This window comes from Gambusia affinis, linkage group LG19 (assembly GCF_019740435.1).
Source record: "Gambusia affinis linkage group LG19, SWU_Gaff_1.0, whole genome shotgun sequence".
Taxonomy (NCBI): domain Eukaryota; kingdom Metazoa; phylum Chordata; class Actinopteri; order Cyprinodontiformes; family Poeciliidae; genus Gambusia; species Gambusia affinis.
Window position 1 is genome coordinate 13,571,937 of NC_057886.1, and position 60,948 is coordinate 13,632,884.

General features: G+C 38.1%; 1 long non-coding RNA gene across 1 annotated transcript; it reads left to right on the top strand.

Moving 5' to 3' along the window:
* Positions 1-7,268: 7,268 nt before the first annotated feature.
* Positions 7,269-59,057, top strand: LOC122821790. Its single transcript, XR_006369063.1, has 4 exons — positions 7,269-7,920; positions 44,728-45,003; positions 55,314-55,378; positions 57,745-59,057. It is a non-coding gene; the product is annotated as an uncharacterized LOC122821790 (long non-coding RNA).
* The last annotated feature ends 1,891 nt before the right edge of the window (positions 59,058-60,948 follow it).

Genomic DNA, 60,948 nt, shown 5'->3' on the forward strand with positions numbered 1-60,948 from the left:
GAAGTAGGAAAACATTAAAACTCATTCTAAAAATCCCCAGCCAATATTTAACTGGAAACCTTCTAGCTGTGAAGCAAATGAAGCAAAACTACTACTTCATGTTCAAATCCTCTCTTTTTATTTTTTCGTTGTCCATTTTCTTGTTTAAGTAAACAGCAGGAGGACCAAGGAAAATGCATTGAGATGTATCAAACTAAGTTTTTTAATTGTTGCCGTGTTGGTAAAAATTGTATTATTGTTCCCTCACAAATGCAAAAGCAAATGTAACAAATTGGAACATTTCAGATAATAAAGTGGTTACTGTGTTAATAAAAATAAGAAAATATTTATACTCTTGAGTGTGCTTTCAAGAACAGTTCCTGCCCTTTGAGAACTTTGAATGAATTAGAAGTTCTTGATGCTTGTTTAACATTTATAACTTTAATAACTTTTCAAGGTAAATCCATAGAATCAATGGAAGTTCAAATAGAAATTTATCAAATAAAATTTCTATTTGTTGTTCAGATTTGTCCTGTTCTTAGATACATTTTTGACAATTGGTACAGAAAAAGTTCAACTTCTGTAAAAAAAAAAAAAAAAAAAAAAGTCAGTTTTTTACTTTGTTTTGCCCTGCCAATGAAAATTTTGATTAAATCGGATAAAATGTACAAACCAAATTCTGCAAAGAATCCAACTTATGCACTCAAAATATGACCATTTACTCTCATATAATTTTTTTATTTTCATTTTTTTTTTTTACTTATCTTTCAGTTAAGTTAAGTTGTGTTCTATACAACTACCTAAACAAATTAGTTAAATTAAAAACCTGTACTACTTTTTAGATCTCTACATAGGTTTCTGGATTCTTGGGCTATGAAAACTGCATGGAGTTCTCTCATGAATGGCAACAAGACAGATTTGAACAGGTAGAATTTACTTAAACGTTTCAAATAACAAATCCTACAGAGAACTGCAACACTGCCATATCATCCCCCTGACCTGCCAAACAAGCAGACTGGTGATTGGTTCACTGGAACCAAATAGTTTCACCACGACTGCAAAAAAGTTGACAAAACCTAGATTTTTATTTACAGCATAAAGAGTAAAGGAACAAGCTAACCATAAAGGGATCTCATACTATCCACATTCTATGCCTTAGTAGAAGATTATTATTAGTATTTCCTTTTTATTTTTATAGCAATGTATTTGTGTTTCAATTGAATGACTACTGGGCTGGCATGTCATGTCATCATGAAACTGACAAAAGTGTGTTCATGAGAATTGTAAACATGCATGAAAATCAAATTAATAAAAAAAATGTTTAAAGCCTTATAATCATTCATTTCTAAACTAGCTTTTTTATAACCTAGGAAAAAACAATATATTGCACATTTCAGACCATCACCTTAGCAACATTGTAAGTTAAATGTAGAATAGCAGAACTTAGTGAAAACTCAAAACATTAAAGTGAACTTGTAAAAAGGTTTTAAATTTAAGCAAAACCAGTGCACATAAAGCACATAAAGCTGCCGCTCAAAAGAAAAAAAAACAAACAAAAAAAAAACTCATAGCCTCCATAGAAAACAAGTGCTGAGTCAGTGAGGAAAGGAATGTCAGAAGAATGGGGAGGGAAGTATTGCGTGTGGGTATGGGTAAGAGAGAAAGTGTGAGATGAGCATACATGAGTGCTGAGAATGGGTGCGTGTGTCTGTGTGCGTGTGTGAAAGAGTGTGAGTAATAATGAAGGAGAAGCCCAGAAGCTGAGGAAAGGACAAGGGGAGGAGACTCTCCAGGGATTGCGTGCGGACATCAAATGTTTACCTGTAACAAAAAGAATGGGGAAGGTGTAGAAGGCAGAAAAAAGAGAGGAAAAAAAGGCGGTGGTTTACAGGGGTGGGCGGGGACCTGTGAGCTTCGCACGCAACTTAACAATACTACCTTTATGAAGACTGTATTGCATTAGTCAGAGAGCTCACAAGTGTGCACGCAAACAAACACTCATGTAAAGTATCACACGATGTTAAATTAAACAGAAATAGATGACTGAATTCCTACAGTTTTCAAATGCATTGAAGAGGAGTAAAAAGGAATTGTGGCTTAATAATAAGGAGATATATAAACCAAACATCTTGAACTTATATTAGTCAATAGCTCTAAATGTGAATTTAACTTTTATTCCAAACTTTCCAAATAGAAAGTTTGGAATAGTCTCTTTTGTATCATATGCTGACCTTCAAACTGAATAAAAGTCAGCGTTCAGATCGTCCGGTTAAATTACCAACAGGCACTTTTACTCTCATTGTGGTTCTTTCTGTGGGTTTCTATCTCCCATCTGTAGAATCGTGACTCTTCATCTTAAGCTTTCCTTATCTCAAATGTAAATAAAGAGCCTGGAATACCATTGGTTGTTGTAGATGAGATAACACATTACTATTAACAGTTTGTTTAAAACTTAAATAAGTCTTACACATCATTCATTAAAGTCCTAATAAAGAGGATGCTTATTTTCAACTTGGTTTAATATATTGGGAGTATAGTTTACACTTGCTTCAATGGTGATTGGCAGCTAGCGTGTAAAAGGCGGCGTTATTTGGATTTAATCCAGCGCGCCTGCAGTCAGAACAATATGAGTACTATAAATAATTTGGCTGCATAAGTCATGTGATTGCGTGAGCTGAGATAGCGCGAGAAAGCTGCACACACACACTTTATCCCTAGTGAGTGTCTTCAGTCAGAGCACAGGTACAATAGAGAGCATTGTTCAGCTGGCAGGCCCCTGCCTGCTGACTCCCCCTCCATACCTGAGTACAGAGACAGGTGTATTCCTCCTAGTCACGCAAATGCCCTGCCACACTCCCAGCTCCCGGCAGAATGCTTGACACCATCATCAGCAACCTCCACCCCCCTCACACACAGAGTGAGTTAGAAAATTATCATATTATCTTAATCAAGATCTTTCCCTTTTTATGTTTTACGTAAAAAATAATTCTGACTGAACATCAGAAGGTTGGTTGAACTCAAATATCCTCTCTGGATTAGACTCAAGTACTGTGCAGGTCCAAATTTTACAATTTGTACATATATATACAGTATTTCTTTATTTTAAAGTTTCAATGCTTAATCTTTTTTTATTTTTTTTCTTGGAATAGAAATTATACACACTGGCTCAAATATGCATTATCAGCCCAAGTAGGATTAGATGAAACTCTATCATGCATATGTTCAGCAAACATTTAGAGGAAAGTTGGTGAGATCTTATACAGCTTTGACCAGTTCAGTTAAGCTGGTTGGTTCCCTTGGAAATATTTTAGGGATCATGGTCTTGTTGGATCAGCCAGATACATATGGTGTCCTGTTGGAGCTCCTTGGACAAAAGAAAGTGAGTTAAGGTGTTCTCGAGAACAACTCAGGAGCCACCAACACTCATGAGTACCATGAACTGGAAAATGCTAAAATTACACTATCCAGCCCGAAGTGAACTTAACATTCATGCCTAAGGGTCTGCTCTCAAAGAAAGAATTATTTGTTTTAAAACTAACACCTTCATACCTGACTAAAAATATGTAGTATCTCACATGGAAGAGCTAAATGTCTTTTGGAGAAAAGTCTTATGGTCAGATTTCCTTTGCAGTTTTTAAATTGAATTTACTTAAGAATTCGGTGTTTCCAAACCAAATTACTTCCATCTTATTGTCATTAATACACAGTTAAAAACTGTTAAAACAGTTTAACTTCATCCAAAGTTTTATGTAACCTTCACAGTTCAATAGTGGTTCCAGGAAATATCTAAAGCAAAGCTTTATTTGTATGTAGAACAGGATGTTAGATGCAAAACAATGAAATGGACAGCGTTAAAGTAGAGGTTCCAAGATAGAAAGTGAGAAGTGTGTAGTTTAATAACAGCCTCATATAACTGTACTAGGGAAAAAAAAACTATTCATCAAGTAGGATTTAAACTGGTTTAAAGCAGAGCTTATAATGTCAACACACTTTTAGCAACAACATACTGTATCAAAGACGATAAACATGTCTAACAACAACAAATTTCAGTGTCAGTGCCAAATAAATACATTTAAAATTCTTTTAAATATGTATTTCAGTGTTGTGCCGTCTTTAAAATGTGACTGGAGTTTCCAATTTAAATGTCGTTAGTGAAATTAAAGTTATGCTGAGCAATTATTCTGAACAAAAGATTTCAGTGTACAAAATCTTTTTAGTCGATATGGATCTAAAAGTGGCTGGAGGCTGATCCAATCATTAATTACAGCTTGCTTTCAAAGGCTGACTCTTCTTTTGATCTGTCTCTGTCAGTTGCTGGAAGGAATCCAGCTTGATCAGTGTCATAGTACAGAGGGATTAGCTCTTTATCCTGTGTGCTTATGAAGTAAGCATGTACACAGGACATTTCGTGCAATACCTAGGATTTATATTGACCCATTCTCATGTTAAAAAAAACTTACCCTGGTCACCCTGAAACCTTGTTGTGACCCATCCTCAGCTTCATTTAAAATATTTCTAAATTGTGGTTAAGGAAACGGACAGAACTCAGCAAGTCAGCTGAACTTAAAATTGCATCAGGTGCCAACAGACAGTGTAGCCTTAGGTTTTCTATATGATTTACTAAAATGCTCTTTTACTCTAATCAAAAGAGACATGATGATTGTGGGAAAAAAAATTATATATATACATAGAGAGAGAGAGAGAGATAATCTTGGAAAAATAACATTTTTGTGGTCTTATTTTTAAATCTGTCTTGTGCCAGTCCAAAATACCTCTTGTCTTATATTAAAAAATGCTGGAAGTCCTTGTAGAAAACGCATTTATGCATCCTTCGGTGCCTTCTGGTCTCATAGACCCTTGTTGTCTATCCTGTTCCTGAAGCTTGGCCACTCAGAGCCACATAAGGAAACATTTGTTCCCACTCTGGTTGAATGGAGCCTTGTGTTGGTGGTAGTCAAAGAGATACAAGGGGATAGGACATCCAAACAGTCCAACACAAGAGCTCAGCTCTGAAGCCCCTCTCTGTCTGAGCTGGGCTAGTAATGAATGTGCTTCAGTCTTAATCACTCTCAGAGCTCACACTGGAGATATGAGTGACTTAATTGTCCTCTGTGTTTTGTATGGTGGTCATAGAGGCTGTGGCTTCTAAATATTTCAGATTCCCATGGGTTGTCAATTTTATACTTGCATCTCTGTGAAAAAGACTAACTAAAAACTAAATACATGTTAAGGGTTCTTAAAGTGATCCAGGTGCTCCCTGCACTATTTGTATCTCATTTTCCCTGGATTTTCACATGCATGCATTCCATCTGTCGGAACAGATGGGTGGAAACTTCAGAATGATTTTTTTTTTGTTCTCTGGAGATGATTAGCTCTGTCACACCAATCTGGAAAACATTTGAGTGCTGATTACTACATGCCTACAACTGGGCACACACATTTGCAGACTCTTGCGTCCATGCATGGTACGATAACAGACACATGCATTATGTTAACAACATTTAATCTTGCTGTTTTCTAAAACTGAGCATTAAAGCAAGAGGAGCTTCCGGCTATGTTGTGCTATGCATAGTTTTGGTTTTAAGACTGCTACCAGTTAATTACCCCTGTAAGACATCTGCCTCTGCTAATCCGTAATTCAGTCTCAATTCATCAATAATGAACAAAGTGAGAAACTGTGTGAGAGAAGCCAGGTCAACACAGTGAACCAGACAAAAATGCATAACCCTCTTTTGCTTTTGCTTTTTTCTCTAAAGGAAAAGAAAACCCTTCACACAGCAGCGGTGGCTCAGGAATGTGAGGCAGGAATGCTGTTGAGTTACTATAAAGGGGGTTTGATCACTGAAAACAATGTCTTTGTGTTTTCATCTCCAGCTCTAGTCACGCAATGCCGTGGGCGCAAACCTCAGCAACTTTTCAACCCTGCACACAAGTAAGCCATCAAGTACCTGCAATTGACAGAATCGCGTGCAATTCAGGTACTCCTGGACTCCGCTGGGGCAAAGCCAAAGGAACTCAGGAAAAGCTGGAGTGGAGCTTCACCTGCTGCTGCACAGATAGAAAGTATGAGCGTGTGAAATGAGGTGCACTGTTACTCTAGTTAAAGTAAAGGGAAGGCAGAAGTTATGGCCCAAATTTACTTTTTAGTTTATATGTAAACTAAAAAGTAAATCTATTGCTACACGCTAATGTATAGGACAGGTTATATACTACTAATGAGATGGAAGCTACATTTTACAATGAGGTAGTAGCACCATCGTGCTCTGGGAATGGCTCTTTAAATATAGACTATGTTCTCAGATTTTTTATTTATAACACAATTTAAAAAGTGTCATTGAACTTTATTGTAAATTACTGTATGTACCATATTATTGTAAATTACTTTGTTGATATATCAAATATAATACCAACAAATACAAAAAGAAATTGTGGTTATAAAAGTGGAAATGGTGTAATACTTCAAGAATCAATGGCTATATTTGCTGATATTAACAATTCACAAATAACCTGCATAGTTTTACCTTACCAATAATAAAAGCATGTGACAACTACACTCTCTTGTGTCCACGATATTACCTTTAGACAGCTTAATGTCTGAGAAGTTAAGGCAATTGCAAATAAAATAAATTTTATAGCAGAGCTTAGAAGATAGAAAAGAGGCGGGTATCACAGGCAATCACTTAGCAGGGTATAGCTATTCTTTCATTCTAGGCTCCACTCCTTAAAATCCAGTCGTCCTTTTTGTTTTCTCTCTTTTTCATGTTTAAAGGAAGCTATGATCCCAGATATACAAGCAAGCCTGGAGGTGGTTAAGACATGAAAGTGAGGTAAGAGAGACAAGAGATTCATTCATGGGAAGGTGACTCAAGGCATCTCTGTATCTCTGAGCAGCGACAGATGATCATTATTACTCACACACACTGCTCACACGCAACCTGGAGTCAGTCCAACAGATGATAAGTGATTATATTGAGAATATAATAGTTTGAATTTCTGACCTAAAAAATCTGTTTTTGTTACCGGACAACAACATAGACTTTTATTTTAGTTCTAGTAAATATTTATAAAAAAATGGGTTTATTGTATGTTAATTTTTCCTTTATTAAATCACTTCCATCTTCAAAACTGTTGTTTTTTTATATGTATATAAATTTGTCGCTTTTTATATGAACAGAATTTTAATCACTGTAACATAAGCATTTGAAGTATTATATTTTTTACCTTCAGAAGTGTTTTACTTTGATGTTAAGTCTTTCTTGCCGCAGATTGCTCACTCAACTACATTTACCATAATGCCTTTCGCACGTACGTCACCTGTCAGATGCATGTGTCGCGCTGCTCTGTTCAAACTATGGCTCATTGAGGCTGCGGCTCTTCACGGGGGAGTATCATAACAGCGGAGCAACAGTGGCGAACATCACTGTCCTGAACAATAAGGAGGATCCAAGATCTTTAAATCCTGAATGGACGTAATCTGGATCTACTTGATTCAATTTGGATGAGGATTTATATGCCGGATTTGAAGGTTTACAACCAAGTTATGTTTCTGCGCTGACATGTGTGGGAAAGTTACAATTTCTGTCTTCATCTGTTCGCATCAGCTGATGGATTAAAACAAAGTACAACTATGGATCGTTTTGAATGGAATAGAGGGTTTATTCTTCCCGGGATGAGTTGGATCTATTCCTGTCTTACGCCTGGTGTTGGACAAGTAGGCTCACGGACACTCTTTTCTCTTGGGAGACACGCATGGTCCAGAGTGGTCAATGAGAAGATATTTATGTCCACCTTACTGTTTTGGATATCTGTGACTTATTCAGACTTGTGGATTTGGACGTATAAAAAGGATAAATATATGGAGAACTATTCTGGAATATGAAAGCTGTGCTTAGGGGATGTCCAGCGACTAATATGACCAATATGATTCTCCTGAACAAGCAGGTATGTGTGCAAAAGTCAACTTCTTGCTTTTTGGTTGTAAAATATTAATATGAAAGTGCTGATTAAGTTTTTTTTTTTCTGAAGCTTATTTAGTGGATAATTGTTCAGCTTCTCCATTAGATGTATTTTTGGAATAATTTGCTATTTTTAGAGTGTCTGTTTTGGTCAAAGGTTCCATCGTTATCTTCCTAACACACCCTTTTGGCCAATTTCTTGTACCAAATTGAACCGTAAAGTAAAATTCTGTTATGTGACTCTTAATAGTTGATTCTGCTGAGTGGTAGTTCAAAATCTGCACATAATAATAATAATAATAATAATAATAATAATAATAATAATAATAATAATAATAATAATAATAATAATAATAATAATAAATAATCAATCATAATAATTTATGATGATGATAAAGCTGTTAAAACAAAATTCTTAATCAATAAAATTGGCATTAAACTGCACACATTTTATTGGGTGAATTTTAATCGGTTTCAGTGTAAACAATGCAAGTCCAACAGCAAAAATATAAATCATATAAATTAGGAAAAATCCAACCAATTCTTAATTTTTTTGGATAATTTTGGTCATTGGTTTTACTCACCACTTATCAGTGGTTGATAATTCTTATCAACCACTGATAAGAATCAGTGACTTTAGCATCAAGATTTTCACTAAACTAGGTGCAACTGGATATAAACTTTAATTTTGACACTACAAGAATTTATTGACAGTTACCTGACAGAACATTGCCAGAGAGAAGAAAGGAAGACATGAAGCAAAAGTCTCAAGGTTGGGTATTAAAACCAAAATGGCCTTTTTGAGGATTGTAGCTTCTAAAAAGAGGTGACTATTCTACCTCTGCACTATACAACAACCTCTGGCTAAAAATAAATAAATAAATAAATAAATAAATTTAAAAAATGACAACAAAATATTTTAAATGTAACAATATGATATTTAAGAATTTTATGTGACAACCACAGCTAAAGATGTGTTGCTTTTTTGCCAATGACTGCCTTGCTACCAGTTTTTACTATAGTTTTAGCTAAAGTAGCTAACATAGCTAAAGCAGCTAAAGCAGCTACAGCAGCTAAAGCAGGAAGCAAACCTAAATTCTTGCTTCAACAGAGGAAGTATACTTGTAAGTTAATGTTTTCATCCATTCATTAAATAATTTAATCAAATTAGCTTTACTGTAGTTTGCTGGATGCTGCATATGACACATTAAAATGGCTAAAGCTTAACTTACCCTACATTTTTCTAAAATTCAAATTAAAATATTTTGGTTTTGTTACCAAAGCAGACCATGTGATTTTGTTAGAATGTATGCAATATTCAATATCTCATTTACAAACTTCTAGGTCTGGTTGAGTATAAAATAATTTAATTTGCTATAATTTGACAAAATTAAATTTTATAGTGTATGTAAAAAATCCTCTGTACTTGTTCCGGGAATAGAACATAGAGGCTGCTCTGTTTGAAATATTGGGTGTGGATTTTTAATCACACTTCTTCTAATTATATTATATATAACAAGTTGGGACGTTCAGTGTCACTGCAAACCCATTGTTTAAAATTCAGACAGTTAGATAAAGTAGCCATGGACCTGTTTAACATCCCAGCACTGACCTGTTATAGGTTGTTAAAGATTACTTAGAACAAAAATATGTATGTACAATGTGGGTCATTATAAGCCTTTATCTAGACTACAGTGACTTCACTTAGGTGACCCGAGTAACCTGGTTGTGTCAGGATCATCCTGTGCTGTGAAGTGCCTTTCATTAACAATGGCTCCCTCTACCTGACAATGCAGGTGTGCTTTATCTTCTCATACACCTCATCTGCAATACAAAACAAACAAAAAAATGCTCCCTTTGTTAAAACTTAAAAAAATAAAAATAAAAGTCCTACTGTATGCATGCATAGACTAAAGGAAGTTATCACCCTGCCTTTATATTAAAAATCTTCTCCACACAAGACCCCCTTTCTCTGCTGAAGAGGGACCCTCTGTCTAATGCCAAGTGACTCTCATGGCCGGCATTGACGGAGGGACACTTGTTGCTCAAAGGGGACTGAAGTGTCAAATAAACTCGGTCAGAGCCCCCCGACACACAAGAATTCCTTTATCTGGCAGCCTGGGAGGCAGACAAAGACAGACTTTGTGTCAGTGAGCAAGCCTCGACTAAACATAGGATTTTTTTTTTATTTTTTTTTATTTTTTACGCTTCTTCTCACAACTCTGGTCTGCTCTTCCTCCTCCTCCTTTTGTCATTTAACCAGCAGAGCGGGAGCATGTCTGTTGGTGTGACGCCTACTCGCACAGCATCTGTACAAGGCTCATCTCACCCCAAAATGGACATCAGTTATTGGAAAAATATGTACATTTGTAGATTTATCTTTACGTTTGATTCTATAGTCATGAGTTATTACTCAGAAATTCACTTTCTCTTTGCTGTGTGTGTACCCGCTGCACTGTCATATGATATACTTGTGGTGAACCGCAGCAGAAAAACATGCACAGAGTTGGACGTAGCAGCCCTGGTTTTATTTTGCTAACCAGTTTAGCGGAAATTTCTCATTACTTGTACTTCTGCTGTTAAATCTGTGGTCTCCTATTTCAACAGAATAGATGGATTTTGCAGTTGTCTTGTGAGGTTCTGTTCCTGATTTCAACCATTTCACTTTGCTGAAAACAATGTTTGATAGATTAATGAATTTAACTGAACCTTAAGTGTTTATAGCTCCATGGTCAATGTATTTGAAAATGAAACTTTGTAGTAAACTTGGTCAATTCAAGTGGCCCAGGTGAGACACATGTGCATTAGCACACCCTCTGGGCATGCTGATACATGCTAAAAGAGAGCAAAATAGCCCCCCCTTGCATAGTGCTCTAGGCAAACAGATAGAGTTGCTGTGGTTGCTTGTGTTAATGGTGTGTTTATGAGCTTAGGTTGAATAGTGATTTCTATTTATGTCTGGTTTCCTGACTTTGATTGAGCTCATTGGTGCAAATACAGTACCTGAGCTTTGAATGAGTATTTTGTAACCTTTACTGAGCAACATATGCTTATTTTTTTCATCACAAAAATAAATTATTGCATCATGTTATGAATGGGCAGAAACATGTATCGCAGTGTAAATCTTTCTTGCATTATAGTTGAATGGGAGGTTATAAACCTCCATTTGAAATATCTCTTGTATACCTTTGCCTGTTGAGCACTATTTAAGCTCCGCTCAAGTGTGTTTAGAATCAGCTCTAAAGTTTGTCTAAACAGGAGAACTGTCATTTATTAGTCGTGCAGGAACAATGGGGAGCTTGTCTCAGGGGTGGTGGTGGTGGGGGGCGTAGTTGGGGGGTCTGTGGAGCCAGGGGAGGGTGGCCTGAGATTGGGCAGCAGCCTCGGACCAAGAACAAGCCCCTGTCTGATGAAGAGAACTGCTGACCCTTCCTGAGCAAAATGGCACCTTTGTTTCGAGGTGTATGTGTTTGTGCCTATTTGTTTATGTGCGTGTGAAAGAGAGAAGTGGAGAGGTTTTGAAAAAGCCTCTCCACTGTGCTCCACTGAGGATTTTTCCTTCCCTTAACTCTTATGTTGTTTGCAAATCTCATTCTTGTCCACATGCATTAAAAATCAAAGTTTAGAGCAAAGATGCACTGTGTTGTGAAACAAAGCTTCCACCTGTTTTTTTTTTATTTATTTATTTTTATCCTTCAATTGGAGTGTTGAGATTCCTCTCATTAACCTCTTTGTCACAGATACCAGACACAACTTTAGCCTCCTCTGATGCCATTACCAGATCAGCATTTAGACTAATTAGCTATTTTTCTGTTTTTCTCTGGATCGTTGCCATAGTTGTGTCAGCATGCTTCTTTGTTTCCCTCTCTACAGGCCCACAGCAGTTGCTCCCTCTGTAGTGACACTTATTAGTGAGGGGTGCCTTTATTTTAGTGAAGTTAAGACTATAAATGAAGGTAGAGAAACAGGAGGACAGTGGATGCTGGAGAGAAACACTATTATGTGTAAGTATTCCTGCTTGGAAAATGCAATCAAATAGGGAGACTGTGTTTATATTGGAATTAAGAGGAATTATACTAGTTTGAGAAGACTTGTGCTTCACTAAGCATGATATAGAGGGATTTCTATGGGTATCTTAAGTAACATTTAAAAAAATATATATGTTCTTAAGCCCTCATGCAGCGTCATGTCTTGCCCTTGACCAGACCAAGCGCAAGTGTACAAACTGTAGAGCAAAATAATGTAGCCCGGCACAGCGGCATCTGTGTCTGCATTGATGGGAAAATAGCACTCCATTCAGTCAGGCTCAGATTATCTGCATTCCACTCACCATTCCAACTAACTGTCATGACATTATTGATGTGCAAAAAAAGAGTGATGTATTCAAACAGTAATAATGCTCTTCATTTACCTCGCATCAAAGAAAAATGCAAAAACGTGGTGGAATTATCTATGCATTTGAAAAGCTTTAAATTCCAGACTTTTCTTCCAAAGGGACTTTGCCTTGTATCTCTATCTTGAAGGGGGAAAAAAAAGAATTGTGTGTTCCTTACTCACAGCTGTCACATTCCAGTGCGTCTGTGATCATATGTGACCTTTTCTCTGCTGAGCAAGGTTTACAATGACAACCTCACTTCATTTTGAATGAAACAAATGAGCTACCCTGATGTGGTCCACTCTGTCATGTTTCTTCTCAGGAAGATAAAGCAAAAATCTTTGTCTTATAAAAAACACAATCTGAACATTTATGACATATTTGCAGACCTTTCTGAGTTCCTCTTTGCACCTTTCGTAAAGTATTACCTAACTTTCAAAATGCGCACTACAGCGGGCCTGGAAGCACTTCTTTCAGTGAAAATACTGGGAAATTAAGACTTGGGTCTGAGATTATTTAGTAAGCTTTTAGTTTATAAGAAGATATATATGGAAAGTTCCAATTAGTGTGTTTTATAGAACGGACTTCTTCTGTGTTCTAGGATGAAATAAAAAAAAATAAAAAAAATAGTGGCACTAATTCAGATTAGACACGCATTTCTTGAACTCTGCTGCCCCCTTGTGGACATTCTACGAAACATTTTACACTAAAGTGAGAGTTCACTTCTCTGCAATCCCTATTTTGGCCACTTTGGTATCCATGGCAGTAATCTAAAACTTTTGAATAATATAATGTAAAACCTTTTTTTTTCCAACACTATGAATGTAATTGTTAAACATCCTTGTTTTTTTTTTTTATTTTAAAGGCTTTTTTGTATGTAAGACAAGTAGAAATAAATTCAGGCCATGTATTTTTTTTTATTACTACATAGTCATATTCAATAAATTAGAATATTGAAAAGTTATTTTATTTAATTAATTTGGTTCACTAATTGAAATACTTTGCAGATTTGCAAAGGTACTTTAAATTTAACAAATGAGTCAAATCATAATACATGTTCTAATTTATTGAATATGACAGTACTTTAAATCCATACTTCAGCATTTACACTGAATAAATATAATCATGTCCTAAACTTGTTTAGAAACATAAACCTGTTTTATCACATTATTTTTCATTTCAGTTCAGTTTTTAGATGTTTATAGATGAATCTCCTTATGTTCATCAGACCAATTAAATCTTAATGACAGCTGCTCTAAACTATGCATAAAGTAGCAAATAATTAATAATAAAGGTTACTTACAAATGGGCTGCACAGTGGCGCAGTTGGTAGAGCTGTTGCCTTGCAGCAAGAAGGTCCTGGGTTCAAATCCCGGCCCGGGGTCTTTCTGCATGGAGTTTGCATGTTCTCCCTGTACATGCGTGGTTTCTCTCCCGGTTCTCTGGCTTCCTCCCACAGTCCAAAAACATGACTGTCAGGTTAATTGGTCTCTCTAAATTAAACACAAACACTGCGACAGATTAGCGACCTGTCCAGGGTGTACACCGCCTCTCGCCCGGAACGTAGCTGGAGATAGACACCAGCAACCCTCCTGACCCCATTAGGGACAAGGGTGAACAGAATATGGATGGATGGTTACTTACAAATACTTCGGTAAAGCAAGTCCCCAATTAAAAGTTTGGACTTTGGTTTTCCAGCAAACCTGACACAAGTAGGAAAATAAATGTCATGACAAACAGTGCATCCTAAATAGTAACAAATATATAAAACTTAACTGAAACTAATGTCAACACATTTATTTTGGGGCATTTACTTAAGTGGCCATATCTCTTAGAACAGGATCAACATCATTTCTACTTCTATGTTTTCGCAGGGATGTCTGAAAGTAGAATATAATTTTCTTTGTACCACTAGGTGTCACAATTTGGTTATTTTTATACATAAAATTGGTAGCAATCATAACCATGAAACACATTTGTTTTCCTTAAAGTATCAGGAGAAAACCTTGAAAGAGCAAATTATATTTCAACTGTTTTCATGACTTCTGTTTACATTTGCAGAAAAATTCATTTTTTGTTGCTGGCAATGTTTTTAGTTGTTAACATAAAAGGGAAAATGCACTTATTTTAACAAGTGTGCTTCATTTTATTTTGTAGCTGAGGCAGATATGGCTACAGTCCCTGCCAGGTTGAAGGTATATGTATCAGAAAGAATGTAACAAACACCGTTTTACATTTTTGGGCAACAAAGTATAAGACGTAATGGGTTAGACAATTTGAAATATATATGATATATATGAATAAATATGAACGGCCTCTTTAACAGAAAACTGTTTCTAATCACGCTATAAGAAAATTTCCAATCCCCAGTGGTTGCAGCTCATTTTTATACATCTTGATTTTGTTATTGATATCCATGGCTACTAAGAGTTTACAAAATCCATCAAATAAAAATTGTTTTTCCTAAACTTTTTGAACCTGTTCATTAAAATTGTTTATCACTTTACCTAAGAACTAATTACTTGTGTACTGCTTACCTCAGGGATTATAATATTGGGGTTTGGATCCTCAATTTGAACTCCTTTATAAGAATGGACACATAGTCTTGCCTATTTTAGGATCTAAACTGAGTTACAGTAACCAGTTTGAGAGGCTATTGAATGTTATTTAGCAGCATGTTTGTTATATCTACACATACAATTCTGATATATGTTAGTTTTACTTTCTTTCATTCATTCATTCATTCATTCATTCATTCATTCATTCATTCATTCATTCATTCATTCATTCATTCATTCATCTTTCTTCTTGAATTTAACTTTTATCCCATAAGTATTGATAGACACACTGCTGTACATTAATTACTTTTGCTGACATTACCCCCATGCTTGACTGCAAATAATAATAATAATAATAATAATAATAATAATAATAATAATAATAATAATAATAATAATAATAATAATAATAATAATAATAATAATAATAATAAATGTTTGATTACACTTACAAGGTGCCTGAACTGATTCAAGATTGCATGATCTAAAGTTAACATTTAGTACCACTAGATGGCAATGTGGTTACAGGGAAAATGGCTTTCCTGCTTTAAGATGAACCTAGTTTTCACAATATGGTCACCCTGTGATCTATGGAGTAATGGATGTAGATTGACATTATTATCTTCTTATTGCCCCTCATTCCAGCTCATCTCCCTTTGAAGATCAAAGTGTTAAAGTGCCTCTGTGTGTACCGACGCTGATAAAACCAGAGTTGCCTTCAATAAATACAACCGTTCACCCAGTACATCTTGCTGTTTTGACCCGCTTTTCCAGCCTTGCAAGAAAAGTTATTGAATGAACTGTCCAGACTTCAACTTTTTATGACAGTTGCAGAAAGTAAGTCAGGATAGGATAGGAGTTTCAAACTTGTAGCTTTGAAAATATGAAAGTCGGTTACAATCAACAGCACCACAAAATGTGGCTACAACATTCATTAACCAGTCTCGGGTGTAGAAATATTTCAATGTAATTAAGCTAGCTTTGCTCCACCTCTGTGAATCTTGTTATGAATGAAGGTAACAGATACTGGTGACTTGGTTAAAGAGCAGGTGTGGCAGATTGTGATTGGGTGACAACACAAAGCCAGATCAGGTGATATCTCTCTGTTCCCACAGTGGCCATCTATAAATGTGTTTGTGCTGGTTTTGGATACCAGTACAGGTCAAGAAAGTTCTTTCTTGTTTTTAATTATTACTGACTGATTTTGAAGCCAAACATTTTGCATTGTATCCGATTCTTTTGAACCTTGGTTATAGTCTTATTCAATATAATTATAAATGTGGTCCAATGTAGTACCCTTTCAAAACAATAGTCTGCATTTTTTTGTAGAGAAAAAAAAGATTAAAAAATCATTTTGACATGTTACCTGAAAACCCTAGAAAACCTTAGCTCATCTTGGGTTGATGTCTTTCATTCTATACTAAATGGACTCACATACAGGCACACGGGGAAAGTCCGGAAAGGAAGACATACGTTCCCTTTTTTAATAGGAGGTTCCTTCTTTCATTGGTGGTTTTTCATTTTTTGTTATATGGCTCACTCCCAATGAGCTATTGTGTGATGAGATAGTAAAAACATAGTTATTAGTTGTGCCCTATATTTGTTTTCCATTGCTTATTAGGGTTTGGACCCTAATAAGCTTTATTTTACACAGTGTGTACACTGTAAGTTGACATTGAATGATACCAAAGTTATTGAAGTAAAGGGCTAATTCACATTTTTTTTAAAGGAATCTGAACTGGATTCTTCTTCTTTCTTTGTTTTACAACATAATTTGACATTCATGAAACTTTTTTTTATTTTGCAAAAACAAAAGAAGAAAGAACATCATACACATCATAAGTTTGACTTAAGCTTGCTTAAGTCAAACTTAAGCAAAGTTAATTTCCATTGCTCATAGAATTTTCTAAACCTTAGTTTTTATTTGTGAAGTGACCTCTCATTTAGTAAAATGCTCTCAATGTTTTATATTGTACATTGAGAGCAGGAGGGATTTACACAGAGCTTCATTCTTGCCTGAATTTGTACTACGTTCTTCATATGTATGATATCCAGGACCCGTTTTGCTAAGGCAAAAGTGGAATTCCAATCCGTTGCTCATCGATGTCGCTGTTAACTACTTCTAGTCTAATTATTCTTTCGTTTCCTTTTGACCCATAGTGAAACTTGAGAGTTTATTTCTAGACGTATGTTTGCTGCTTGAAGAATTTCTATTTTCTGAATAAACGATCGCTGAAATCCTTCATCAGCTTTTGATAACAGCTACTGCAGATTAGTGGAGCTGACAACCTGACTGGGCCTGTTCTGAGCAGACAGGCGGGTACTGTCACAACTCCAAGAGATCTTTGTTTTTCCCCCCCAAGCGGTTTGCTGCAGACAATCTGTGGAGGCAGGTTTTAAGGTGGAGTTGTATTAGAGATACTGAGGAGGAAGTCAGCAATGTATTTTTATGTCCGTTTCTGTCGAGTCATTGGCTCGGGTAAACCTCTGTCTACTGTTTGAGTTAATCATTGATGCTGGACTTTCTGTTACTCTGAACTTTGTAGGTGGGCAACGCGTTAGGAAAATATTTGTTCATTAGTTGCGTGTTTTATATTTTGAACCTCAGAATGGTGGCTCTTGCATTACCCGCATTTTGCAGCTGTGCAATAAAGCGTCACATGGCGAGCCTTTCTCCCCAAGCATTTATTATCGCTCCGCGTCTTTGCTCCCTGCAGTCAATGTTAACGGGGTGTTGTTAGCGGCAGCCGCTCCTTTACAGGCTTTTCCTACAGTAAGCAGTGCACTTTTTCATCTTTCCACCGGGGTCGCCTCCACTTTAAAAGAGGCAATTAGAAACTAGGAGCCACCTCTGCAAAATGAAAATCCATGTCTTTTCCATCTGCTGCTTTCCTTCAGCCTTAATTGGTCTCAATCAGCAGCGGGGCTAAATGTGGTTCACGTGTGTAGGTGTATTAGCAGCTGTAGAAACGGAGCTTGATCTTTCGTGTTGTTTCAGTGGACACATGTTTAGTCATAAAGGAGCGAGTTTAACAATAGTACATGCATGGGGCGTTTCAGTGTGGTGAAAGGAGACGGGGTTTGAGTCAGGTGGGCATGTGTTTGTGTGTTTTCCTCCAATGGTTTAAAAAGGCAGCTTTCCTTCAGTGTAAACTATGCAAGCCTAGCCTCTTTCAGACATCTGTCTTATTCTTCTCTCACTCAAGCACACATGCACATTGCTATACTCCTCTATTTAGACTGCAGTTTCAAAGCTTATGCAGCACAAGAGAAGGGAGACACTTTGCATGATTTCATGCATGTTAAATGAAGGAATAAATTGAGTATTTTTGATTGCAAGCTACTACTCAAAGGTTGGAGTCTAATCCAGGTGGCCTTGACCAGGCTAAAGTCACTCAGGTGAGACTTGACTTTTCCAGCCCTCCCAGAACTGTGGCGCCACACAGCAGACTTCAGGCCCTCAGCTCTGGAAGGCCGGGTTTGGTTGAAACCAGGGAGGAGAGCCAGAAGGTGGACTGGACTGAAAATGTTTTTGGAAAATGTGAGTTAGGTGGTCGGGGACCCAGTGGCTACAGATGGTAAGTTTTCCTCAAGCCAGCTGCCAGCTTATCAACTTTAATGATGTGAGAGCGATGGCCAGTCCATCGGCCCCTGAGTTTTTGTGTCCTTTATCCCCGCCAAGGCAATAGGAATGGTAGCAGCACACCAATAAAGCCCCACATGGTATTGATTGAGAGGTATTAACTTCTTCTCTGGTCTTTTTTAAAGCAAATAAGATTATTTTTTAAAATTCTGTCTTAGGACAAACTCCTTTTTCTGATCAATATTTCAAAATATTTTATTCATCATAACGGATTAAATCTTTAGTTTACAGCAAAATTGTTTGCTTCTCTCTTCGGTCAGATACCAGGGTTTCAAAACGTTCCAGTTACTGTATTGAGATCTTTATCATCCAGGTCTTAAATCCACAAGACTAAATTGAACCTTTTGCCTATGTGCAAATAAGGCATATTACTGCCATGCAGAATTTGATGCATACCTGCAATGTTCTCATTTACTAAACATTGCATCTAATCATGATGATTGTGATTTGACATGTCACATGATCTACTTGAGAGCAAAGGTAATGTATGGTACTTGGTTAATTGTCTGAATTTATATAGCACCTTTTCAGTCAAACATTTATGTTTGATGGCCCAGTCAAAGTTAAAAACCTAATCCACTTGAGAACCTAAAGACAAAAACATAGTGTATTTTTTTTTTTTTTTTTTTTTACAGATGGTCTCCACTCAATTCCACCTAATTTGCTCTTTTAAAAAACAAAACAAGAAAACAACATATGTGCAAAGGTCATAGAGACATACCCCTAAAGACCTGCAGGTATAATTGCTGCACAACTTGGTTCCACAAACTATTGACTCAGGGTGACTGAATGCAAATGCACACCACAATCTTTTTTGTTTGCTGAAAAATGTTCTCATCTTCCAATAATTATTCACTGCTTTATATCAGTTTCACTCCCCTCAGATACATGTTGCTCTCAGGTCAGGTGAAAGAAGGTGACTACACTTTTCCCTCTCTGACAAGAAAAACAAGTCTGGCAGTTTAGAAATATTTCCAGTTGCAACACAACATTAAACATCACAGCGTGGAAACTAGAGGATTGTTAATGAGGTGCTGCTACTTTAAAACCTCACTTGGCAAAATGGGAGAAAACATGATAATTTTACTCAGAACTATGTGAATGTCATACTGACCAGCCTCTGTTTCCAAGCCGAAATTCATCTCCACATCTTCCTCCTATATTACTGCTGTTTAGCAGGGTCAGCACTCTGGTATCAACATTCATTAGGAAAGCAGCGTGGTCCTAATTAGCCAAAGCTAGTTGGATATATGCCGCAATTGTGTAATGTTTCTATTTCAGTGTGCGAGTGAGTGCATGCTGTGTCAGGCCACCGTGCTAATCGCCTAACCCTAGTTTTATTACCCTGTGCAATGTTGCAATGATGCTGAAGGGAGGTTAGCACATACACTTCATACTGAGGTAGAAGGATAATGGTAACACGGCCATTTAGAGGTTACATGCTATTTTCTCTTTATGTTCGATAGATTAATTTATCATTGGGCTCAGATTTACTCCTCTAATAAAGTTTGTTCTGGTCCAACATAGGCTTTAGTGTTGAACTGCCAGTAGTAACAAAACCATAAATGTTTTTTTGTTGTTGTTTTTTTTCATTTTCTGAAGAACTGCTTACACCTAAGCTGTACAGGTCGTGTTTGCCCAGGTCATAAAGAATCAACAAGAACCATAAAAACACCTTACGATGTCTGGGTTTCTGTAGCCAAGCTATTAAACTGTAAATCCATATTGTAAAAGCCTTGATTCGACTGATAGAGTTGAGGAGAGTGCAGCAAAGATGAAAAGAAACTTTGCTTTGCCATACTTTCATAATCCTCTACTGGGCTTGGTTTTAACCGGTAAGTACACAGGAAGATTCTTTGAATTCCCCGTCTCACACCCTCGCTCTACTTTTGCACCCAGTGCTTCTGGCTGCATGGACACTTGTTTCTTGGACATTTGACGTCATCGAGAGTTCAATTAGTTCTTCAAATACACGCCTCGTTAGTTTTGCCATTGCAGTCTGAGAACCCTTTATAGTTTGTACGTTGAACTAAATGTGTAGATAAGAAAGAACAGTATGTAGGAATGTGTACTTTTAACCTCGTCTAGTCTCTGACTAGTATCCAGCTCCTGTAGGTGGACTATATTGCTTGGTATGACCACACCAGTGGTTTGGATGAACTGCTCCTCTGCCGTTTTCCTTTTGTCCTTCATCTCTTCTATCTATCTTTCTATAATTGTGTCCCAGACCCAGACATGTTCATAAATAAACAGGGTCTTTCCCTCCTCAACCAGACCCAAGCCATGTTTATGTTCAGGCCTGTGCTAGGAAAGGGGGCCATCTGGACCACTGAGCCTGCCTCACCACCTTCTGCTTGAGTTCAGGTGGAATCAAGATGTGCAGCAATGGTTTGCTTAATAAACTGACACGAGCTTAAGACACACACTTTATGATCTGGGACATATATTTTTTCAGACATTTTATTGAAGATTAAACAATCCTTGACCTACATTCCACACATTTTATTGTTTTAGAACATTGCCAGGTGTTTAAAAGGAGGAGAAAAAGTCCTGATGATGTTGTGCTTTAAGGCAAGAAAAGATACAGGGACAAAAGTATACACAACTGTTAAACTTTTTCACAGTTTGTCACATTACAAATACAACTTCACTCTATTTTCTTGAGGTCTAACATGGAAAACTAACACAAAACAATGCCTATTCTAAAGTGGAAGGAAAGTAATACATGATTTTGTAATATCTGTATTTGTAAAAGTGGGATTATACATTTGCATTCAGCCCTTAAGTGTCAATATTTTGTAAAATATCCTGCTCATTTGTCTTTGTAGCATAGCTTCAGTTCAGTCAGACTGGATAAAAGTGGTCCATGAAAATAAGTATGCAGTTCTTCCTACAGATTAGGATTTAGTTCCAGACTTTGATTGGGAACACAATGCTGCCACCACAATATCATATTTTCTTATTTGAATTAGTAAAACAATTGTAAGCCATGCATTATTTTTCTTTCTCTTTGCAATTAGTACTATAGTAATATAAAGTTTGCGAATGCAAGCCGTAGCATATTTCTGTATGTTATAGTAAAATAAATATATTTTTAAATGTAGCCTATTGCCATGCCACTTTATCCTCTGTCTTACTGAGATGCCCAATATGCCCAAACATGTTTTGTTTTTATAATTACACCAGAGCACAAGTTGTTCTTTTCAGTCAGTGTCAGCTTAATTGTCCTGTTCCTGCAAGCTGTTTAAGAAAGTGAGTGAGATTTGTCAAGACAGACAGTAGAGGAGATTTCTGGTTTATTTACATTAGCTGGATATGGTCTCCTGGTCTTCATTTCATTTGCTCCAGGAGCTGAGCTATTAAATCTAATGAACACTTATTAGCCTGGGCTGGATCCTGAGCTCTTTGCTAAACATCCTTTCTGTAACTGTTTGTTTTACTTCTACCTGATTATTCAAACAGAGCGGTAAAACATGTGGCCAAGCCTTTAGCCCCTGGTCTCTACAGGTTGGCTCATAAATTGTCTGATCTATGATATGTGCCCAAACTGGAGTGGACTTCTCTTTTTCTTTCCTGGCCATCCTGAAGTGTACAAGGTTTTGCTTTGTCATTGTTTGAAAATCAAATAGTGTTTTTTTTTTTTCTTTCTTTCTTTATATGTGATAACCTTTGTCTTATTGTGAGGCTTTGCTGGTTCCTTTGAACTAGACATCTTCCCAAATGATGTCTAGATGACTTAGAACCTGTATTTTATCGAGTGTCTTGGTTTTAATACTATGGTTTAATACTATGGTTTAGATACTAATTTAAAAGCATTTTCATTTTACTTTTGCCAAGCTAAAAGCCTACGCATGTTTCTGGAAGATACAGTTTTATTAAAAATAATAATAATAAAAGTTTTTAAAAAATATTGCTCAGTCAGCAAAAAGTATCCTCTAAAGATTATGGTTTGTTAGCACAAGCTGGCAATGCTTTAGTGCACATTTATCTTTAACTGTGCTGTGACTTTAATGCTGCATGTCAGTCTGAACAGCTTCAGGAAGGCAATGTCAATCATCCCCGTGTGGAATTTCCCAGCTGTGAGAGTTGTGTGTTGTTATTTGTTTTACCTTAATTAAATCATGTGAGAAGACGTGCCTCTAATATTGTCCTCATGGATGAATACCAATGATGCACCCATAAAAAAAACAGTGAAAATGGAGACAATGCCAAGTTTCACCTCTGCAGCTCTGTAGAGGAAGCAAGCCAGACTTCTTTTTTTTTCTTTTTTTCTTTTTTTTTTATGAAACCTTTTATAGTAAAATTAAAAAGTAGGGCTTCATGTGCTGCTATGTCTGGGTCTAACCCTGATGCATTACATTTCGCTTAACTTGGTATCTTTGCAAAAATCTGTAATTAAATATAAAGCATGAACGGCCACACCTATAAATCTAGCACCATTATAAAGGCCTGTGCTGGCTTGATATCTGGACTTCACCTACGTCAGTTCTGCAGCTGGCACCCGCTGACTTTGTCCATGAATGGAACCAGGCTTTAGACTATATCTGTCCCTCTTGTGATTAGTCACTTGTACAGATTTTTGCTCCAAAGTGTTTGGGGGATCTCAAAACAGTGTGAAACATTTCATAACCTCATAGTTTATTTCACAGAAAATCACACATCTTGACAGCTGTTAAGTAAATGAAAGGAAAAGATTAGAACTTTGCACTCTAATGTGGGGAAAACATATCTCACTATTAAAACAGACCCTGGATACCCATGTAACTTAAGAAGCAGAACAAGAAAATGTGACCAAGCAGTGGAAGAATTAAAGACAGACAGGTCTAAAGAAAGCACTTTTGGTCTTCAGAATGTGTTAATGTAGCTACTGGTGGAGGAAATCCTGAATCCTCACTACAGGGGCCTTCCTCTGTTCTCTTCAGTAGTGAGGGTGCCTCTGTAGTGCCTGATAGTGCACCTTTTTCTTGGATCCCTCACAAAGTCTTCCCCTCTCTTTCGGGAAACATCTGAAGATGTATTTTTTTAAGAACAGGATAAATGACAGAGGTAGTCTTTTGGTGTCCTGCAACCCCCAGCTGACCGTTTACTTCCTCTTTGTGTTTTGCTTTCCTCCGCTTTCTTTACCTCCCCCTCTCATCAGATAATCCCCTTTCGCATAGAGCAGTCAATTAAGGGAGCTTAGTTGATAGAAAATGAGACCATTTTGGATGCAAGGAATGTGTGAAAGGATAGTCAATAAAGAAGTGAGTTGTGACTAGCCCTCCAATTGCAGAATAGGAGGTGAAATTGAGCTTTTTTGTGGGATTGGTTTCCAGAAGAATGTTCTTTGACAACCGAGGGTCGGACTCCGACCTTCGAGCAGTGGATTAAAAACTGCCTGAAAATCTTACATCCGCAGCTCCTTTTTTGTTACATAAGTGACTAGATGAGGAATCGTAGACGTCACCATTAGATAATTCTGCAACATTGCTGTGCACTGACCTTAGCATTCCAGATCTTTCTTATGGAAGCAGAAAAAAGGCAACATGTTGCATGGCACACACAAGTCCACGCAAACTTTCTCATCTGGTTACAAAGATTAGATGTAAATAACTGTGATTGTGGCTCTGAAAAACAATCTGGTTGAATAAACTTTAGAATAACAGTTTCAAAGCTTCAACTAATGTGCTTTTAATTAAAGAACGTGTTACATTGGACATTAAAGTAGTCCAGGACTTTTATTTTATTATTAGGTAACTTTGAGAAATACTTTCACAGGGGCATGAAAAAAAAAAAAAGTTGTCTAAGCAGGCAAGTTTACAAAATAATATCCCAAGCTCTGGACATCTCAGGGAGCGCTTTTCAATCCATCATCTGAAAACAGAAAGAATAAGTCAGTGCAAATCTAAAACACATTGTAGGTTTGCAAACTGACAAGCCATGCAAGGAAAGCATTTATCATAGAAGTGCCAAAAACCACTTGATAACTGGATGAGCTGCCAAGCTCATCTAATCTTATCTTCTCTTGTTTGCTCTTAGTAATTCATACTTTGCAAATTAATTTTTTAGTCTGCATATATGTCTATATACATCTGTGTACAAAACAGGGAGATGTGCTTTGAAACAAACTCCACACAGTGCCACTCGGAGAGGAGAGATGAGGTGAAGGAGAAGGAAGGGTGGGAGGTAATTGCCACATTAAGGAGAAGGAATTCAAAATAAATTTAATCTCCCAATCCCTTTAGCCCTCCCCCTAAGAGTTTTACAGTGTGCATGCTCTGTCTTGTTATGGGACACAAACAGAGTACGGAAAGGGAGAGACTGAGATGTTTGAGGTTCTGGCAGTCAACTGGCTCCACTAGGATGAACTTTTCTGGGAAGGTTCATGCTGACGAGGGCAATTTAATGTGCAAAATCTTAGTAGGTTTTATAGTGGTGGTTGTTCTGTGTGTATATGTTCACACTCATCCAGAGGGCTTCTTCTCTTCCAACACCTTTCCCTAATTGGAATTCCTTGATTTCTGACAAATTGTGAATTTGTGACTTTTACAGATTTTAAGATAAGACATAATGACTGGATGTTTTATGAAATACAGGAAGTCACCCTTTTGTTAACTTTCTGGGCCATTTTTATACCCACTTATACTTTATGATGATTGCCCAAAATGAGAGATTTTCTGGCTTGTAAGAGGCAGAGGTCTTGTTGGACCCCTGTCACTATGCTTTTTCAGGCAGCCTGTCAGGAGAACATATGGTATGCTCTACTTTTATATGTAATCGTTCCTTCTTCGACAGCACTGTTAACTTTTTGCATGCTGAGGCAGGAATTCAGCTCAGAGTCCTGCTGGCTCAGACACAGCAAGCATACACATTGAATTTAAGGCCTTCATAACACACAAAGCTCTGCATATCCATTATCAAAGGCAAAATAGAATTTATTTCTCACAGACTGTGAATATTTTTTTCCTGCAGTTGTGTTGGTCTAGTTTTTAACATTAATATGCAAAGGAGTCTTTTGTCAGAAATGAGTTACAATGTTTTTGTGCTTTCATTACCTTAGAGCAAACTAGCTAACTAACAAAGCTGTTTGTCTTCTCACTCCTTACCACGTTCACTATTGTGTTTTAACAATGATAGTGAAATTGTCCAGAAGTATGCACAATTTTGATTACAAATGGTGATCTTTCTGGTGGAAGTCCTTACATGCTGAAGGACAGCTTTTGCATTAAGGTATATTAAAATTCAGAGATGCTCCCAAGTCATTTTTGCCATGTTCAAGCCAAGTTTCAAGTCTTTAGGCTAAATCCTGAATAAATCAATCACAAAGTGTTTTTATTCAGAAGACACACAGATCTCATTGCAGTGACGTGAGTTTAAGCAAACATAAATAGATGTTGCAGTCCAAGTTAGTTTTATTTCAAAATCTGGTTGAAAAAAACAAAGATAGTTTCCTAGCTTCTTATCTTTTTTAAGTAGTCTGGTGTTGTTTGATTATTGTATGCTCTGGTTGAAATATGCTTCCTGCAGTAATGAAGAAATGTCCCCCAACCTCCTGCCATAATATAGAACGATTGACTGGCTGATTGCACAGGATTGTCTTTACTGTCTCCCGACCATCTCGTTAGAAAAACACCCGCCTGGATTTTAGGGCGCTGACAGGCTGATTCTGTGTGATGTGTTTTGCCTCTCGCACTAACACGCCGTTCCCCTGGCTGCCACGGCGAACACTGCGCTCTGTGTTGATGGGTACGGCAAGCGAGCGGATCACGTTTCCAGCAGAAGCAGGAAGTGAGAATTGGAGGGTTCCTGCTACTAGGCCCCCTTCTTTCCTTCAAGTCCTACATGGAGTCAAACTGAAACCATGTGTGCTCTTACCCTGTGGATCTGTGAGCACAGCCGGCCTCACTGCCTGGTTGACTGGTTGGCAAGGGATATGGACTTCCTAACAACATGTGATTTCAGGAAACATTCTTTCCCTCCCTCTTGCCATTGTTATTTGAATCCCCCCACCTCTGTGTAACTCTACTGGGGTCTCTTTGGGGAAGTGGTAAGTGATTCCTCTCTGTGTCAGGACTCTTGAGATGCATGCTCCCTCCCTTCCTGAGCTTTCAGTCAGGGTTAGGCACACGATGGATGTGATTGGGGAAGTACAGTAGTGTGTCCCCAGGGTCACAGGTCATTTCCCCCTGCCATGGGTTAACTAGGGCCAGATTAAGAGAAATGTCTTAAACTCACAATGACAAGAGAGGAGTTCAACCTTGTTTGATAGCCAAATTAATCAATGAGATTTGGAAAATGCTGTCCTTTATATTAGACCTTTGTAGTGCTGGACAAAATAAATTATACCTTTTTAGTCCACATCTAATATCCCTTCTTGTTCATTTGAATTCTGTTTTTGCTGCACTGAACCTTCTTCTACCAATAAAACTGTGCATAATGCCATCCATTACAATATTTTAGTCAGTCGTAACATGCTCAGACTTGGGAATACCCCTGGGATAAGGTATTTATGTTGATGGAAAGTGAGGGTGTATGAGGTTTATGATTCTGTGAAATACCCGTCTTTTCTTTCAATCCATCTAATGCAAAATGGCTGTTTACAGAAAACACTCACTGATGAAGGGATAATCTGTGAAAATATGTATTTCTTTGGCTCAGGCATTGTGCCTCAAAGAGTTCTGTTGATTTTCTGAAGAAATACCTTTTAAACCTGTGGGTAAAAGTGACTTTAAAAAGTTTTAAAAGTTAGACAAAATGCAGGGATGTTGTGCTGGTTCTTCAGCTTTAGTGCTTCTTTCTTTTTTTCTCTCCTCTATCTAATGTGAAAGTCAGCTCTGAAAACCTACCATCCCCACTCCAGAAACCAATTTTTTCCCAATGAGACATGCATTGTCGGGACACCTGTGGGCTGCCATTTCCATTGACGGGGGTTGGGGTTTGAGGGATGGGGGCGTGGCAGCAGTACGGGCTTTTAATCAAGACGCGTTGACTAATCACCCAAGGATTAGACTCTTAGACAAGGCCTCTTTCATTCTGATACTTCGCACAGTGTAAAAACTCATGGATACGATAGGGGGAGTGGGGTTGTGGATTTTTTAGGGGGATGAAGGAGTGCAGATGGCATACTGTGCCAGGGTTTGCTTTGTTTGATCCTGCCTGAGCCCACATCACCCATATGTCTTGAGGCTGAGTCCGTTTCTTTAGCTAGAAGACAGCTCTGCATATTTCTCACAGCAGTCACATATGACGGTGCAATCACTGATGATTATTACCCAACTATAGTCATAAGAAATCTAGAACAGGGTTTTGTTTTTGAGCAACGAAAGCCTTCGTGCCATCACTTGTGCTCTTGTGCATCTGTGTGCTGGCACCCTCTGACAAAGATTGAGTTTAGCATCCCATGAATTGTTTGTTTAAGTGTTTTTGCGAGTGGGCTGTGGACCTGTATATTGTTGCATGTAAATGAAGCAAGGAGACACTGCTGGGCTCTGTGGCAAAATTCAGACCTGATGTTGCCCAGGCCCCTCTGGTGTGTATTTTAGTGTCTGATGAGGTCATTCATAATATGCAGTACACACACTTGGCCATGAGCAGCAGAGCACAGGCAGAAGCAAGTTGCAGGCCCAGATGTAACGCTGAAAGAGAGAAGTAAACTTCACATTGCTCAATACCAGGTGTTGGGTGATTGGTGCAAAATTTGCAAGGCAAAGTAGTAATTGATCACTTTTTATCGGCCTACCCAGGGAGAGTTTTTAGCTGCCAATATGAGGAGGAAAATGCAAATAAGATATTTACTTTCAGTAGTATGTCAATTTTCCCTTGAACAATGTTTAACTAACCATTGTATGGCAGAAGTTAGATCAAATTTGATTAGTTGAAATGTTTCAGATTTTTGTACAACTTTGAGCCTCAAAAAGAGGCATTAATATGGGTTTCAAATAATACAATATTAGGCTTGTGACTAAACAGATGAAGGCCAAGGTCAACGTCTTTTGATAAAAGACAAATATCCTGCAAAGTTATTTGGTTATGAGACTGATGAGACTAAGTTATTGATTTAGAAGTATGTAATTATGCAGCTTATAATCACCATTCCGCAAGTCGGTCTTGATACATTCAGTCAGTTTCCCATGTTATCCCATGTATAATCACCTAAGAGTTTTTTATTTGCACACTGAGCCTCAAAAGCTTGTCAGTTTCAGATTTCACACTCCTATCAGACTTACCTGCTACACACTTAACCATCTCTGAATAGAGCATGTAGAAAGAGCAAGCAGAGGCCCAAGACAACTCTTGTAACATGACAAAAGGACAAATTAGGGCAAACATTACCAGGATTTGTGTCATTTTCAAAAGCTTCTGTAGTGGTAGCACGTTCCTGAGGTCTTCTTTTGTTCATTTGATTAACCATGACTGAAGGGTGTGTTTGAACTGGGTCTCTTTAAACCGGTAGGCTGTCAGGAGATTTCGCATGGTGTCCAATTTGTCACAGTGGAACCTCTTTGTTACTCTGTGTTACTGGGTGGCAGGTGAGTAGGGAGTACATTCACACATTGTCAATTATGTTTACTTATAGTTTTAACTGTGTGCACTCTCAAGTATCTTTGGCTCAAGCAAACATTGGATTTAGAAATGTACAAAAAGAAGGAATTACACTTTTTTGTTCAGGTCCTATAATTATAATCTGCTATTTGAGACTATTGGAAATCTTATTTCCTTAGCTGAGTTACTCCAGCTATTGAGAATAGATTACATTTCTTTATACAGTCAGCAATAATGACGCTTCTTGTTTGTCACTCCACGGCAGCAGCCTGGTAGTAACCACCAACCTTGCTTTGGAGATGGTGCGTTGTTTTACTCATCCTATGTGGAAATAATAACAAAGGAAATAAAATTAAATATCACTAAAGCATTTGTGGTCAGAGAGATAGAAAGGTGAGACACAATTTACAGAGAATGGGAGGTGCAAGAAAGAAGCTTGGCTGCAGATCCTGATTAAGTATCTGTGTCTGTTTATATATGCGTGTGCGTGTGTGTGTGTGTGTGCTAAGAGGCTGTAGTTATAAAGCACAGTGCTGGGAACTAAGTGTTTGGCCCTCCAGGTGTGTGTGCCGGTGGTTGTCAGGGCTTGTGAGGCCTGCTGCGGAGGCGACTACGTGACAGCCATAATGATAGGTTTTAACTGGTGAAGGCATGAGTGTGTGTGTGTGTGTGTCGCTGAGGGCAAGTGTATACTTGGCTTTAGCTGACAAAGACATTCACACACATTTACACACAACAGAGCGAAGACGGTCAACAATGGGCTGCATATCGTTCTCACATCCCACACAGCACAAGCAATAAGAAGCCCAATATCAAGACGAGTGAGTACTTGCTAAGTTCTACAAGTCGGGGTCAGCCAACCAGTTCTGTAGAAAATAAAAATGCTCAGCTAAGTTGACAAAAGGGTCAAATGGAGGTTAAACTATAATTTGCCAGAAAGAGCATCGGCTGCCTCCTGTCAGTCGCCTTCCTCGTCTTTCAACAAGATAATCTGCATCTTCAAGCTCTTCTGGGAGCATTTGAACCAAAGTGAAACAACTCAATCATTCAGAAGGTTATTGGGTTTTCTTTTAAATAATGAGGTTGACTCAATCATAGCGATGTGCAACAAGTTATAAAGAGGCCCTCTGATCTCAAAAACCTGGATAACACAATTGTTAAGAGCAACAGAGTTGTTTGTTGCTCTTTTGAGATCATCACAAATTAAATTTTTTTAATGTCCATTAAATGTTATACCCAGAAGTAACTTTGCTATCTATTTTATTTTTTATTTTTTACTTACCATTTTTAAAATGATTGTATATTTTAATTAGATTTGTATCTCCTCTGGTATAAATTTGATTCGCAATCTGAATTTGAAATAAAATATATGGAGCTTAATATTTCAAGTCTTTGTTTTATTTTCTTCAATGTTGAAGAAAAAAAAAAAACTACAAAAATTGAAAATATGCAAAAAGAAAATGATTACTTGCTATCCAGAATCCAAACTAAAATACTTCAATAATTTACATTTGCTTTCTAAATTTAAAGACTATGTCTATTAGTCTATTTATCAATGCTAAACAAAGTTTTATACCCATATTTAGATATTCTTAATGAATTACTGCACTAAATAAGTTTGTTAAATAAAAAATGCTGAAATATTATCTACAATGCAAATATTTTCTTCTTTTTATAGATATAATTTATTGGAGTTACATAACTGCATTTTCTATGGAAGGCTATGAACATGTGTTTCAAATTGTCAAAGACAAGGGAAAAAGTTTGAAATAGTTGTCTATGAATAATAGTCTATTTAGATAGCTTATGTATTGTACTTTAGGAGCTAAACCTCAATGGATGCAACAATGTACCTGAACAATTTCTGCTCTATCATCACTTCAGTCAGCATCTCAGACAGAAACTTAAAATCGGATCTGTTCATTTCTAAATTGGCCTTGTGGAGGGGGTTTTGTCAGAAGCTGTAACTGGAGCTCATTAAAGGGAATATTTAGTTTTCTTCTGGTAATCATGTATGATAGTAATATTCCTGCCTGACAAAGATGCTCACTGTTGTGGCTTGAGACAAGGCCTTGGGTCTCGGGGAAGCAGATCCGACTGTGGCTCTTCGTCCTCCACACAAGAAAGCTCGGAGGAGAACCACTTTTTGTTTTTTACCGGCAAATTCAGCCATTGTCTCACCGCCCTTGCCGCATCCGTTTTATCCCCGTTTTGAATTTGTCTGTTCTGTGATGCCACAAAATGCTAAAAGGCGCATACATGGAAAAAAAAAAGAGCAAGAGGAAGAGAGACAACAGGCAAACTATTGTCTTGCCTTACACAGAACATCCCTAGAACTGCTTATGTCTGCATGTCTGATCCTAAATTTGATTAAAGGCAGTTGAACTGGAAGTGCTTAATGTCAAGTTGAGTCCTTGTCACGTACTTTCTAAAAGTGAGATGCATTAAGATAATGACACATACAAAAAATGATTTTCAGACAATCCTTTTAAAAATGGCAACATTCCACAATTTGCGCCAAGGGGGAAATTAATAAAAATCCTAGCCGTTGACAGAGAAACAGTGGGAAACCAGTTATTTGGTTTGGAGGCTTTTGTCCACAAAGATCAGGAATTATTTTCAGGTTTTTGTGAGATTATTTTCATAATAGACTTTCTATTTGAATATGATTCCACTGGGCTGAGATCAAAGACATCAAGAGGATATTTCCTGCTGTCTTGGTGCTTATGGCTCGTTCAAAGAAATCCAACTGTTGACGGCAGCTGTTCTTCTCAGAAGCTCTGACTTTGTCTTACAGAAGCTGCTGCTTAGTTAGTCCCACAGCAGTACTTGGATATACACCACACCCCCTATGAACAGTGTTTAAAAAAAAGCTTCACAGAGAAGATACCAGAGCTTCTTTCTTTCATTCTTGACTTGTTTCTTCTCATTGCATTTCTTTTCCCACCCACCAGACAGCAGTTCTTAGCGGCAGTATCGGTGGATATATTTGTGATTTACTTTTCTCTCTCTCTCTTCTTGGCAGAAGAACAATGCTTTAGTTTAGACAGTGCATTCCTGATTGTTGAGACACTGTGGTATGGAGAGGGATTAGTGAGAGCTTTGGCTTTCTGATTCCTCTGCCTTGGCTCATGAGCAACACCTGGATGTATCCATGACAACGGACATTACAATGAACTGTAACTTGCTACCAACCGGTTCGACAGAGAGTCCTTTGACCAGCTTCTGCAAGCAGGGTCATTTAAAGCTATATATATATATATATATATATATATATATATATATATATATATATATATATATATATATATATATATATATATATATATATATATATACACACACATATATATATATATATACATATATATATATATATACATATATATATATACATATATATATATATATACATATATATATATATATATACATATACATATATATATACATATACATATATATATATATATATATATATATAACAGCTATGCTATTGTGACAGCATGTATGAGAGATCTGTGAAAAAAATGAAGCTCTTCCACCTTCTCCTTGAGCTATATTGCAAAAATTCATCGCTTCCGATCAAAAACAACCAATCAGAGCTGTGAGAAAGGTCTTAGTACTGTCAATCATGCTCGTTTATGCACTGCTCAGTGTACTAATACAGGAAAAACAGTTCACCATTGTAGGAAAATTGTTTATCCACTGTCATCGGTGGCCATGCATACTAGCCTGAGCATTCATGACAGGAAGGAGCTATAGCATAGCAGAGAGCAGGGGGAGATTGTGAGTAGCCAATATGCAAGCACGATTGACAGCACCAAAACCTCATCCTTTCTCTGATTGCTTGTTTCTGAACAAGCTCTGGGAGAAGGCACAGGAGATTAATTTTTCATAGAATATCTGTCTTATGCTATACCGTTATGTCAAAGGGATAGTTTTAAAAATTGTGTAAGAAACATTTTTTAAATAAAAATTACATACTGTAGCTTTAAAAGAATCGTAGATGAAAACTTTTGTTTGAGAGGCGGTTTTATTCATTTGTACTCTTAAAATGTGTCTTTCCTTCCACCCTAAACAAGAATAGTTTTATTGGGTGGAAATGTTGGTTTAACATTTTTTGAGCAAGAGCCATTCCTGTTGTATCAAAACCGATAACCTGTGTTTGGCGAACCCACATGGGATCTGAGTGAGATTGCGGGATAGCCAAAACTGAGGCATGATTGTTCACTAACATGTAGACTGCTGAGAGTCTCACAGTTTGATGCTCTTCAATCTTATCAACAGGAGCCCATAAGGCCCATATCACGAATTCAGAAGATCACTTCCTCTGACATCACTGCCTGCAGAGTCTGTGCCTGTTCTCAGGAATCTGCTGGTTCTTCTTGCAAACATTCATTCATCAACCTTGATGATCTTAGGTTTCAATATTTCAATTTTACTAATATGTTTCTTCTGGATAGAATAATGGTTTTGGAGTGCCTCAGCCTAAGTTCAGGTTTGAATTGGGATTGGGGGAGCCAAAGAATAAGGTCACACATAGCAAGGAGGCTTTCCAACCTCAAAAACTCTGAGTTTTTCACCAAAGAGAGGAAACAATAGAATACTTCGATTAACAGAAATAAACAAAATGTGAGTTTCATAATTGTAATTGTGCATTACTTATCATTGAACACACAGTAAATGTCTTCTAAATTAAATAAAAAATAAAATCATACAACTTTAGAAGGACTTACCGTACTTAACTGGCATATGCTGTTTTTGATAAGATACTAATTCAGATTAGCATTACCATTAGCTGTGTGATACATTGTGAACAACAGTACCTTTCACTCGCTTACATTAAGGTGGTGTAATTTGCTGACCAAACTGCTGACTAGACGGAACCTCATAAGATTTATAACTTTAAGTATAGTTGCCTGTCCACCACTGTAACAACTTCTATGGTGTTCTCTATGACTCAGGTCTGGTCTGACTTTACAGCAGCAGTCTGTTTAAATTCTAAATGCTGCGTTGTGTGCTGAAATATGGCTTTTCACGTTAATTCTGCACAAAAAGAATTTAGCTTGTGTTTAAATTAAAGCAGTATTTGTTTGGTACGCATGGTTACAAAGCAAGTAGCCTATGCTAAACAGTTTTGATATGTATTGATGTGCTTCCTCACTTCTATTGTTTACTAATTCCATATTATAGGTGGTTACAATTTAAAATAGCTGATGTGCTAAAGAATAATAAATGATAGGATATTCTTGTATTAAGAGCTACACAGAGGAATATAGCGAATGAGTACAAAGTTACCTTTTATAACAAGTTTTTCCATTTGCTTTAGATTTTCTACTATGTGTCAGATGGTAAGGAATGTATTTTGCACATTTGACTACCCTTTTGTTCATGTAGAAGGTATGTTTTGAGGACAGAATATGCCGAATGGGAAAAACCCATCAGCTTTATGCCTGTCTGAGTCACTCAACGTTTCCATCTTGCTCACTGTTCATTCACCAGGTATTTATTGTGAAATAATGATTTCCACTGATGCCTGCATTGAAAACGTTCACAGGTGTTGCGACCTAATTCATTTTTCATGAGTAGAGGCATTCCAGGGAAAATTATTGGTTCATTGAGTTTCTCAGTTCTTAATAAAAACAATTATTGAAAGTCTAATCCAGTGGAACTCCGGATACAAAATTAATTTGTTTCAATAGGCAGTTTACTCCATGATAGCCTGGAAACCTGTTTGGTGTGTATCACGCCTCACATCCAATGTTAACTACAACACAAGCAGAAGGGGGGGGGGAATCTGAAGAAGCAACATGTAGAGAATCATACAATCAAGTATATGATTCTGTACATAGCTGAGGAAAATTCATAATTGGGGAAGTCATGTGCTGTTTGCTTTTGAAAAAATTCAGATTCTGATGCATTCGTACTGCTGCTTTGGAACTGCTAACCAGTAGAGCCTGAAATAGAATTGTATCTAGATTTTTCAGCTTCCAACACTGCATTTTCTTTTGAATAGTTTCGATATGTTCAATGTAAAACATCCAGGACTAAGCACATTTTCTACAAATAACTGGAATTATGTTTTATAGAAAAATCCACAAATAGGTAAATTTGCAAATACTGAGCTGTGAATAGGTAGGGGTTCATACATAAAGGCCAAGTTGTGTAAAATATGCCCTGCGACAGACTGGAGACCTGACCAGGGTGAACCCCGCCTCTCACCCGGAACGTAGCTGGAGCTAGGCACCAGCACCTCTCCCAACCCCATTAGGGACAAGGGGGAACAGAAAATGGATGGATGGATGGATGGATGGAAGTTGTGTAAAATAAAGCATTTGTCACTGTGTAGAAATGATTTTAATTTGTGTCAATAGTTTGTATCAAGAAACTTTAATTGATAGTCACAACTCATCTTCTTTTGTTTTTTAATTTATTTGTCTCTAAACCTTTTGTTTTGGGTTTAATATTAATGAATGAAGATTGTTAAGCAGGACTAGTTTAAGAGGAGGGAAACATATCTGTGTTAAAATTAAAACCCAGATTGTCATTCCGAAGGTGACAGCAGGTAGGTTGGGTTTCTTCTAAATTTAGCACTTAATTTGCAAAACCTCAAAGGTAAATGAACTGTTTTTCCTGATAGCCGACATATCAGACTGACATGTTTACAATTGGAAGAGTGGGATGAATGGAATTTAGTGAAACTGGACATTTTACCTCATCACAAGTTCACAGGTGGCTTTTTTGGCATAGACTGTTCATTTACACGGTCAGGCACTAACACCTGTTTGATAGCAATCAAACAGCAACCAGAGGGACATGTGATTCCATTGGCTGTTGTTGTTTATAGTGTCAAATTAGATCCTGCTTCCTTGTTTGTAGCACTTGCAGAACGTTTGGCCGTTTTGCTTATGTGTTTTTGTTATGTGACTCTCCTGGATAAATGAGAAAATCATCTGTATTCTACAAGTTTGAATTTCTGAGCCCTATTTCTCCTTCAGTCTAATTGATGTTTCATGCTGACGAGGAAGTATTTTTGGGACAGCTCGTCCCAGTGTATGCATTGAGGTGTTTGCTATGGAAATAAACAAAATTCCCCTGTCCATGATGAAGTGTAGCAGGCATTAACTGTGGCCCTATGAAGGGCAGTTTGCAGCGTGGGAAGTTTGGTGAGCTTCCTGACCCCACGTACCATCACAGCACATTGCCCTTCATCACGTGATAAAGGAATGCTCCTCATCTTTTGTTTTAACATCCACTGCACTCTCGGAGTTGAGAGCAGTTTTGCATACTATAGAGTGATCACTAGCTTGGCATCGTGCCTCCCCATTCTCCTCTTGAATTATTCTCAAACAGGATTTGTGGGAAGCTCTCTCCTGCATCTTTTAAATCACTTCAAGCGCTACTGAAGGCTTTTTTTTTTTTTTTACTCAAAGCAGGCACCAATCTCATGCCATCATTTGAACCTGCTCAGATCCAGAGAATCAACCCTTCTTTTTTTCTGTGCTTTTTTTTTTTGAGCAGGGGAAAACAAAAGGCTGGCGCAGTGAAGCGCATCTCGGCTTGTGAGCTGAATAGAGGGGCCCCTTTCATGGCTGTTTATGAGCTCCCCTCTTCAAAAACACACATACAAATCACATCCAGTTCTCCCAGTAGCTCCCTCTGAAACAAGGATGATTGCACCAAGGGAAGGGGAATGGTCAAAAATTTGATGGTGCCTCTCTTTGCTTCTCTGTCCCAGTTAGTATATATATGCATTAGCCAAACTGTTTTAATATATCTCTGTGTGATCATATTAAAATTTTCTTGTAGAAAAACAAGCTTGACCTTTTGCCTTGTATAAGAAATTAAATTTGACTGATTTAAGAAGGTAAAATATTATTTTAATAATGACAGAAACAGTTTGCAGGTGGATGACTTAATTAGCTAACATATGAAGATGGGTTCCTAAGTCTGCAAATAATAATCATTAACAGTGAATTATTTGAATTTTAGTTCTTGATTCCGATCTCTAATCAATTTCGATCACTATTTCTTAAACAAATTCCCTTTGATATCACAGTAACTCAGTGGACTCCTAACCATGTAAACAGTTTCTGAGAATTATGGAAATCTGGCCTTTTGCCATTTGTTCCTTCAATTTCATAGCCACACATTTCCTTTCTATGTCTGTTTTGTGTTTGTAAGCAAATCACTTCTTACATGTTTGAACTGTGACATATTAGTTAATTTCCTATGCAGATAAATATATTTTTGACCAATATATGATTATAACATTTACTAAATCTAACATAACTAAATTTGTTTATTTTCTCAAGACTTTTTCTGTTTGTGTTTGATTCTTGTTGCTGGTTATGATTTACGAGCATTACATTTTTGGAAGACAGATCTGGGCCCTAGTTTTAATGGCCTGGAAGTATCTCTTTAGATTTTTGGTGATTAATAAGTTACAACAACCTCTTCTGTGATGCTACCTTATCTCATAATCCTTCCTGCTCCAGATATAACGAAGTGAAGGTGCATAGTCAAACTTGATAATGTGACTGTGAAAAAAACAAAAAAAACGGTAGATACTTGCCTTTCTCTGTTGATTGTCAGAGACGGCCACAGGGCTGACCTTCTATTGACAAATGAAAAGTCACCTAAACTTGAAGGAGCGCTCCCCTCAACTGCTTTTTTTCCGTTCTGTGTCACATCTTGTTGAACGGGTACAAGGTTTGACAGACAGGAGGAATGCAAGCTGAGAGATTGGTTTTGTAATGCTGGCCCATTCTTTGGGTGTTCTTAAGCAAACAGAGCGGTGCTACGTCCTGTTTTTTGCGGGTTTCTCACGTCACTGTTCAAACGCTCAAACAGGCCAGTACCCGAGTGTACATTTGGGAGAGCAAACACCGCTCTAATACTTCACCAATCTGACCTTCTACTAACTTGATACACACAAATAGACAAACATGCACACACCTTTACACGGCTCTGTCCAAGAGGGTGGGAAAATTGTCGACTTTTATCTAGAATTAACAGTGCCGATACAATTAATGCACATAGTATTTTTTTTTTGCTTTATTGACACAAGTTCTGAACCAGCGTTAACAGCCCAAAACTATTCAGCATGGAATTTTTTAATTCACCTTAATGAATGTGTTTTTATTGTCTTCATGTGTGGCAAAAGCAATGTTTTCTGAGCGAACCGCAGCTCTTATAAACATTAAGGGTGGGTGCTGCATGTCATTTTTAAGTAACACATGAGTGCAGTGTTTTGGCTCCAAACTTTATTAAAAGTGGTGCCCTTGTGTGCATGGGTCAAATGCTTGGAAAAGCTGGTGGGAAATTTGTGGGAAAACTTGAATGCATTTACAATGATGGATTCTCAAGTGCTCCCCTTATTCTTCCAAACTGCAATGAAATTTTGTAGAGGCTCTTTTTATTAAATGGCACAGAAAATGTTAAGGAAACATGCAGCTCTCCCGGGCTGCATGCAGAATGCTGCACTTTTCAGGTTTATTTGGTTTATGGAAAAAGTTAGGTGTGCATGCGTCTGGGCTTGAACAATACTGTCAAACTGTGAGCATGTTTTTTTCTTCTTCTTCTTCTTCTTTTATGCAAACATAAAAGAACACACACACACACAAAAAAACCATCTACTGCTTTTATAGACCCTGCTGTAATCCTGTCTTTACTGTCCCTTTTTTCCTCTTTTCCGCCCCGATATACAAGGCATTCCTTTGTGGTTGTGTAACATGATTTGGGGCAAACAGTTAGAGAAACCGAGATGGGAGCGAAAGCAAAGAGATCGAGGGGGTAAACACCCTGTCATGCTGGGCTTGGTGCACGGCGGTGCGCTCGTATTTTTGAGCCCGGTTTCAGCAGCAATGGGTAGCTGGCTTATCATCAGCCTGCTCAGCTTTTTTTACTGTCACGCGTGGCCTGCCTTAATCTCTCCCGTGTACTGTAAACTGCACCTAATAACCCTCCGCGCGATTAAAGCAAACATCTTAATAACAGCCTGCCTCATTATCAGCTTGCATTGGGAAAAACGAGTGGTTAAGCCTGAGCTTTTCAATGTGGGCTCATAGGGAGGCCAGAAAACGAGATAACCTGCTTACTTAGTGCCTCCCATTGAGAAAAAAAAATAAAAATACCACTGTGATTTATTTTCTTTTTCAGAATGTGGAAAATTATTTGCATTGAATCTTCTTGTTAGAAGTAAGTTGTTCGAGGTTATAGAGAAGCTTAGCACAAAAGCTAGAGAGAGTTGCAGAACTGAAAGTAACATGTCGCTCTAGAGGGTGCTGTTTACTGAGAAAACAGCTTATCACTCCTGCAGGTCTCCGTCAAACGTCTGTTCTCTTTTACTTTATAAAACCAATATATTAAACATCTGAACATTTAACGGATCCTGAATAAAGCAAAGGCTACTATTAAAGTTTACTCAGTTATATCTTAAATCTAAGCAAAACAAGTAAAAATAAATATCAGTCCCAGCGAGATTTAATCAAGAAAAGAAGCTCCACTCTGCCCATGAGTGTGTGGAGTTGTGTTGTGCATTTTTGACACATCATTAGCCGTTGTAAGCCCACTATTTCCTGCTCGTGTGTGTGTTTGTGCGTGTCCCAAGTCGCACACATGCACAAAGATGTTTACACAAGTTTCACACAGCCAGCAAGAGCAGATGATGAGCTGTCATTCAGACCTATGCTGGCACAATGTTCACAGAGAAGAATGCATCTGTGGGGATGGCTACACCTGTGCCGTCTGTGATCTCCTGCGGCGGATTGCAGGGTGTAATCCCTAACATCACTTGTGTTTATGCTTGTGTTTTAGTTACAGGTCTGACTCCCACTTGCTTTTGAGCTCATCTGGGACCTTTGTTACAATTAGTCATTACCTTGATTCCAGGAGCATTCTCCTCATCCTCCTGCTGTACATGCTTACAGTAGTCATATCCTTTGAACCTTCAGACACTTTTGTTTTCCAATTGCACCCCCATATATAAATAATTTCTTCGGGGGTTTTGAGGAGATCTCATCTGCTTGGGACACCTTCAGAATGTCAAGGCTTTCCACCTTTGGTCAAAGAAATTCAGGTTTTTCTTTCAACATTAACTTTTTTCTTGCCCTGTACTATAAAGATCGGATTTGTGAAGATCCAAAGTACATGTTGCCAAATTGACAGATTCTGAAGTTGTGGATCCTCTGCTCTCCTTGCTCAGCTGAACACTGCCATGTGTAATGTTCAGGGCCTTGGTTATTGTTTTAGAAACTAACTCTGATTTAAACTTTTCCACATCAAAATATGAACATTTACAGAAGCATGAATACTAAGGCATTGTAACATTTGAGAATAAACTTAACTCAGATGGTCAAGCTGGTCATCTTCCAAATGTTTTCGTTTTGTAAAACAAAATTAACTTCTAAATATAGAACACAGTAAACAACTTTTCTCATGCCCTGGCTTTCCACAACAGGATCATTTATAGGAGCCTTTATTTTTGAACTGTTTCCTTATGTACTGACTATTTGAGGAGGCCTGTTTTTTTCTTGCTTTGTATGGTTCTTATTTCGTCATTAGTGACGGTAGCACCACCGTTGAGGTCATAAACAGGGAGGAGAAACTTTCAATGCCAGATTGAACTCACTTTTTATTTTAGTAAATATTCTAAATATAGAGTTCAGCCACTGCCAGAAGTTTGTTCCAAAGTTACTGAATGACAGACCTTTCGAGAAATTACTCTTCACAAGTTCACATCTGCTATTATTATCATAATCCCACTTTCCCTCCTTATTTTTCTTCCTTTCTTCTCTCCCTCTCTCTGACAGGCGCACAGTAGTTGTCCTGTTTTCTGTCTTAAATTTTTTTGCGTAGATTATAATTAAGAGTCGCCTTATTCAAAGTAAAGGAACACTATGCTTCAGCCCTCAGCTCTGACGTGGGTGGAAGAGAAGAACCAGTAAAAGGTCCTCATAGCTCACACACCCTTTGTATGGCAGTGCACTGTTGTAATGGTGGCATTTCAACCCTTCAGACTTAGCCAGGCAATTAGATAACATGAGAGTTGCCACTCTTGTGAGTTAACCCAGCTGTGACAGTGCATGAAGCTACAAAAAGAAAACCACTCCTGACCAAGAACAATTACAACACTACGTCAAGTCTGGCCCTGTATGAGAAGAGTATTGAAGTCTTATGTGTGTTTTTTTTATTTTTTTAGGAGGATGTGATCCATCCGTCTCTCATCTGGTTTTTGTCTCACTGATTTGTCATGAACGGCACTACACACTGCTGTTCAGTGGTCAGTGTTTTGGAAATGGATCCTGCAGGCTTTGAATCCCTTTTTTCATTTGTACCTCATATTATTCAATTTCACCCAGGGATTAATAAAATAGTTCTAACTTTGACTATTACAGGCTTTGACTCTGTTTCTCCTAAAGTAACCTAGCTCAGTAAAAGAAGATATAAAAGATATGGCAATGGAATATACCTGCAAAGTTGGACAAAAACACTTGTATTCTCTTACTTGTTTATAACAGCAAAGCAGATATAAAATAATTTCGAGATTATCATACTGCTTTAGTGTAATAGTTCCATTAGTTTTGAGTAGAAACGTCATTTTGCAGTTACTTAAAAAATGAAGAAATTCCAGAGTGGTGGAACACTGATAGACTGTCTGTTTTAGCTCCTTCTACAGGAGCTACAATTTGAAACTACTAAACAATTTCAAACAACTAAATTGAAAGTATTTGCAACATTTGTTTGGTTGCTTTCTCAGCTAATGAACATGTTCCTATGCCAACACTGTCTCCAGTGTTTCAGAAGTGTTTTAGTCCACTCTTGAACCTCAGAGCAGACTGACAAATCACATTTGATCTCTTGATTACCATAGTTACCTGACATTTTTCAGCTGAGAAAACCATAATACACTTAACAACTGTGTCTCTTGAATGTGTAGTATAGTGTTCAAATCAGGTGAAAAGCATTGTATGCCGCAGACATAAGAATTTTTAGTTTGTGTTGTTTTAGTTAACTAAATCAGCTAAAACTAGGAACGCACATATTACTGTTTTTTTCACTGCTTTGAGAATGACATCTTTATCTTTTTATTAGGGGTAAGGGAACTTTTGCCTATAACTTTACAGAATTTCACTTCAAAAAATCCAAACTATCCCTGTAAAGGTGATGTGAGTTCCCTTAGTGGCTCACCCAGATGGGCAACATGTTCCGTAATAAAGTGGATATGTGCCAGAAACATATACTGTTACTGTGATCAGGCCTGTAAAAGTTTTATTTCCTCTGTTGGCACAACTGGTATCCAAATGTTCTTACCTTTTTTACTTAACACAAGGACCTGGATCAGAATTTATTGGTTGATGTTTGCTGTGGTACACTTTAAAGATTGCTGTTATCCTCAGAATGGGATCTTTACACATCTCATGCCTGTACTCTATTTTCCAAGGCTTCAGCCATCCTTGCTGTTTGATGACTGTACTGTAGTCAGCCATGATCCTGTTTGCTTAGCTACTCTCCCATCACCCATCAAGTCCTCACCCCCTTCCCCGCTGTATGTCCCCCTCCCTTCCCAGCAGTCCCTTTTCCTTACTCACACCAAACAGTGGGAGCCTGTCACTGTGTCACCCACGGGGTGATGCCCCTCTCTCAGCCCTTTGGGGCCCATTAGCCTCTGTAGCACTCCATGTTTGCCCAATCATTCGAGATCCGGATACAGGGATGAATTGTTAACTACTGCAGGTCAGTCATTGCCTCCCTCCCTCTACATCCCACTCCCCATTTTTTGCTCTCTCTCAACCACTGTTTACTCATCTCCATAGAAACCAAGTAGTTTTTGTTTTTTTGTGATCACTACCAGTCATCCCCATTGCTACTCATTGCCACCACAACTTCCTCTTCTCTTCATCTTCTCTGTTGGAGTGTCCAATCAAAAGGCAGCAGAGGGTGTTCACATAAATGCAAAGCATTGACGATGCAGCCCCTTCTGACTACAGATAGGGTTGAATTTAGTCTTTAAACTTGTAAGAAAGTAAGATTTTATTTGCAACATCAGGTTTGCACAGTTTGCAGTGTTACTGTAATTTGCTAAAAAAAACAACTCATATTTTTAACTATAAACATTTTCACTGAAATAAATGTTATCATAGTTACATAAACCTATTGACTACTCTCAAAGTATGCATGTGTTAGTGTGTGTGTGTTATTTGCTCAGGGCAGGTGAGTGTTTGTCTACCTGTCTCCATTTATGAGATCAGTGTTTGCTCAAGGAATGCACCACGTCCGATTTGTCATTGACTGTTATTGTTCAGCTCATCCAACTGGTGCCTCGAGGTTCGGTTGCGTTGTGCCCCAGCAAGCGGGAAATATTTGCTTTTCTTGGTTTTTCCTCTTTGGCTTAGCATATTTGCACATGCTCTTGACAGGAAATGTGACTTATAGGGAAAACTGGCTTTCAAACTGGCTGTGAACTAGAAGATCTGTCTTATGACAGAAAATGTCGAGCGAGTGAGTTGAGTATCGCTAATTTAGAAGAAATGTCTTTCATCGTTTTCTCTCTGATTTGAAAGCTGCTATTCTGATTTTTGAAAGTAAGAAAGAAAGTAAAAAGTAACAACGCTGGAATGACCAGAATATTTCTGACTTCTAACCGATTATCTTTAAAGACCATGTCGATATAAGAGCATCGCAAAAAATGTTAATATTTTTACTATGTTTTGAGAGATATTGAAATGATTTTCAATCAGGAACAAACTTTTTGGGTAAATAAAATTTTATCTTAATCTGCCTTGGACATGAAAATCTTAGGCTGTAGAAAGAGCATAGGTGTAATGTTACAACACTTTAAGCACAGAATTTTACAGACAACAGACAAAAAAAATTAAGAAATGCTTTAGCAGAAATAGCTTTCTAAAATAGTTAATTCTGCAGAAACAGATAAGCTCTGATGAGTAAACTTCACTTGTTAGGTATGAGGAAGTCAGCATTTTTTTTCCTCTTATTCTAATTGTTTCAGATTAATTAATTGCAAAGCACTTGCAAATTTTGACTTGATCTTCAATATTTGGTGAATCTTGGCATTTTAGTTGCTATTTTTAGATCATAGTAATTTCTATGACCATTAAAGTAAAAACAAAAATGTATGGATTTATGGGTATGTTTTTTTTTCTTCATTTTTTTTTTCTTTTGTGTGTGTTTGTCATCTTGTGCCACCATCTGGGTGGTCCTCACGGCTGGCTTGATCATAATCACCCAGTCCCATAAATCAGTGTCCGGACTCTGGCCAGGAGCTGATTCTGTGTGCCTCACTGGAGCGAGGGGCTTGAGGCATTAAGCTAAGACCCCCGGCCGCTGCCCTGCCCAGGCCTGGCCACACGTCAGCTCTCCACACCACCTTTAAAATAACTTGTCATGCATGACAGCCTTTGGGAAAGAGCCTCATTCAAGTTAATACCAGTCATAATAGAAATATATTAATCATTTTTTCAAACATAACAGTTTTTGTTAGGCTTTCAGAAGTTTGTTTTTGTTTTTTGTTTTTTCTCTCAATTTCCACGGAATATGTTTGCTTATATTAAAATGTGTTTGTTCCGACTGCCAGCTAACCTAAAGTGGCTTTGATAGTCTTCTATAATGCTACTCTCAGAAAAAATGTTTCCACCTGATCTAAAGATTAAAGTCATGTCTTTGTCTTTGTAGGTCCTCTGCCTCTCTCTGAGCTTGAAGAGCAAGGATGAAGGCCCTTCGGAACTGTCTGGCTTGCATACATCACTCTACGCTGAGCTTTTATCTAGCCAGACTAGTCTGTGCTCCATCCAGACCCAGCTCCCGGCAAGTGCACAGTCCTGAGACCTGTGGCATTAATAAAGATAATGCTGTTTGGAATAATAACAGTCAATTCTGCTCAATAGTGGAAAGAGACAGGATGTATAAGTGTCATGGAATACAAAAGAAACCAAGATGAAAGGCTGAAAGGTGAGTCCGTGCACCTCTTCCTCTCTCAGGTGGGAACCTATATCAACATCTACACATGCAACCAGTTCTAAGTGGGTTCCTATGCCAATTCTGAGCTGTAGAATCGTGACACAGACATACAATTTGTTCTTTTGTCTGCCAACATCACAAAGGCAGACTTTTATTTTTCTCATTTCCCCCCTTCTTTCTCTTTCTCTTTATTCACAATTGTGGATGCAATTTAATTTGATGAGCAGGTGGTCTTTTTATATACATCTGACAGTGCTTTTGGTTCCCACCTCTGGCGTGTGGAGCTTTCAGTTGGAGTCAGTCATGTAGGTCAGGATTAAAGGGGTTGAAGGGGAGGAGGAGATACAGTTGAAGTCTAGGTAGTGGCAACCTCAGCGCCCTGCAGTCACAACCATGCAGAGTTCTGCTTGAAAGAGTTATTCTGTTGCTTAAGCTCTCAGACGCACCCCAGATGGCTTTTGTGCCAGCCAGGGAATTGCTTTGGGACAGAAAAGTCCTTCAGACTTTGTAAGTCACTGGGCACAGCAGGTACGGTGTTGTGTTGGAGGCAGGCAGAGAAAGCAAGATGTTACAAATTCTTCACTTTTTCCACATTGAATCTGAAAATAAATCTGAAAGAGTAAAAGACTGATTTTTATTGCCCCTACTTTCTGGTGTTTTGATTTTAGAGCATCTGAATATTCACCTAGTTTGAGTCAAAACACTTTCTCAGATGTCAAATAAAACAAAGCTATTGTGTCTGCATTACCGGTGGAAGCAGTTCTAGAATATAAAAAAAAAATACAACCTGTTTTCACTTCTTTGACTTTGATCTGTAGTTTTACAACACAGAGCAATTAAATAACCCTGTCACTCCTTCAGGGCTTTTATGATCCATTTTGTTACCCCGTCTAGCATTCTTCTGCAATAACTCCATGGTGACCAGCAATCAATATTTTGTCAATAAACAAAACAGGTTTGCTGTTTCATGTTTTCATTCCGACAGAAGTCTTTAAAAAACTTAGTTTTTTGCATAATGGTAAAATTCTTAGACGTTTTGCCACTCAGCAAGAGAGTCCCTGACTTTATTTCAAGATTGTTTTTCAAGGTTTTTCTTTTTCTTGAAAAAAAAAAATAATTATATATATATATTTATGTATTTATTTATTTGTTTTTTACCTTGCAAGAGCTCTAAAAAGTACTCTAGCATTATGCCTTTGTCCTAAAGATGCAATAATAGAGTCTTTAGACATTACATTGCCCTTAAATGTGATTGTGTGCATCAGTACAAGCCATTACTATTTATCATGCCACTCTTAGGTTTTCTTCAAGATCTAACCTGCCCATTCCAATTGCTCCAGGTTCATTGATTACAGGAGTAGTTTTGAATACAGCAAAAAAAACCCAAAAAAACATGTTTGCCTCTGTTAATGAATCAAAGCATATCTTTAAGCTAAAATGGTTGCATCAAAAAAGATTGTGAAAGTGCAAACTTTAGTATCTGTGGCTTTAGCAGTCACACAATTAAAATTCTAATTTGTTCAGTGTTTGATTTCCCAATCAGTCCAGATGAAAATAATGCTAAACGATTGAGTTGTGTCAGTATATAAATTAAACATGTATTTACAATAAATGAAAACCTATTGAAAGTGTTGAAAGCCTTGTAATGTGGGTGCCCTCCTTTTTGGAACAAACTGAATTTTACTATGTAAACTTCCTTTGTTTGTTTACTTGCATAGTTTTGCTTTTTGTAATGGTGAATTAATTCAGTCCAAGTGTTGCCTGACAGATTAGAGTAGTTTTGTCACTAAAACATGTCGAAGGTTATCAGCCCATAGAAAAATGCGGAATAGAAAACTGTGTCACTGTGAAAAATAGAGTGGTAGGAACATAGCCAGAATATCAGGCTGTGGTGTTTGAGGTCTGATCTGCAACCCCAACTAGGAGGAGTGATTTGGTTACGCTCCTCTGTGAGCCATTTTCTGTTTGTCCCCCAAGCGTTTATCTCAGAGGTTTCACAAGTGACCACTTCTACGTGCACTGATAAACAGCGGGGATTGGATCCAGACCCTGCTGGGTTCTAGCTGGAGCCCTGGGGCTTGAAACCACACAGGCCGGGAATGTTAGTCATTTGTTTATTATTGCTGATATTTGCCTGGTCCTAATCCTTGCAGGATTAGCTGGATTACATGTTTTCCTCATTCTACCCTTTTCCACTGTTGGAAGTTTTCATTTTACATGGGAATATTTGCAATCCTTGTTAATTAACGCATGAAGGACATGTGCACAGAGGCATGCATTTAGGTTTGTGCTGTGATCCGTGTGTTATGTTGATGTGTTTTTGTTGGATGTTGTCAAGGTGCTTTGACAGATACGCCCAATACTGACATCCTATTTAAAGCTGTGACCAAGTAAAAAAAAAAACTCAGCTACATTGAGTTATGCTTTTTATTTCATGTTAGATCATCCTGGATTGTGGTTTTCTCCAGGCTAAAGGGGTGTTTAGATCTAACAAATTAGTGCTGAAGAAGTGTGTTTTTTTTCTGGTTTTGGTCGGAAATACTCCTAGAGCCCTGTAGGAACCAATTAATCAAAGAGACCAAATGTCAGTGTGGCGTCACTGGATTCGGAAACTAATGATGTCATGAAGGAGGGATAAGTGGTTTGAGTGGTACCAGTGTGTAGAGAAGCTACCGGCTTTGAGTCACCTGAAGACGAAACTGCATTCACTTAGTCTCATGAACTTGTTCAGCGTGACCTTTTCAAAGCTGATTCCAATCACTCTTTCCAGTTTCAAAACACAACCTAGCACACACTCATTAACATGCCGTCCTCTTTCAGCCGCAGTGTGTTTGTGGGTGAGAAAGTCCAGCAAATCTGCTCAGACTCCCTGCACGCAATCCCCACTGCCCAGTTCCTCCCACAAACACACAGAGAAGGGGATACACCAGTGCTGCAGAACTGACAGATGAAAAACATGTCATTATCTTAGTTTATGGGAGGTCAAAAGGTTAAGAATGGAGGTTCCTAATTTTCTGGGATGCTCAGGTTTAACTTGTTCGGGTGAAAATTCAGAGTAACTCAATTTACGAGATCTAGAGGGATTTTGTTACAAAATTGAGCTAAAATTCAAATTTGACCTAAATAGTCCTCATAAGCATTTTCTTCACCAAACCCCAAGCATATTAGAATATTTAAAAATGTAAAGAGTGTGAAACTGGTTTTAGTTTAATGTTCCCTTTTTATAGGCTTATATGAAAGTAGGCAAACCCTTAAATACTTCACATCCCTCAAACCACTCAGCAGTGGATACTATTGCTGGGTGGAACTGACAAAATGAATGTTCAGCCCTCCCTACATGTAAAAGCACTGCAGCCAATGCAGTCACAGCAGAACTTCATGTGGTGTTTGTTAATTGGCATTTTTTTTGGTAAGGGCAGATATGCTCCACTATGCATATCTTGCTCAATGTCCCTTGCACTGTTTGCCTTTATAAAGTGTCTGTTGTTAATTGGCTACACGGTCACAGTCTCCTGCATTAACTATCCCCTGTGGTACCTGAATGTGGCCCATTTGACCAAGCGGCACTGAGGTGAAAGTCAAGCATTAAACAGCATCAACGTTTGGCAATTTGCCATTGTATTTCTTTTCTAACGTCATTGTTTCACCTCTTTATGGTTTTTAATATGAGCTTTGAAGGTGATCTATCTTTTACTGGGACAGTTTTGTGGTTGTGTAAGCAATATCCAGTTCATCTCAACACCTTTCCATAACCTTAATAGTTTGTTTTGGTGTGAGGGTCTGTCACCTTCTGTCAGGCACTTTTACCATCTTCCCTACATGTCTGCCTCCTCAAAACCAGTAAATATATTTTCTTTTTGGCCTTACCTATAAAGTAGATTTGACCATGCCTTCTCCTGACACAATACCAAGCCTTCAACTGAGCTGCATCAGCACTGCTCAAAGACCAGGGAAGACTGTGATCCCACCATGGGGTGTATGGCTGTGGCTCCGGCTGTGCTACACTTTAATCCCCATCTCTTTTAACCACAATGGAAAACATGTGTGTTCTCTGTGTAGGGTACAGGCCCACCATAGATGAGGCCGTTTACCTATGCTCTAAAACTAACATCTCACAGCTATGGTGACCGCTCCTGGTCACAGGTTCTGTTATTATTTGGAAAACTAATAGACAAATATTTTGTGATATTTTTATTTCAAATAAGATCATTTGACCTTCCATTATCACTTCTAGTTCCGAATTTACTTTTAAAACTAAATTATAAAAAGAATCAATAATAATGTTCAAGATATTTTTTCTAGCTTTTTGCCATGTGTGGCCATTCATTATTTCTACTTGCAGATAAAAATTTGTTGTAAATTTTTGTTTTCAAATAAACAATACATTTAAAATTGATTTTAAATCTGCCATGTTAGCATTAAATTGGTTAACCTATCAAGCAATATTGCAGTGAAGTATAGATTCCTGTTATGTTGTCTCTGAAGCTTCCAGAAGTCTGAGTATTTCTATTCTAGCATTCCACTATTTCTATAGGGGTATGCAAAGCTTCTTGTCTTAAGAAGCTCTGCAGCTTCAAAATCCAAGGTTTTTCTTGTTGCTGTTTACTCCTTTGACCTGCTCTCTTGTGGTCCACCATGTCACCCTGCCATGTTGGTTTTAATTGTTGATAATTGTACGTACCGAGGTTCGGTGTGACGTGACAAATTCTCAACTCCCTGCTGTTGTACTTTGTGACCAAGTCACATCCTGGCCCCCACAGGTGGGAAAGGTGAGCCAACGGTTGAATGATCTCTTCCGAGTGTAACAGTAACCACAGTCCGCTTCCCATGTTGTCCTGCCCTGTTTTGCCCTTTCCTGTCACCTTATCTGAACATCCAGTGCAATCTAAGCTCCTCTGTTCTCCACTCTGCCCATCTCCACTGGTTCTCTTCTCAGATGTCGCTGTGAAGACAGGATAAGTCCACTAGAGCTGAACTTGAGTTTAACTAACTGACAGAGTCCTGACACCCCATTGAGGGCACAGCCATCTCGACTTCCAGCCACCCACAACTTCCCACCCCCTAACTTCTATGGCAAAGGAGGCACAGACAATTACTTTCTTTCTTTGAAGAAATAATTTATATATAAAAAAAAAAATAGAAACAAAAAAAGAGATTTGATTGTCAATTGGTTTAGAGGAAATCCCTTTGTGTTGTATTTGGTGTGTTTTCTACTTGCATGAGTAGGAACGTAATGTATATTATTTATGGCAGAGTGCACTTCCTCTTGCTGTCTGGGTTTGATTAAGAGATCTGGTCCCCCAACAAGCAGTCAACCAACTTATTTCACCCTTTCTCTGAGCCAAAAACTTTACAGTACACTCACACAGCGTCAAAAACTTTCATCACCTGATAGTCAAAGTAGACACGAGCAGCCCTGAAATATTTGCACACTCACTCTGCTACCCTGCAAGGATTCAGCTATCCCTGCATTTATTTATCTGCTAACTGAGTCTCTTGCTGGACTGTTTAATGTTGTTTAACTTGAAATCACTGACTGAGCCCAATTTGACACTAATTGAAGCAGAATAAATGACTGCGCTTTTTGTGTTTTCAATACGTGGTAACCTGAAGAGAACTTGAATCATTCACAAATCATCTATCATTTGCATTCAGACCAAACGCTCTATAAACATGTCTCCACATGTGCTCATTCCACAGCAGCCCTGCCAAACAGCAGTCGGAACACCGCTGAAAGGAAGCTTATCAGAGCCCACTACGATTTTCAGGGAACTCCATAGAAAGAACTCCATTATTCTTAGGATGCAGTCCCTGAATATATCATATTTGTTGAATCATTCGAGTTGTACATTTTTGAGTTAATATTTCCTTTCTTAGCGGCACCCCCACGGATTTTGTACTCTCCCAATTTCAGGAGGGTTGGTAGGACAAAATCTGATTAGGGTGAGTGTTGTGTGTGCCTGTGCATGTGCCTGTGTAATGGACATGAGCCCCTTAGCTTTGAATGTGGGTGTGTACATGCAGGCCTCGGCTCAGCTCGGAGATGTAATCTGATTTGCAAAAGGGAATGGGTCGTTTCACATGACTGGTTTAAAAGACCGCTGGCGCAAGGTTGTGCCAGTGTCCCTGATTGGTATGTGTGCATGTGTTTTTTATTTGCATGCTTTGCATACACACACACATTATACATTTATATTTTGACAATGACTTCCATTACTTCATTACTTTCTATAGCCTAAACCCTGACCCTAAACCTACAACTAACCATTACCATTACATGCCTAACCCTTAACTTTACCTAAATCCAATTCACAACTAAACTTTACCCCAAGCCCCAAAACAGCACTTCTTCTTATGGGGCCTGAACATTGGGCCCCATGAGGAGCAGTGGGTCCTCATAACGTAGCATTTACTGGAAAATGGGCCTTACTACATGAGAAATGCTAAAACACACACACCCACACACACAACATTTATTTGTTTTCACAATGCACTCTGTGGAAATATGAGTGTTTGTTGGTACAGGCTGCCACACTGTAGAAATGGAAAGGTGTTGAAGTTTGCGGTACAGCTCAACAAAACCAGGCTTCCACATTTATTCTATTGGTCTTAGGTTTAATTGTGATTTGTTTGGGGAAGGTTATGTGAACTAAGGCCACCACTAATTAACACCCAATTACACATCTGGAAATAAGTAAAAAGCTCTACTTTGCTGTCCGAGGCAGGTTTTTATTTGCAGTTTCCTGTTTACATTTATCTCATAATCATAGATTAATTTGAACTAATGGACCATCAGAAGTGATGTCAAATTTTGTCAGGCTACAACCACAATGTATTTTAGTGGGATTTTATGTGTGTATACACCAACAGAAGGTAGCAAATAATTTTGATCACACTTTTTAAAATATTTTACAAGTAAAGATTTGAAAAGCATAGCTCGGTAATGTTTTTGTCAATACTTTATATAGCCACCTTTTGCAGCAATTAAAGCAACAGTGTTTTTTGACAAAGGGTTTAAGCACAACCCACATATTGGTTCTCAACACAGATGTCACAAGTTCGAGTACAGGGCTGATGACCTTTGCCACATGTGCTGTCCCCTCTCTCAATGCCCACTTTCGTGTCAATTCACTATCAAATAAAGGCCACAAGAGCCAATAAAAGTGCAAAAAATGAAAGGCGGCAGCCATTTGGGGAATGTCTCGATCTTCCACAGAGACTGAGGATGAAATCTTTGTCCATTTTCAAAATACACACAGCTCAATGAGTTTGGATTAGAGACCATCTTTAAAAATTCTGTGTTCAAGTCCCCCCATAAAGTCCAAATTAGACTTAGGTCTTAATTCTGTATGTTCTGCTTGGATCATTCAACTATATAAGAATCTTTTCCTGTAAACGGTTTTTGTTATGGTGCTGGCTGTATGTTCTTTTCCTGCTGAAAGGTTAAGTTTTTTACGGCAGAGAAGAGGTTTACCTCCAGTATTGCTCCGTATTTAACTCTCATACAGACCAGCCTGTCTGCTGGAGAAAGCCATCCCCATAACACGATGCTGTCACCACTGTGTTTCACCTCGGGAGTGGTCTGTTCAGGCTAAGTTGAAGTATTAGTTTTCTGCCACACATGGCATGATCTCATCTAACCAGAGCAACTTCTTGCTATATCCATTACATGACAAGCAGTTGGGGTTTAAACAGTGACATAAAATGCAGATGTCCACAGATACTTTCACCAGAGCTGTGGCTCTCTGTAGCTCCTCCAGAGTCATTATGGCCAAGTTGGTTTCTTCTCTGATTAATGAATTTTTTGCACAGTGTTTCGGTTTAGGCAGATATCCAACATACACTGGTGTGTTGGTTTTCAATTAAGCTGTATGCTTTCCATATTTTTCAGATGACAGTAGTAGTTCACTGTGTAACTTTCATCAGTGATTGGCTGTAGGATGTAACCATAGAATGCATAATGTTTGTTTGTTCTTTGGCCTGTTAATAAATGTATTCTTTTCAGTCTTGAGATCATTACTTGTGGTCATGACAAACACTAGGAGACTTAAGAAGCACTAAGTGATCTTTGACGCCACACAATTCTCAATGTTTCCACACATTGAACTTTTTATTAATGCAAACCACATCTTGCATGTGAGGAGTGACCTCAGAGTTTTCACGCTTGTCTGGTCTGGACACTTTTGAAAGTGCGTGCTTGGTATTTGTGCGTTTTCTTTCCTGTCTTTGGCGAGCTCATAAGCAGGAAGCTCTGATCCCATCAGGCATGTCAGCAGGGGCAGTTTTTCATAAGGTAGTAATCTCTCCACACAAAGGGGCGTCCAATATTGGAGAAGGCCCCCACTTCTGAGCTAATCAAGACCTGACTACCTCTTCTACTTGCTCACCAACCTCTCTAAACATTACCTCATTGGAAGCTCAGCTAAACCTCATGCACCTCTAGTCAGCTGGTGTACATGATAACTCACTTAGCACAGTGTGATAGCTTAGAAAAAAAGTTGAAACACTAGAAAGGGTATAAAAGAAGCAAAAGCAGGACACGACTACCTGTGGCGCCTGGTGCCAGAGAAAGGTATTTTTAAAAGGAAAGAACCATTTTACCATGTCCTCCAGAAACTCTGTGAAGCAATTTCCCAGTATTCAGTTTCTCTCCCCACTGTCTTATTATTGCTGTTTTCCCCCTCAACTCTTGGAGCCTTCAACCTGAAAGGAGGTTTTTGAGTTTGGGCTTTGTGTCACTCGGAAACAGTGCATTTGTTGCCAAGGTAACCTGTCTGGGACAGAGAAAACTAGACGCTGCAAGCACCTTTGACTTTGGTTTAGGTGGATTTGGACCTGGGCTGTGATTACTTTAGCTAGTGCAGCTTCAGCCAGTACTGACCTGAACTTGATAACCTTATATAGTAATACAACTTAAATTGTTAATGTGTAATTAAAAAGCAGGCCCCCCAGAAAATTTTTAATTCAGCAGAGTTGGCTGAGCTAACTTTCCAATAAAGGTTTTACTTTCAGTGCCAATTATTGGAAAACTGCAAAAAGGCCTGAACTATTTGTAACTATAAAGCAACGTCTGGTTGCGAAAGAACCTAAAGATTAAGAACTACCCTAATGGTATTCCCCACCGTGTCTAATTTCAAGCAAACATGATCTTAAATGACTCCAAGAATTAAGGAAATAATGATGCTTGCTGTCCTTCAGACAAATGATTCTGTTTAGCAATTGTTACCATTTGCAATGTTGCATAATTTAAAGCTGGTTCTCGTAAATGTCTGATACCAAGACAAGAAAAAAAGCCTCTAAAAGCTAAGTAAAGTAGAAATAGTGGGCTTCTTTTTTCAACAATTCTCATCAACACTATCCATGTACTGTCAATGTGTCACTTCTAGTGAAATAGGTTCAAGCTACTTTTTGACAACATGCCTGTTTGTTTGAGGCTCTTATTTTGTGGCAAAAAAAATAATTATTTACGGGTGCTTGATTTTCTCCTGAGAATTTTGTGAAGTTAGAGGAGCAGAATGACTGAATGTGTTTTCTGGTATGTCTGTGATCAGTCCAAAGACAGATAGCATGTCTATTGATAGTTCACGATGACAGTCATTTGTAGTAATTTCAATGTGATGAGAATTTTGCATCTGAAATGGCTTTACTTAAATGCCAAATAATATATTGTGAATACATAATTTACATCATGTTTCCCTTGAAGTTAAACAAGCCAAAAACTGCACCTACAGCACCTTCCCCTACTGTTGCATCTCAAAGGCAGATTTACTCTGTGTTACCATTAAACAGGTACAGTATATCCAGTAAGTTTAGTATACACAAAGTAGTTAGATACATTAAAGTTTAGACATCGTTAGAAGGGTCTAGACCAGGGGTGGGCAATCCTGGTCCTCGAGGTCCGGTCTCCTGCAACTTTTAGATGTATCTCTACTTCAACACACCTGAGTCAAATAATGAGGTCATTAGCAAGACTCTGGAGAACCTGACTGCACTTGGGAGGTGATTCAGCTATTGGATTCAGGTGTGTTGGACCAGGGAGAAGTCTAAGAGTTGCAGGACACCGGCCCTCCAGGACCAGGATTGCCCACCCCTGGTCTAGACTGCCCAGAATAGGCTGTTTTTTTGTTTGTTTGTTTTATCTCCATTTTTTGTTCTTTAAAATGAGCCCCAGTTTCTCCGTAGTTGGAACTTTATGAATGCAAGTTTGGGTCGAGCTGACCTAGACTGAATTTGATTCCGTACTTATCCAGGAAAGCCTTTCTGAATCATCTTCATTCCCCCCCATCTTTTGTCTTTTTCAGGTCATCCCAGGTGAGCTGTGAGAAGAGGCTGAGTAATGGAAACTCTATCTCAACAGTTTTAAAAGGTAGAGATGTCTCTGATTTCTCCTGTTTCATCACTGAGTTTGTTCACGCACATTGCAGGTATATTACTAATTCTGACAGTTGCCACACACAACTCCAGTGTGTTGGTTACTGAAAAACAGACGTTTTGAGACACATGTGATGGCTGCGTATCATCCAGGGAACGACACGGGATTTGTACCCTTCATTTTCTCTTTTTTTTTTAAATTGTGTAATCTAAGTCATGACAGCAAAGTAAAGAATGCAGTGGCACTGAGATATCGCTTCAAACACAGGAGCCTCAGATCCCTTCAGTGGAACTGAGAAGATATGCTTTGATGGCCCACCGCAGAGTCGGTGCCCTTCAAAGGAACTCGGTAATGGGATTGTGCAGGGCAGCCAGCAGGCTGAATGACAGGTACTATATAAGTGTACCTCTCACGGTGGTCGTGGGTGTTTTTAGTGGAGTTCAGATGAGCAATCATTTTCTATATTTTTTTTTTAAGGTTATAATATCTTCCTCTGCTGTCTAGTTGGTTCTGTCAGTAAGTGAAGGGGAACTGTGTATGGGTGGCAGAGCGCCAACAGACGGGTACAGTAGATGGGCTTTTGAGGGAGGGCCATAGGGGCTGCCAGCCCTAGTTGCAGCCTCCGGCACAAAAAGATATACATGGGCAAGCAAAGACTCAAAGGCAGGTTGGGACCTGGATCCTATGCGCTGATGCTGCTCTCGCTGGCTGCACTCCAAGGTGAGGCACAGGAAAGAAACGTGGGAAGGGAAAAACTAGACTGCAAGCCAAAGAGAAAGAAAGATCCAGAAAATAAGCTACAAAAGCGCAAAATCTGACCAAGGCAGCAAGTAATGGTCATAGATTTTTAACAAATATCACACAGACTGGATGCCTGTGTGATATTTGAAAATGAGAAAAGACAACAAGATTTAAGTCACATCCTGTACGTTGGTGGATCGTGATTCCTTGCAGGTAAACCAGCTTGTTGGTGCAGACAAGCAGAAAGAAGATGAGAAATAGTGATTGATGACTACTTATCTTCTGACACAAAGTTCCTTCCCTTCAAAAACCGGGCGGGCTGGGCCGGGCCGGTCACACCACTTTGCTGCCATAACAAGTACAGGGTTGAGTGGCTGCTGTGCGGAGGTGGGCAGCATTATGTCATTTTTTTCTGGTGAGATTACAAGAACAAGTGTAGGTACAGCAAAGTCTGGGTTGTCAAAATGCCACCTACCTGCATTACCTAATTTGAGATTACTCACCAACTTCATCTTTATCTTTAACTGTTTAGTTGTCCTCGATCTGTTAAAAACATTGCATATACTTTTTTGATTATTTTGAACCTCTGGAATGACATATGAGAATCTTTTAAATCAGAACTTCAAGCCTGCACTTGTTGAGGCTAATCTCAAACTTTTTTATGCCAATTTCAAAGCTCCTGCATAAAAAAAAAGAACTTTTAAAGGGATAGTTCTGATGTTTCTGAAGTGAAATTGTCCGGAGATGTTATACATGTTTAATTCTTCATCTTGGATTAATGGAGCAGAATCAGGCTCTGGCCAGGATTCGGCCACTCAAAAAAATATCAGAGAGATGCAAAGACAGGCACTGTTTTCTAAATACATAAATGTCTTACTAAAATGGATGTTCAGATGATGTTCAACGCATGCCCTCTATTTGTTTCAAATTCATTTTGTATGAATTACTGCATCAAAGCAATTTTACCTACATGCGTTCACCCTGTTACTATGCTAATTGTTTTATTTAAGTCCAGGATAATTTAATAGTAGCCTTTACCTCATCTGTAATATGTAATAGATACATTTTGAAGCAGAAATTACAACAACAAAAAAAATAGATTAGTATGTGTGTGAACTATTGTAACATTTTTCAAATAATTTTTTTTTTTTCTAAAATGCCTTAAATACAACCCAACCATATATACTAGTATTTGCCAAAGTAGGGTTGTTCTGATATCTGCCAGAGGTAAGACGCTAACTATGCCAGATCTCTCCATGGAACCCCACTTTAAATAGCCTGAACTATCCCAGATTTGGGTTTGGTTTCAAACATTTGTTTTAAATAACTCTTTCGTCTATTAGGCAGTTAAATTCAACATATATAATTTTTGAAAACATACATTTTTTTCAGTACCTACATTGTACATTAAAGCATCAGGTTCCATTTTCAAGACTCTTATTTCATAGAAACATTACTAGCAAACAAATGATGCACTACAACTAAAAAAAAAAATTAAAAAAATACTGAAAAGCTTATACACTTTGAAATTTCTGTAAATTGGCTTAAGAAAAATGTGGATGTTCAAACTGGTTCTTTGTGGCCGTAGTCAATCATAACTTTCTATGTCATGTTTCTAGGATCACACCTAATTGTGAGCTGGTCGGTGAACCTGCATCCTCCTGCAGCAGCTGTGCGCTCCTGGCCTGGCAAATGACTGAGTGAGCTACTTCCCTGACGATATAGCCGTCAGGTTCGAGCCAGGACTAGAACTCGGAAAAAAGCCTTGACATAAACTCTGAGGCAGAGTGGAGAGGATTCAGCAGCTCAGACATTGTGGAACACATCTGTCAACATCTGGATACATGCTCAGTAGAAAAATCGATGTAATAAATGTGCTAATGCCACAGTTACATCAACCAGCTACACATTGTTTGACTTTCTCATTTTTTCCTGAATTGAACTTGGATAAATATTGTTTCTCAATGTGCATCTGCTCTTGATTTTCACTGCTTCTTCATGCTGTGACATTTATTCATGAAAGGGATCAACAACCGCTGGAAAATTTAAAGGATAGTAATCCGATGGACTTTTCATTTTGTGCATCTTTTGCACATGTAAAGTAAAGTACATAAAATCAGCTTTGTACAGTGCCATGCAAAAATATCTATCCCCATTGAACTTTTACAAGGCCAAACCTCAATACATTGTAATGGGATTTTAGATTAGATAAAAACAATAGTTTATAGTTGAAATGTGAAAGAATGGGACAGCATGTTTTTTATGTATTACAGATAATATTCTGAAACCTCTGCTCTGCACATGTACTTACAGTTTGCTGCAATTACAGATTTTTGGGAATGTCTCTACCTATTTTGCTATTGTACAGACTGACAACTAAAATAAATAAAATTACCTACTTGCCACCACTGCCGTATTGTACCATGGGAATGATTTAGTGTTACTTTCTTACCTTCTGGAGGAAATTTGGCTTAGTTAGAGATATCAGAGTATAAGGGAGCCTAATGACATATGCAAGCCACTAATGCATGCCCATTATTCTAAATTTCACAATTATGCACTTCTTTGCTCTCACAAAAAATGCATTGAAGTTTGTGGTTGTAATGTGAAAATTTGAAGTGCTGTCAGTGCTTTTTGTGATGAACAAAATCAACCTATGTGAGATCAAGGTGCTGTGCTGAGGTTGTTTATTCAGTGGAACTGCAGCTTCTGTCTTCCAGTTCCCTTCACAAAGACACCATTGTTGCAGGTTTTTGATGAATGCCAACCGAAAACACTCCCAACTGCATTTCTTTGTGACACATTGGCAGTCTTTTAATGTAGGCCGATCGTCCTGGCGCACTGTTCGTTATGACGATGATTTATAGCTCCATCCCTTTGTTGTGTCTGTAAAAACTTGTTGGCAGAAATAAATAAAAAAAGTGTATTTAAGCTGCTGTCTGTTTGTTCTGTTACTGCACCTGGGGATTTATCTAACTAATAAGCAGTGAGATGTTGTTTTTAAAAGGATATAGGCAAGTATAAGTTTTGCACTCACAAAGCTAAGTAATAGAAACTACTCAGTTCTGGGCAGTGGTTTTAATGCAATTTTGGATGCAAGCACTGTTGCCTTGCAGCAAGTAGGTCCTGGGTTTGATTCCCGGCCTCTAAATTCTCTAAATTCTCACTAGGTGTGAGTGTGTGTGAATGGTTGTTTGTCCTGTCTGTCTCTGTGTTGCCCTGCGACAGATTGGCGAACCCTGCCTCTCGTCCGGAATGTAGCTGGAGATAGACACCAGCAACCCTCCAGACCCCATTAGGGACAAAGGGTGAATAGAAAATGGATGGATGGAAATGTATATTTTATATAATTTACACAATTTCAAATATACATACATATTTAATTGTACACATACAGAGCCACTGATATTTGGATACATGTCAATTTGTAAATTGGAAACAAAACACATGTTTTATGTAAGCATCGTTAACCTTCTGATATAATTTTGACTGGGCACTCGACCACTCTTCTGAACAAAATAATACAGTTTGCATAAATTATTAGTATGCTGCCAGAATTATTCCAGAACCTTGTTGATGGCTACAAAAAGATTTTTTCTACACACTGCCACCATATCTTCATTCAAATATTATTGGGAGTGTACAAACCCATTTAAATCAGGCCAGCCTAATCGCAAACCTATTTGTAGAAGTAAAAAAAGAAAACTGTTAGTTTAGATGTAGTGGAAACATTGGGGGGGAAAGTTTTGGAGATGGAGCAGCTCGGCAGAGGGAGAACAGGAAGACAATCCAGACAATTCATGTATATAGTGAAGAAGGGCATGGAAAAGGTTGGGGTAATGGTCAACAAGGCAAAGGTTGAAGTGATAATAGAATTGATCAGATGAAAGGATGATCTTGTAAGGCAAGAGCAGCCAAAAGAAGAAGAAATTTTGGAGTGAAAAAGAAAATGTATCACAAGTTAAATTCTTATGGTCTTTAGGAGAGAAGATCAGTATGTTGAACACATTTTTTTCTGCTCTAAGGTATTTTTTTATGTCACTTTTGTATTTATAATGTCAACGGAGAAGTACCTTATATCCTAGTCTGGTTCAGTATGAGTCAGACTGTTGGGAGTTTTTCACCAATTACAAGTCAAAATCCCCACAGGGCCTTTTTCACATGTAGAAACCCATGCCAGCCTAAAGCGTAAATATAATTATTGCTTTCAATTGGACTGAATAAGTCCAACAAAGTCACTTCTTATTCTAATGTCATTCACTGTCGATGTTTGCTGAGAACAGGGGAACCTTCGTCCCTATGTGTGAATGAGCGTGGGTGGAGGTTCTAAGAGGGTGCGGTCATCGTTTGAGGGGTTGCATATTGTCATCGCTTTCAGTTCAATAAAAAACTAACTGTATGCTTCATGCTTTTATTCTCCAGCTTGTTGTAGTTTTGACAAGTTTTGTCAAACATCATATGGATTAATTAAGAACTATATCTGAAGGAGACAACAATACAAAATGGAAGAAGAAAAGAAGACCGAGGGCCCTCTGGCTTATGTTTTGTAACTTGAGCTTCATGACATCTTTATGGCTCTGGTTATAGTCAACAACATTAGCATGTCCACAATGCATTTCTCTGCTTGTCTGCCTCCCCCGCTTCTTTTTTCTTCTGTTTTTTTTTTTTTTTTTTTTTTTTCACACACATACACATAAACACAACTCTTCGGGGGGAAAAAAATGACCTCTATGCAGCTCTCAATTCACTGCACTTCTATAGCTTTGAATGGAGCGGCTCAACAAAAGGTGACATAATTTTCTCAGGGTTTGATTGGCCCCCTT